The 64,146-nt window shown below is 64.3% G+C and overlaps 6 protein-coding genes and 1 non-coding gene across 10 annotated transcripts in view; 3 read left to right on the top strand and 4 right to left on the bottom strand.

The window, feature by feature from the left end:
- Window positions 1-17,028, top strand: part of EWSR1 (EWS RNA binding protein 1) — a 21,350-nt gene extending 4,322 nt beyond the window's left edge. Inside the window, exons 4-17 of one of the 3 annotated variants that reach the window (XM_035556792.2) lie at window positions 237-360; window positions 5,746-5,932; window positions 7,193-7,360; window positions 8,125-8,339; window positions 8,861-9,041; window positions 11,845-11,879; window positions 12,402-12,434; window positions 13,321-13,439; window positions 14,077-14,206; window positions 14,622-14,744; window positions 14,831-15,008; window positions 15,422-15,519; window positions 16,165-16,432; window positions 16,625-17,028. In XM_035556792.2, coding sequence (XP_035412685.1) covers window positions 237-360; window positions 5,746-5,932; window positions 7,193-7,360; window positions 8,125-8,339; window positions 8,861-9,041; window positions 11,845-11,879; window positions 12,402-12,434; window positions 13,321-13,439; window positions 14,077-14,206; window positions 14,622-14,744; window positions 14,831-15,008; window positions 15,422-15,519; window positions 16,165-16,432; window positions 16,625-16,664 — 1,899 coding nt within the window. In that variant the 3' untranslated portion in view covers window positions 16,665-17,028. Of the gene's footprint in view, window positions 1-236; window positions 361-5,745; window positions 5,933-7,192; window positions 7,361-8,124; window positions 8,340-8,860; window positions 9,042-11,841; window positions 11,880-12,401; window positions 12,435-13,320; window positions 13,440-14,076; window positions 14,207-14,621; window positions 14,745-14,830; window positions 15,009-15,421; window positions 15,520-16,164; window positions 16,433-16,624 lie in introns of all 3 variants that reach the window. The other 2 variants (XM_035556791.2, XM_035556793.2) reach the window with 2 other exon arrangements.
- A 1,644-nt stretch (window positions 17,029-18,672) lies between these two features.
- GAS2L1 (growth arrest specific 2 like 1) lies at window positions 18,673-26,530 on the top strand. The gene is made up of 6 exons (XM_050714270.1): window positions 18,673-18,712; window positions 19,628-20,284; window positions 22,749-22,856; window positions 23,176-23,361; window positions 23,616-23,818; window positions 25,414-26,530. The coding sequence occupies exons 2-6, from the start codon at window positions 19,634-19,636 to the stop codon at window positions 26,528-26,530; spliced, it is 2,265 nt and encodes a 754-aa protein (XP_050570227.1). The 5' UTR covers window positions 18,673-18,712; window positions 19,628-19,633.
- A 1,108-nt stretch (window positions 26,531-27,638) lies between these two features.
- Window positions 27,639-40,629, bottom strand: AP1B1 (adaptor related protein complex 1 subunit beta 1). Of its 2 annotated transcripts, XM_035556846.2 has the most exons (22): window positions 40,548-40,629; window positions 39,108-39,160; window positions 38,916-39,021; window positions 38,181-38,316; window positions 37,391-37,636; window positions 36,589-36,779; window positions 35,545-35,766; window positions 34,485-34,605; window positions 34,169-34,264; window positions 33,686-33,801; window positions 33,216-33,381; window positions 32,736-32,834; window positions 32,402-32,661; window positions 31,817-32,018; window positions 31,111-31,140; window positions 30,861-31,004; window positions 30,616-30,761; window positions 30,021-30,150; window positions 29,836-29,920; window positions 29,369-29,455; window positions 28,937-29,091; window positions 27,940-28,280 (listed from the first exon to the last, which is right to left on the bottom strand). In XM_035556846.2, the coding sequence occupies exons 2-22, from the start codon at window positions 39,142-39,144 to the stop codon at window positions 28,206-28,208; spliced, it is 2,850 nt and encodes a 949-aa protein (XP_035412739.1). In that variant the 5' UTR covers window positions 39,145-39,160; window positions 40,548-40,629; the 3' UTR covers window positions 27,940-28,205. The 2 variants fall into 2 exon arrangements, with proteins under 2 accessions (XP_035412741.1, XP_035412739.1); XM_035556848.2 differs by lacking the exon at window positions 31,111-31,140 and having other exon boundaries at window positions 27,639-28,280.
- On the bottom strand, window positions 30,461-30,564 carry LOC118253041 (small nucleolar RNA SNORD125). The gene has a single exon (XR_004780321.1). It is a non-coding gene; the product is annotated as a small nucleolar RNA SNORD125 (small nucleolar RNA).
- A 2,839-nt stretch (window positions 40,630-43,468) lies between the features above and the next one.
- NEFH (neurofilament heavy chain) lies at window positions 43,469-48,264 on the top strand. Its single transcript, XM_050714199.1, has 5 exons — window positions 43,469-44,270; window positions 45,319-45,518; window positions 46,036-46,160; window positions 46,347-47,409; window positions 47,467-48,264. Exons 1-5 carry the CDS (start codon window positions 43,469-43,471, stop codon window positions 48,202-48,204), a joined length of 2,928 nt encoding a protein of 975 aa, XP_050570156.1. The 3' UTR covers window positions 48,205-48,264.
- A 1,334-nt stretch (window positions 48,265-49,598) lies between these two features.
- Window positions 49,599-60,410, bottom strand: THOC5 (THO complex subunit 5). The gene is made up of 19 exons (XM_035556718.2): window positions 60,186-60,410; window positions 59,780-59,923; window positions 59,259-59,372; window positions 58,462-58,559; window positions 58,233-58,379; window positions 56,412-56,526; window positions 55,791-55,923; window positions 54,777-54,854; window positions 54,408-54,448; window positions 53,777-53,876; window positions 53,244-53,352; window positions 51,768-51,869; window positions 51,548-51,644; window positions 51,231-51,345; window positions 50,724-50,827; window positions 50,556-50,643; window positions 50,342-50,457; window positions 49,991-50,181; window positions 49,599-49,801 (listed from the first exon to the last, which is right to left on the bottom strand). Exons 1-19 carry the CDS (start codon window positions 60,279-60,281, stop codon window positions 49,738-49,740), a joined length of 2,052 nt encoding a protein of 683 aa, XP_035412611.1. The 5' UTR covers window positions 60,282-60,410; the 3' UTR covers window positions 49,599-49,737.
- Window positions 60,411-60,873: 463 nt separating this feature from the next.
- Window positions 60,874-63,875, bottom strand: NIPSNAP1 (nipsnap homolog 1). The gene is made up of 10 exons (XM_050714269.1): window positions 63,733-63,875; window positions 62,842-62,969; window positions 62,672-62,717; window positions 62,292-62,386; window positions 62,000-62,070; window positions 61,750-61,890; window positions 61,518-61,549; window positions 61,264-61,358; window positions 61,064-61,147; window positions 60,874-60,971 (listed from the first exon to the last, which is right to left on the bottom strand). Exons 1-10 carry the CDS (start codon window positions 63,873-63,875, stop codon window positions 60,907-60,909), a joined length of 900 nt encoding a protein of 299 aa, XP_050570226.1. The 3' UTR covers window positions 60,874-60,906.
- Between the last annotated feature and the right edge of the window lie 271 nt (window positions 63,876-64,146).

The raw sequence follows: 64,146 nt of genomic DNA, 5'->3' as shown, positions 1-64,146 counted from the left end.
CCTCCGGTCCTGGCATTGAAAAGCTGCGTTTGTAGCTTCATTGCAGATCCGCACTGAAATTTGCAGTAGCGCCCAGTCTCTCAGGGTAGCCTTGGCTTGACTCAGATTGCTTTCAGTAGACCAGGTAACGCAGGGCCCCCGGTCTGTGTACAGCGCTGAAACAGCCCGTGTGTGTCCGTGCAACGCGTGCCAGTGGCTTCTGTCCACGAATTAAATTCGTATCGTCTTTGGAGCAGACGTACGGGCAGCAGAGCTACGGAACGTACGGACAGCCCGCTGACACCAGCTACACGCAGCCGCAGACGACCGCGACGTACGGGCAGACCGCGTACGCTACGTCCTACGGGCAGCCCCCCACCGGTAAGAGCCGCCGCGCCCGCGGGGCCTCGCTCGGGCTGGGGAAGGAGCTGGGCTCCAGTCCGTGCTGGGGAGCTCCGGCCCAAACCCCGCTGAATTACTGCGGGCAGCTGCCACGCGGAAAGGACGTGCTGCCTGCAGAGCCTTCCTCGAGGGAAGAGCGGTTTAAAAGGCGTGGGTGGGCCGAGTGCCCCAAGTAAGTAAGCGTGCCCGTTTCATTTTTCCAGGGAACCTTTGGGGTGCTGGTTCGTGCCGTGAAGCTTGGCGTGGCTGCGGAGTGTGCTGTGCTTAACAGGAGCACAGCAGCCACGAGCTGCACAGCAGCGCTCCTCGGGAGGGCGCGCTCTGGCCGCTCCTGAGCCCACGCAGGGAATCGGTGTCCTGAGCACTCCCTGAAAACCAAATCCTGAAAGTGCCGTGTGCCTGTTCTGATAGTGTGCCCTCTGCTTCTTGTCTTGTGCTTCCCGCAGTAGAAGGGACCAGTACAGGTTTGACTCCTGCTCACTCTTGCGTGCAAAATGGCTCACCCTGTCTAAGCTTGCGGTGTTAACCCTCTAGGTGTCACTTTTAGCACCAAAACCACCCAGCATCACAGCGCACACGAGGACAGTAAGGGTTTGCTAGGATGCAGTGCTGTTTGCAGTCTCCACACCTCTGTAACGAGCAGCTCCGAAAGGTCCCAGGGGTGTACTTTGCGTAGGAAGTTCTATCCACACCACAGACGGCCGTGCCGAGATGTTTCAGGTGAACGCAACCCCGTTTTCTTACCGTTCCCTGAAGGGCAAACGGCATGGTTAGACGTGTCCAGGTGTCCCGACCACCATCTCTGCATGTTCCATGTTACGTCTCTGGGTTTCTAGTGCAGACTCACACTCCCCGTGCTCATAAGTGCTCCGTACACGACTTCAACGTGCGCTCTTTGACCTGGAGTTCTGTACGTGCGAGTGTCTTGATGTATGAAAGAAACTATTGAGGCCTCATTTAATTCTGGTGTATTTGGACTAAATATTCAGGAGACTTCGAAAAAGAAGAGTTTTTCCTCCGAGCGGTGCCTTGGGTGCCCTTTTCTGCAGATTCATCCTTGGCTATGGGAGGCGTTGCAAGTGGCTGTTGGAGTGGGAGCTTTCTTCCCCATTTCCCAAAGCGTGGGGATGCTGGAACAGGCAGGTGATGTTCCTGGGGGGCACCTGGCCACAGAAACCGCTGGGGAACCTCGCAAGGAAGAGGCAGAGAGAAAATCGTGTCCCGTCGGGTCGATGTATTTGACATCTTTACGTGGACGAGGAAAATCTCCGCCTGGCAGGTAGCGCGTGTCCTGCAGGATGAGAAGCAGTGCCCTCTAGCCAGCGTCACTGCTGGTTATTTGCAGGTTTTCTCCTCGCCTTTAATGGTCCGTGGATGTAAATGGGCAGCAGCATTGATTTGGGGACTTCTCAGATTTTTCTTGGAAATGTTGGAGTCCCTTAGTCCTTAGGGCTAAGTCCGCCCCTGGAAGGGTCACAGGAAGCTGGGCTGGTTGTGTTTGTGCTTGTTCCTCAAGAGCATATTTGCTGGAGTAATAATAATACCAGGCATCTTTTCTGCATGGCTTCTTGTGTAGGCAAAACGCTGCCTTTTTTTTTTTTTCTTTTCATCCAAAAGAAAAGAAAGCTCAGGAAGCGGCCCAACGAAAGGTTATACCGGGCCTTCAGGTGCGATTTGCCTCAACCTGTGCAGCACGTCTGTGGCAGAGCTGCTGGCGTTACTCTCGAGGCAGAGTGCCAGGTTGTATTTATTCTTCCGATGCCTGCCTCTCCTTCAGGAGCTGGAGCTGGGCAAATGAGGCTGATGGTGCTTAAAGCCTGTCACTGCCTCTGCCGAGTGCTCGTTCTGGCTTTTTGCACCACACAGAGCCCATGGTGTTGCCTGGGGCGTATATCTTCGTGTCCTGAGAGACTTGCAAGTTTCGCAGTTGAGTTCCAGTTTCTTTTTCCTTGGCATCGCCTTTTTGTAGCAGACGAATTACGGCGATTCTGCACTAACTTAAAAGCCAAGTGACTTTTTTTTGTCTCGGTGTTTTTTTTGTTTTCTTTTTTGCAAGATGCCACTGTTGCCAGGGAAATTCAAATCCCGTGCAGATGTGCCCTCTAGGGACACCCTGCCTCAGGCTGGGGCTGTTCTAAGGTGCCTGGGGCCGTCTCGGTTGGAGCAGCCTGCCTCCAGCCTCCTCGCTCCCGTGGCTACAGGAGAAGGTGACTTGGAGGCCTCTGGTCCAGCCCCCGGGGACGGGAGCCCGTGGGCTCCTCTGCAGCTCTGCCGGCAGCAAGTGGATTAGGGGATTGATCAGCACCATCGTGCCTGTGGTCATGGTTTGCTCTTTAATCACTGCAGGATATAAGCCTGAATTACAAGAGTAAATAAACAGCTGCAGCTGGTATGGTTATTGGCTTTCTAACAACGTCGTTTGGGGCCAAATGCATCATTTCACATCTCTGAGCATGAATCTGCTCGAAGTAGTTAAGCGGGAACTACTCGCTAAAGATAACCAGCTCCCACTTCTCTTTCTACCTGTGGAATTTAAGGCTGGATGTATAAAGAGTTCCTCGTGTGTTTGGAATCGGGAAGCAGGCACACCCTTAGCTGTGTTGGCTGCCCCAGTAACCTGTGATTACCTACCAAAATAAAGCAGGGAGAGGGCAGCTCCTGCTTCCCCTTCTCTGGAGCCTTGCTGGGAGGAGTGTGCGCCCAGCAGGAGCCAGCTTTCTTTGGGCTCGTGGACCTGTGGGGAGCTTCTGATGCCGCCCGAATCAGGGAGAAGCCTCTGAAGAGACTGCTGCTGGCTGACACCAAGCCTGCTTGTTTCAGAATAAACTTCTTTGACCACAGTTCTTAGCTGATCCTCTCTGAGGACCAAATCCTGCGAGCTTCCCCTCTGTGTGAAGATTTCCTAGACTTCAATGAGGGTTTTGCTCGCAGGCGTGAGTGCTTGGAGAGGAAACTGAGCCACGTAACTGGACTTCTTAAAGCAGGTTGTCAAAGTTCTTCTGTTCCCCTTTTCTCGCAGTATTTGTTCTGCGGATTCGCCACTTGTCTCATTAACTGCCGAGGGGAGGAGAGAGAAGCGATGGCGTGTAAACGCCCCCCTCAAAAACACAGCTCTTGAGGGTTTTCTGAGTCTTTAAACTGAAGCTGCTGAAACGAAATCGTGGACCAGCGGGATGTTAAATCACTGCTTGTTCTTTTTTTGGTGCAGACGCTTCCCGCTGAGCGCACTCGCTCAAGCGAAATGCTCCATCTAGAGCCGAAGCTTTAAAGCTCGGGATGATTTTCCCCCCGTTCAGTCCAATGACCGTGCAGGGCCAGGTACCAGCAAGCCCACTCGATGCAGGAGGCCAGTGCTGCCCGACCCACGAGGGTCCCGGTTTGGGAAGAAGACGGCTCCTGGCCCTGGGACCGCTGCTCCCCAGGGCACGGCCAGGCCCAGGGGCTGCGGTTTCAGCGGCACGCACGCCACACTGCCCTTACGCAAGCAGCAGGTTTTTTTAATAAGAGCTCAGGCTTCAGCCAGCTAAAGTAAGAATTTCTTCAGCTTCTGGTGTTGGTGCTCTGGGGAAACGCTGTGGGGGCTCGCACTGAAGTGTTTGGGCTGTTTAAATTCTTCCGAGGCGCCAAAACCCGTTCAGGATCGTTTCACTCACCCTTCTCAGTAACGCTCGGAACAGGACTTGGCTTTTCAGTGAACCTCTCGGCACCAAGGAGCAGCTGAATGACGAGGAAAAGTGATGTGCTGGTGGTTCCTGCCGCTATCCCCTGGTGGGAGGGGAGCTTGCTCGCCTGCCGTAGTGTTTCCAGCCAGCTTTAGTGTTTCCAGCTTGGCAGGAGCGTGCGGTGGAAGCCAGCCCGCGGCATTCAGGAGGAGGGCAGCAGCGTGATAAGCCTGCGAGTGCAGGAGGCGCCAGGCTTGTGGGAGCAGGCAAGGGCTTTCGGGCCGGCTGTTGCAGGTGGAAAAAGGGGAAAGGCTTCTGCCCGCTCAGAGCCCCTTCGTGTCAGCATCCTGGGACTAACTGGAGAGCCCGAGAGTAACGGGCAGGATGGGAAGCTGCAGCTTGTTTTTTCAGGTCTGCTTGCAGACTTCTCACTTCTCCTTTTGCTTCTCTTGCTCTGTACTTGCTGGCTCGAGAGGCCTGGTTTTGTAGCAAAGCACAGCGAGGCTGGAAGTGCCGCTGTGCTTCGGGAGGGTGCGCTGGACGAGGGGAAGGAGCTGCAGCCTTACGCTGTGTTCTGCTGGAAGTGCTTTCATCCGGGGGACGAGGGAGTCACAATAAAGAGCTGGGCGCAATTTGCCTGAAATGCTTTGTGATTAGAAGAGTATGTCACAAGTGTCCCCCGTTTAATCAAAACATTAAGCGGTGGAGAAGCCGTTACCTTAATTGATGCAATTAGGATCACCTCAGTAAGACTGAGGCCAGTTGGCTGCTTTTTGGCAATCGTTTTGTATTTTTAGTAAGCGAGTTTTTGCTAACAAAATCTGTAATTGGTGGTTCTCCGGGTAAATCTTTTTCTTCATAATTTGGAAACGTGCTTGCGAGGTTCTTAACAATAAAAAAGCCACCGTGGCAGTGCCTGGTTTATGGTTCTTTGCAGCTGACCGCTTGGCCTGTCAGCATTACCTAGCGACAGCTGCTGGTAAGGCTAATCTAAAGAGAGCTGCTTTGGGGGCTTGGATATTCTTGTAAAATTGTCCAGAAATAAGTTTGTGTGAGCCCTGAGCTTTTTATCTAAAGTGAGCTAAAATTCTTAAGAGGAACAAAGGTACATAAAACATCAAAAACCAGGCACGTAAGGTAGCTTCTGACCTTTCTCTTAAGTTAAGGGAAATGTAACGTGCTCTCCCTTAGTTTCTAGGATTGCTGATTTAGCGTAATACTGCCTAAATGGCTCAGAAAGACTTCTCGTGTCAGCCTTGTGCCACTTGGTGCTTCTGTTTCTCCAAAAAGCTGCCAGGACGGGACCGTACTTCTCCAATCAATTGGATTTCTTTTCCTCAAGCTGAGAGGAGCTTTGTCTGGCCTCTCGTGTTGAGAAGCCACTGCGTGCCTCGGCTTGTGCTGCCCGGGTTTTGCTTTGTTAGGTTAGCTGCAAGCAGACATCCTTGGATGCTGATCGAGGGGCGGCTTCCAGAAAGCTCCTCCGGGCGTGCTTTAGGGCTGGAGGGGGCAGAGCTGAGGGAGGTTGGGGTTTCCCAGGCCAGGGCTCGGAGGGAGGCGAAGGGGTGCCGTGGGTCGGTCCGCGGCGGCACAGCCGGTGCCGTTTCCGAGGTCTGGCACGCCGCAAGCGAGAGCGAAATGGTCAGAAAGGTCCCTAAGCGAGGTCTCTGCGCTGATCTGACCAGGCTGTCCTCTGTTGTAGGTTACACGACCCCGACCGCCCCCCCGGCCTATAGCCAGCCCGTCCAGGGGTACGGCACAGCCGCCTACGATACCAGCACCGCTACGGTTACCACCACCCAGGCTTCCTACGCAGCTCCGTCCGCTTACGGCACCCAGCCTGCCTACCCTGCCTACGGGCAGCAGCCAGCAGCGTCCGCTCCCGCAAGGTAACGGGGATTTCTGTCGTCCTCCTGTGCTCTGCTGGTGGGGAGAGCCCCCAGGACGCTGCCTGCTGAGCTGGGGCCCGCTGGTTTTGCTTCCACCTTTTCTCTGCCTGTTGCGCTCAAGCTTTGCTTTTGCTGCAGCTGATCCCACCGCCTTTCCAGAGCCGGGGGAAGCAGTGTAGGTAGCTTCTGCTCTGGCACAGTGAGTCAGCGCCGTTACTGGGAGATGGGGGGGAGCAACCAGGCAGCAAAAATGGGCTCTTGACTCATGATCTAGACCAGAAAATGGATGAGTCTGATGTGATCTTGAGTCACAGGGTTGCTAGGATGATGTTATGCCCTCCGATTTCTTGAGTGGGCGCACACGCTGAAGACAATTTCCTTTTTAAATCTCTTGCGTCTGGATGCTGTCGATAGCATGTTCAGCCTAATTGTTCGCTCAGGATGTGAAAGGTTTAGAATACGGAATGGAAACTTCCTTAGTAATGAGCAAAAACGGCTTTATGTGTTTGCCTGATGTTTGCTGTAACTGTTCCTGTAAGGAAAGCCAGAGCTTGACAGCCCTGTCTGTATCTATCAGATTACATTCAGGTATGAATCCTGATGCCATTTTAAGTAATTTTACCCAGCTTGTAGTTCAGCTCTTTTTAGCTCTGATAAACGCTTTGATATTCTAAGCAGCGTGGGACAATTGTAAAGGAAGGGGACATGCAAATTGCATGCAAAGGGCTATCTTTATTTTCAGGCCTTGAGAGTTAATAATAAACATCCTTTCCCTTTCGTCAGATAACGTAGACGGGGCAATATCTGCCTGCAGTGGATTCTCCAAACAGTAGTGCCTTTAACTGGCAGCATTTCTGTCTCCTTTTGAGCTGATGATCATTTACGAGCGTTGTGCAAAAACGGCTGGAGCAGAGGGGCGATGCTGCTGACCGGCTTTCCTGGCCCGTTTGCATCCTCCACTCCTCCCAGAGCCAAAGCCTAAGCCCCTCGCTGTAGGTTTTATGATGCAGCTGGTAAACAGATGCTGTAGTACTCCTTTATGCTCTCAGCTCAGGGTGTTGCCTGGGCCTTTCCTGGTGGCAGGGGAGCGTGCAAATATCCAGTCGGCAGCTGGTAAAACGTTTAGGGCTCGACGCGCCTCTCCTAGCCGGCACTGATGTGGTGCCAGCTTGTAACGCCTCCCGAAGGAAGTGTTCTGTGGTGGGATCCGAGGTGGGGGTTTGTACCGGGCTCCCCTTATTGTTCGCTGTTGCTTTTCAGACCCCAGGATGGCAGCAAACCAGCAGAGACCAGCCAGCCGCAGTCGAGTACGACAGGCTACAGCCAGCCCAGCCTCGGCTATGGACAGAGCAACTACAGCTACCCTCAGGTGCCTGCCAGCTACCCGATGCAGCCAGTCACTGCTCCTCCCTCCTATCCTCCTACCAGGTAACTCTTTCAGAAAGCGAAGCCTCGTGCGGCTAGCCTGGGAACTTTGGGGTTAACTTGGGCAAAAGGATTTTTTTTTTTTTCTCAAGGGATTTTAAATGAACAAGCGTAGAAAGAGGTTTGGTGTCCTGGAAGGAGGGAAGCGTGTTTGTGGTTGGGTGGTACTTGTCCAAGGGAAGATGAGGCTGGAATCGAGTACATAAACATCTCTGCCTGCACACCTGAAGTGGCAAGCCAAAACAGTGAAAAATGTCTTTTAAGAAATTCCCGAGCTGTAGAGTATGAAAGTGACCTTTTGCTGCCTCCTTACATGTGATTTTGAGAAGGTGTTCACCTCTTTTCCTCAGCTGTCTTTGATGTTTTGATGCTGACTGCTAGAGCGTATGTTTTGAAGTGTTCAAAGCCTGAGGTGTGCGAGGGGAAAAGTTTTACTATTCATCATCTGAAAGTATTTGAGTACTGAAGCAGAAGGGGAGGCTGTTAGCTGTCTTGCCGCTGACTTCTACCCTTGCACTTCAGCCTCTTTCCAGAGGTAAACTGTGAACGGTCACGTTGGTTTTGTTTGTAGCAGTCTACCAGGTTTATTTTTCCTCCTGCCATCAGACCAGACTCCACAGGATGACTTCACCTTTTTAAGTGGTTTGTGATGGTGCATATGGCTTATAATTGCCTTACTGCCTAGCGTGAGCCAATTCTGCAGCCTAACGCACACGTGTCAGTGAACTGGCTTAGCTTCCCGTCTTCTTAATGCTTTTGTCTTCCAGCTACTCCTCTACGCAGCCAAGCAGTTACGATCAGAGCACTTACTCCCAGCAGAGCACCTACGGGCAACAGAGCACCTACGGCCAGCAGACTAGCTATGGCCAGCAGAGCAGCTACGGGCAGCAGCCGCCCCCAACGAGTTACCCGCCCCAGACTGGATCCTACAGCCAGGCCCCAAGCCAGTACAGCCAGCAGAGCAGCAGTTACGGCCAGCAGAGTGAGTGTGCTTAGCAGAGCTGCGGGATTGTTGAGGAAAGGGTCGGTCTCCATCGCCCTTGCAGGGTGAGCTGTCTCTGAGGGAGGCTTTGCGTAGCTTTATTTGGGTCTGAAGGATCTGAGCATATGGCTTTGTTGAAGGGGGAGCATACTGTAGCTGGTTTTTGTCCTCGCTCACTGACAGGCAGCTTGCCTAGCTCGTTAGACAATTACGATGCTCCCCTCAGTGTGGGGAAGGTGGGCAGATGGTTGAAAAACACAGAAGTGATAAATACCACTGTGGCTGGGCTGGGCAAGGCTCGGTACAAACAACCCGGTGACCGTTCTGCAGAGGGCAGACCGGTAGGGCCTGCCTTAAAACCCGATTCCCCGAGTGGCACGTCTCTCCCTAAGTGCTGTAGCAAACCGCTTTCATGCAATGCTGTCTGTTCTGGTGCTGAAGGTAGGGAGAAAGGCTTTAAAAGGGGACAGGACCCACTCTTGTCCGCAGCTCTGTGATGTTTTTGTCACAAACTTCCTCAGGCTCGTTCCGTCAGGACCATCCTAGCAGCATGAACGTATATGGACAGGAATCCGGAGGCTTTTCAGGCCCAGGAGAGAACCGGAATATGAGCGGCCCTGATAACCGGGGCAGGGGAAGAGGGGGATATGATCGTGGAGGCATGAGCAGAGGTGGGCGGGGAGGAGGACGCGGTGGAATGGGGTAAGAGCAAATCTTTTCTCCTTTTATCTAATTCTGTTTCACCCATAGGATTTGAAATGGAAAGAAGGGACTGAAAGGTTGACATTCCCAGCTGTACTTCCATGGAGAGCATCTAGCAGCATTGCTTCTATTCCATGGAAATATTATCTGAGGGGAAATAGGAGCAGGATGTATGTTTTTTTTCTGTCCTGCAGCTGGTTGGGCTCGGGGGATCTAGGGGTATTGCTAAACCTGGAACTTTCAGCTCCCTTCGTGGTCATGCAGAGGTGAAATCCTCTGTGGGGTTTAACAGTAACATTGGGTTGAACACACACAAACCTCCCGCCAGGTCCAGGAGTCAATTCCTGTGCCTCACTCACTAGTGGGGCTCTTGAGAGTTCAGGTATGTACAAGGCAGAAGCCTCGTGTCAGCCTCTTCGCCTTAGCGGTAGCGTGCCGAGCTACGTCTGTACGTGTATGTGTGGGGCTGATTGCTGCTGTTGAAGCCGTGACTCCGAGTGGCCAGAACGCTTGGAGCTTGGCTGGAGCGTGAAGAAAGACCCCGAGACCGTATAAAGCTCTGGCTTGACTTCCAGGACCGCTCCCCGTTGGAGCTTTCAGGTGGTCTAAATCAGTTTGGCCATTTTAACTGATGGCAAAACCTGGTTTGGTAAACCTGTGCCTGCAGGTCAGCAGTTCGTCTCCCTGTCTGTGCTGTTTGTTTGGATAAAGGCGAGGAAGGAGGACTGGTCCCAAAGGCGAGGAAGAGAAGGAAGATGTAGCTTTGTGTGTGTTCCATCCCTTCGCACCTTAGTTCAGAGCTATGCAGAGTGTCCGTAGATGCTCGCTGGAAATGTGGCACGGGATGCAAAGCGCTGGCCCTCGTGTTTGGCAGGGCAGGTGGAACTGCAGCTCCTCGCTGCTGGGCAACCTCTTGAGCTGTTGGAGTGCCTGGTGGCAACCAGAGCTCGGCAAGCTACAGTCCCACTCTGCATAGCTCTGTCGAAATGAATTGAAGTGGCATGAAATCTTTATCGGAGAAGCGCAACCACCAATACGTGGAAACAGAAGAAAAAAGCCTTGCTCGTGTTGGGACACATCTGGCTTGAATTGGCTCAAGTGGGAGAGAGTTCCACGGTTCTGCATAAAGATTTCACCCATGATGTATTTATTTCTCTAATGGTTTAAAGTAGATGTAGACACTTGAAATGTCTGTCATCACATCTTAAAATTTCTAGCCCCTCTGGAGTTTCTCATGCCAAAGATGTATCATTTATCTCTAATTTCACGCCGTAATCCCAGCATAAATTACGTATTTAGCGATTTCCACCTGACTAGACCATAAAAGAGGGCCCCCTGCTTTATGGACGTAGACTTTCTGCTGTCCATGGAAAAGGTGGCCTTCCTATGAGCACCAAGGGGCAGGTAGGGGAACTCGGCCCTTCTTATTATGCTGTGGTGATGGATTTCAGTGTCTCCAGCAGGTAAGGAGCTCGATGTTATTAACGTGCCCTTTTTCATTGACTCGATTATTTTATATTTTCATTGGCTGTTAAACATGGAAACTTTTTAACATGCTTTGTCGCATTTATATGCTACAGGTTACAAAGTGAGAGCCTTGTATACACTTCAATACTTAAAAAGTACCCGTACTCAGTACTCAGCCGGCAGCATAATGAAAAGTGGGACTAGACACGGTGTCCATATGGAGAGGAAAAATATACATAGAATATTTTTAACCAAATGTATTCATTGTATAAATGGAATCCTTCTGTAACTTTGGTAACTGAATACTTGTTGTTTGGTAATAAAACCAGAGGAGGTATACTACTTTAGAATTGTGTAACATTTAAAAAAAAGTGTAAACGTATATGTTTAAAAAGAGAGACATTACGTAAATGGTGTGTACTTTAACAAAAGGAGGCAAAGCTGCATGCAACAGCTTGAAACTGTGTATTGACAACTTTTTTTTTCCAGTATTAGAGGTGCAATACTTGCTAGAAAATAGTGGTGCTCTCCCTCCTCTGCTCATCTCCTTCAAAACAGCTCTTGTCTTTCCAAAAAGAGAAAGAAATGACAAAATCCTTTTCAGGTGGCGTTTTCCTAATTAACCAGCACTTGAAAGCAGTCCTAAAGCAAAAGCTTCAGCCAAAGCTTTCGATGAAAGCTGCGGCCGTGAGTTTGCATTGGCGCGTGCCAAAATCTTCGGTCCCGGTCTGTGTCCACAAAGCTGCACCCCAGGCCTTCGAGCCCTCGCTGTATTCTGTAAGTTCTCCTTCCACAGAGACTTGTTAAATTCAGTAGCGACCTGAATGTATGGCTTTATACCGAGGTTTTAGCGGAAATGTCATCTGAACTGTGTTGTAGGTATCGCGTATGGTTGTCTCCTACCTTTTAACTGTTAATGTCAGGGACCTGCGGGCTCGTGCTGCGAGAGGCTGAGGGTGCACCTTTATGTACACACAGAGGGGAGGGAGTTGACCAGCGAACGCCCCGGTGATTTCTTTGGAATAAAAGCACAATTTGTCACGCCCGAAAACATTTTTTGCCAAGTATTGCACTGATAATACCACTACAAGTAAATGGAAGGGTACCGACAGCAAAGTGGTGTCTAAAACCAGACAAGCGAGGTTGTGTATGTAAAGGAAATTTGAGCGAGCTGCCCTGAAGAAAGGCATAGTGACAAGATGAGAGAGAGAGAGACAGATGCATTGTTTGGAGATGTTTAGCCAGTGCCCTTCTTCCCAGTGAGCCGCAGAGGCTCAGAGCGGTACTGGCTTTGTAAAGGGAAAGGCCTTCATTTCTTCGTTTATCCCCCCAGCAGCGCTGGAGAGCGAGGTGGCTTCAATAAGCCTGGTGGTAAGTTTTTGAGCATTACAATGGATAGTGTTAAAAAAAAAAAAAAATTGCAGTCAGTTTTTAGAAAAAGTGTAATTTTTATTAGTTTAAGTGGTTAAAATGACGTATGCAACAAGACTGTAATGGGTACTGCCGGCAATGCCTAGGGGTATGCGGTTACAGGACACAGGGTAACTTGGAAGAATTGAGAAACCACTTCTGTAATTTGGGGAAAATAAATGGTGTGGATTTGATAAATTTTTTTAAAAGTAACTTTTTTTTATTAATGAACTTAAAACCGATTGGCCTGGTAAAGCATTTTAAAAAAGCGTAATGGTGGTTAATGGTTTGAAAGGCTGCTAAAACTAGCGAACTGATCGCCAAGTAAAGGTGCATTGCTGACGTTTTTGCAATGCAGGTCAATTTGAGTTTAACCAACGCCATCGAATGGTGGTTATAAGTAGATAGCATTGTGTGTGTCGGTCCTTCAGCCTGCAAGGCGTGCACTAACACAGCTTCTTATGATTCTCTCCCGACTGGCAGGACACATGGAAGAAGGACCGGACCTTGACTTAGGTAATTGCACATAACTTCTCACAATCCCTCCCAGGCTCGTGAAATTGCAATTTCTGTGCTCGTCCTCTGCTCGGGACGAGGGCTGTAGCCGTGGAAGACGTTACCCCGTGTCTCACCCTTCTGTACAAGGAGTCCGAGGATGCTCTGCCACTTGCAGTCTCTTTGTGGCCGGTTCATTCATTCCTTTATTCCTGACTCATCAGAACATGGACTGGTGGAAAACCACAGGTGTTTGTGAGAGGCTTACGCTTCTCCGTGGGAACCAGGGGCTCTTCGAGGAGCTGCTCTGTAGCTGCTCTGTGCAGCAGAAAGCACGATTCAGTCTGGGGCTTGCAGGTGCTTGTCCAGTAGTCCCCTTCCTCCTTGTGCCACCCCGGCCTGCAGCCCTGTAGCTCTTCCCTTCCTCCTGCACAGGCGCGTGGCAGTTCGGTGTCAGCCTGCCAGGACCAGCGCCTTGCTCTGACCGCTGAGAAAAGCGGGGATTAGCGCAGCAAGGAGGGGGGCGAGCATCCCTGTGCAGGAGCCCGAAGGATGCAAAGGCGTGTTGTGCCTTTGGGTCTTCCTCGCCTCTCCTCTCAGAGGTCTCCCGTTACACCCAGGCGCCCTAACAGTGCCGTTTGCTTGGCGCTGGGAGGGTCTGGGTGTCTGTCCCTCTGTCTGCAGGGAGCAGAGGAGGCAGCCGGCGCCTTCAGAGCGGAGCTGCCTCCCTGCCCTTAGCAGCTGGTGCGGGGTCACTGCTCTCAGTGCCCGCGTTCCCACGTCGTTTGGTAAATGCGCCCATTGAAAGAGGAGCCGCAGCTGGCCGAGGGGCTGACGTGACACAAGGGCTCCGTGCCGCCGAACCGCTGCCTCTGCTCGCCCAGTGACACTGTGAATTGTCTCCTAGGCCCACCTATGGACCCGGATGAGGACTCAGACAACAGCTCGGTGTATGTGCAGGGACTCAATGATAATGTGACCCTGGAGGATCTGGCAGACTTCTTCAAACAGTGCGGGGTTGTCAAGGTGAGAGGAACCCGTGTGCGTGGGTCAGCACCCGCCTGCCTCCAGCGGGCAGAGCACAGGGAAGGGGACTGGGCTTGCCCACCTCCTCCCTGCCCGGCGCGTCGCTGGTCGCCGACGGCCCTTTCCCAGCAGCTGGGCGGGTCCGCTTGGGCAATAAGCTCACCACAGCCTGGGGCTGCCTTGTAGCTCCAGCTTTCCCAAAGAACCTCTGCAGGATTTGTCCCTCAGCATCTCCATTAGGCGTGTGGAAGCAGCGGTGCTTACAGTCCTGGAGGAAGGAAGCGTGTCTCTGTGGATCTGCTGGTGGGATGTGTGACAGCTTGAGGGATCGGGGCGGTGGAGAGAGCGGGGGAGGATGTGGAGAGGCTGCAGCTCAGTTCTTGCGCCGGCAGGTGCTTGCAGGAGAGGCTGTCGGGCCAGGCAGTGCTGTTTGGGGCCAGTTCCTCATTTGTTTGCTTATCCGGGGAGTAGCTGTCACACGTAGTAAGCCAGAGGGCCCTTTCTTCTGCCGTGGAGTTGCCAAAGTGAGGCTCACCTAGGAAGCCTGTTGTCTCAAATGGAAGCGGAACAGAGAAGAGAATCCCCCCTCAGCATACAGGGCTGTGTGACTTGCGATGACGTTTTGGTGTCCTGCTAGATGAACAAGAGGACCGGGCAGCCGATGATACACCTCTACATTGACAAAGAAACCGGCAAGCCAAAAGGAGATGCCACGGTATCTTACGATGACCCATCCACTGCCAAAACAGCTGTCGAATGGTTTGATGGTGAGTATGTGGGCTGTGTTTTGTGATGGATTTGCTTCATGACTTAAATTTGTGTCTGGCAGAAGTCAGCAGTTCTGTCCTCTGCACGGAGGCCAATAGAGATTTAAGGCTAGCTCCAGGCAGTCAAGCTCTTGCCTAAAAAGTTCCTAGTTTTACCTGGAACAGGTAAGCTTGGTACTTGGGTTGTGCTTGTCCCCACTCACCCAGGCTTCTGTCACCTGCTGGGTTCTGCAGCTGGAGTTTCTCTTAGCCCCATGGGTGGAGTTTTGCCCACCTGCTGTCTTGGATGGGCGATGTTTTCCATGCGGTCAGGGACTCCGTGTGTGCCGCAGCAAGATGTGGGTGATGCCAGGGTCTGGTGAAGAGTGGAACCCCCTGGCTCGCAATGAGGCCCTTGCCCTTGTGTTCCTCCTAGGGAAGGATTTCCAGGGGAGCAAGCTGAAGGTTACCCTCACGCGGAAGAAGGGCCCGATGAACAGCATGAGGGGCGGGATGCCGCCACGTGAGCAGCGGGGAATGCCTCCCCCTCTCCGCGGAGGTAACGTCCAGCTCCCCCCGGGCCCCAGAGGGGCCGCGTCCTCCAGCCGTGGCTCGTTTCTGGCCCTAACACAGCCTTCCTTGCAGGTCCGGGGGGGCCTGGGGGCCCCGGGGGGCCCGGCGGCCCGAGCGGCCCCATGGGCCGGATGGGAGGCAGAGGTGGAGACAGGGGCGGCTTCTCCTCCCGAGGACCGCGGGGATCCAGGGGGAACCCCTCCGGTGGGAGCGTCCAGCACCGAGCCGGCGACTGGCAGTGCCCCAACCCGTGAGTACCCCGCTGCGGGCCCCGCGTGAAACCCCTTCCCCGGGCAGGTACCCGCACCGTGCCGCGTGTCACCGCGTCACCCCAGGCACACGAGGGCCTGGCACCTGCGGAACCGCCCCGTGGCGGGGAGAGAGCCTCAGTCTGTTAACTCCGAGCACCGCAGGGGACCTTTGGTTTGAGGGGCTGGCCAAGACAAATAGGTCCTTCTCAAAATAACTTGCTGGGCCTTCAAGAAGTTCCTTCCACCACGCCGCGGGCTTGCTCCGGGCCTTGCTCCAGGTCCTGCTGACCAGCTTTTGTGTTTCCTGTGCCCGGACATTGTGTTGCTAGTGGCCACGCAACGCTTCTGAGCATTACCTAACCAGGAATGTGTTCCCGGTCTTTGCTGACTGTTTGTTTGTTTTTTAACCCAGGGGATGTGGAAACCAGAACTTTGCCTGGAGAACAGAGTGCAATCAGTGCAAGGCTCCTAAACCAGAAGGGTTTCTGCCACCCCCATTTCCTCCTCCAGGTACATGCGTGATAGAGTTCACGGCTGGGCTGGGCTGGGCTGGTGGCACTGAGGTTTCCAGGACTGCCGTGAGGGCAGTAAGCTGCCCCGGGCACAGTTTTGGGGATGTTTAGGGAGTGGCTGTTCCCAGCCCCGAGAGCTGCTGGGGAATCATCCCTCTTCTGAGCTGTGAGGCAGAGGCTGGGACTGCTCTGACCTCAGCCTCTCCCACGCCTTCCTGAGCTGCCAAGTCTCTTCCTTGGCGCTGTCGCTGGCACTTCAGTTCCCCGCAGCACCGCTTTGACCTCATTACTCCCAGGCAGTGCCCTCTTAACGAGCCTCCCATCTCTCCTGGCTCTCGAGGAGACTTCCTTGCCACAATCCATCAGCCACTTGGGTCCCCCTCCAGCCCGGCCAGCACCTTGCTCCGTTTGGTTCTGCAGCCCGGGTGTAACAACCACTGCGTGTGCGGGCAGCGCCTCCTGTCCGCAGCCTCGTTTGCCCTCGGGCCCCACCAGCTCCTGCTCCTTGCCTCGTTTCAGCGCCAGCTACATGTGCCCCGGGACATCCCTGGCCGGGGAGGGGACGGGTTGGAAAGGCTGGAGCGGTGTCTGGCCTCCGGCAGGCTCTGCCTCCGGTTGCTCCGAGCTTTTTCCTTTCCTCCAGGAGGAGACCGCGGCCGAGGCGGCCCCGGGGGGATGCGAGGCGGAAGAGGAGGGGGCCTCATGGACCGCGGGGGACCCGGTGGCATGTTCAGAGGTGGCCGCGGCGGAGACAGAGGTGGATTCAGAGGAGGCCGGGGCATGGATCGAGGTGGCTACGGAGGAGGGGGACGGCGAGGGGGAGGACCTGGAGGCCCGCCTGGACCGCTTATGGACCAGATGGGAGGCGGAGGCAGAGGCGGAAGGCGTGGAGGACCAGGAAAGATGGACAAGTACGTAGGGGAGCGGGCTGGGGGCCGTGAGGGCCCTGCTCTGCGAAGAGCAGGGTGGGAGGGAGGTGCTGGGTCATGGGGAAAGTCACGGGGAGACCCCAGACTCTGGAAATCGACACGGGGGGGGTTCTGGAGCCCCGGGCTGGGAGGGACGCCCTGCTGTCACGACTGACCCAGCCTCTCTGCTTGCAGGGGTGAGCACCGCCAGGAGCGCAGAGACCGGCCCTACTAGAGGCAGACCCCGCAGAGCTGCATTTACTACCAGATTTATTTTTTAAACCAGAAAATGTTTTAAATTTATAATTCCATATTTATAATGTTGGCCACAACATTATGATTATTCCTTGTCTGTACTTTAGTATTTTTCACCGTTTGTGGAGAAACATTAAAACCAAGTTCAACGGTAGCGTGCCGAGTTATTTTTCCCCCCCCCCCTTTTAAAAATGGTTGTTTAACTCAGACTAAACCGCTGCGAACCCTTTGTTGTGAGCATGCTCGTATCATCGTGTGCCACCCCCGGAGGTGGCGACTAACTGTAACGATGTTAATGGTTGTGATGTTTTTTTAAAATAAAATTCCCAGTGTTTATAAACGTACCACTTCTGGCCTCTCTTGAGCACGTACCCACTGGAGCACCGGCCCTGCGAGCGAGCTGGGACCAGCAGCGGGCTCCATCCTGCTGGGCTTTCCCTGGGGCCTGGAGGAGCAAGCTGAGGAAACTGCAGCCCGTATCGTCCCTCCTGTGCCTTGGGGGGGGGGCGGTGGGCCTGTGTCCCCCTCGATCAAGGACCCTGAAAACACAGCAGAGCTTTCTCCTGGGTCCACCAGGCACCTGTGGGGTCCAGCTCATGCATCCCTGGAGGGGATGCAGGAGCTGCTGCTGCTCTGCCCTCCCTGGGGCCCTGCCCTCGCTGCTGTGAGCCAGTGCCAGCACCCAGGTGTGGCTCAGCTTGGGGCTGGGTGGCAGAGCCCCAACACAGCCCCAGGGCACAACCCTTCCCTGCGCAGCGATGGAGCGGGGCTGGAAGCAGGGCTGGGGACGAGGAGCCTGGGGCAGTGTGGGGGTTGCAAGCCGTGTGTCCCTGGCACCCCAGGGATCTCCCTTTGCTTTCATCCCCTGGGGACGCCGAGGGTTTGGGTGACACTGGGGTCGTGCTGCTGCAGCTGGGCCTTGCCCCTGCCACCAGCCTGGAGGTCCCCGGGCCCTGCTGCAGCGAGCGGCTGCTCTGCCCCTGCCTCAGTTTCCCCCTCTTGGTGGGGCTGGGGCCAAATCCCGTTCCTGCACTGAGCCACCATGAGGTGCGAGGTCTGGATGTTGCCTGTGTTCCTGCCTCCCCGCGGCCACGTCCCCGTCATGTCCCCATGGCTGTGTCCCCCCATGTTTGGATCCCTCTGTGGCCATAGCGCTGTGTCCCTGTAGATGCCCCCCCCGTGTTGGCATATCCCTGTGGCCATACCCCCCCGTCGTGTCCCTGTGCCCCTGTGGCCACATCCCCATCATCCCACACCCCCATGTCCCCATACCCCTGTCCCCCCACGTTCACATCCCCCCATGTCCCCCTAGATGTCCCCCCCCAATGTTGACATGTCCCTGTGGCCACCCCCCCCGTTCTCATGTCCCCATCCCCGTCATCCCATCCCCCGTGTCCCTGCCCCCCCAAATCCACACCCCCCACGTCCCCATAGACGTCCCCCCCCGTGTTGGCATGTCCCTGTGGCCATACCCCCCCGCGTCCCTGTCCCCCCGCGTCCCCATCCCCCTGCCCCCCCCCGTCTCCCCCCCGTGTCCCTGCCCCCCCCAAATTCGCACCCCCCGTGTCCCCACAGATGCCCCCCCCACCTCCCTGTGGCCACCCCCCCCCGTGTCCGTGTCCCCCCGCGTCCCCATCCCCCTGCCCCCCCCGTCTCCCCCCCGTGTCCCCCTCCCCCTGCCCGTCCCGCCGCCCCCCCCCCCGGTCCCGCCGCCCCCCGGCCGTGCCCCCGCCCCCGCCGCTCCCATCCCGGCCCTTTCTGGGCCGGCTCCAACTTCCCGGCCGGGCGCGGCGGCGGCGGCGGCGGGGCTGCGGTGGGCGCTCGGCCCGGTTCGGCCCCGGTTCGGCCCCGGTTCGGCCCCGGTTCGGCCCCGCTCGGCCCCGGGGGCCGCCGGCGGATGGCGGCGGGGGCGCGGGGCCGGGTGGCGGCGGCGGGGCCCCCCCCCGGCGGTCAGAGCCCGGCCCGGCCCGGCCCGGCGGCAGCGGCCCGCGGCGGGGAGCGGCGCGGGGGGAGCGGAGCGCGGGGCCGGTGAGTGCGGGGCGGGGGGGGACCGGGGGGGGGGGCGGGCCTGGGGGGGCTGCGTCCGGCGCGGGTCCCCGTGCCCCCCCCCCCCCCCCCCCCCCGGTCGGCATCTGCCGCGCAGGTGCTGCCCCTCCCCCGACCCCCCCCCCCCCACGCCACGGACCCCCCTTCTCCGGCAGAGAGACCCCCCCCCCAAAAATGGACCCCCAATTTGAGAGCTCGCCCCTCCCCCTGTTAACCTCCCCCCCCCCCAGCACAGCGCCCCCCCATCCAGCAGACACCACCCCAAGACCCCCCCGTACCCCTTCAGGGCACCCCCTGTCAGAGCCACCCCCTCCAGCAGACACCACCCCAAACCCCCCCCCCATTCCCCCTGGGCACAGCCCCACTGCCCCCCCCGGACACCCCCTTGTCAGTGCCCCCCCCAGCAGGGACCCCCAGGGTGAGGGATTGGGGTGGGGAGGGCTCTCCCCAGGGGTGGGGGGTCACTGGCTCTTGTGACCCCCCCCCAATGTCCCCCCCCCAATGCAGCCCCCCCAGCCCCACGTTACACCCCCACAGGGTTGCTTTTGGGGGGGGTCTCCCTGGACCCCCCTCCAAGGGTCCCTCCAGGAGGCACCCAGGGTGCTGGCAGCCGGGTGGGTGGGTGCCACCCACGATGACTGGGCAGCTTTGGGATGGGGGGGGCACTGGGGACATCAACCCCATCGGGGGGGGCACACAGCACAGCGGGGTGACACGGGGCAGAGGGGACGTGATGGGGGTCCCGCAGGCGGCGGTGACATCCCCCTGCCCATGGGGGGACGCTGGGCAGGGGGGGCACCGGGCGGGGGGGGGCTGTGCTTCGGGAGGAGCTGCTGGGGGGGGGTGCAGGGTCTGAGCCCCCCTCCAGTCCCTAACGGCACCCGCTGCCCCCCCCAGCCCGCCATGGCCGACCAGAGCAACATCCAGTCGGCCGCCTCCAAGAGCATCCGCCCGTTCCGCTCCAGCGAGGAGTACCTGTACGCCATGAAGGAGGACCTGGCCGAGTGGTTCAACACCCTCTACGAGCTGGACGTGCAGGCCGACACCTTCCTGGAGAGCCTGGAGACGGGCTGCGCCCTCTGCCAGCACGCCAACAACGTCAACCGCAGCGCCGGGGACTTCCAGCGGCGGCACCCGGCCGCCGCCGCCCGCATGCGCGTCCCCCGGCGCGAGGTGGTCTTCCAGGCCCGCAACGTGGCGCCCGGCTCCTTCATCGCCCGCGACAACGTCTCCAACTTCATCCAGTGGTGCCGGCAGGACCTGGGCATCCAGGACGTCCTCATGTTCGAGACCAACGACCTGGTGCTGAAGAAGAACGAGAAGAACTTTGTCCTCTGCCTGCTGGAGGTGGCCCGGCGGGGCGCCAAGTTCGGCATGCTGGCCCCCATGCTGATCCAGATGGAGGAGGAGATCGAGGAGGAGATGCGGGACCAAACGGCCTCCGGCGCGCTGGGCGCGCACCACGAGGGCCGGGCCTCGCACTCCCGGGCCCTCGCTTCGGCCAGCGGGACGCAGCGCCTGGCCCTGTGCGACCTGAGGAACCTGGACGAGCTGGTGAGCAGCGCGGCCGCCGGGCGGCCTCGTGTGGGCGAGGGCCTCCGTGTCCTCCAGCGGGGAGGTCTGGCCTTGGGAGGTTCTCTCTGGCCACCCAACGGGGAGCTCTGGGGCCCGTGGGAGGTCCTGTCTAGCCACCCAACGGAGCTGTATGGCCCATAGGACGGCCTCTCCATCCACCCAACTAGGATCTCTATGGCCCATGGGGGGTCCTGTCTGGCTACCCAACGGGAGCTCTATGGCCCATAAGATGGCCTCTCTATCCACCCAACTGGGATCTCTATGGCCCATGGGAGGTGAGGTCTAGCCACCCAACGGGGATCTCTATGGCCCATGGGATGGCCTCTCCATCCACCCAATGGGGAGCTCTATGACCCATGGGAGGTCCTGTCTAGCTACCCAACGGGGATCTCTATGGCCCATGGGATGGCCTCTCCATCCACCCAATGGGGAGCTCTATGACCCATGGGCGGTCCTGTCTAGCCACCCAACGGGGAGCTCTATGACCTATGGGAGGTCCTCTCTATCCACCCAAGAAGGAACTCTATGGCCCATAGGAGGTCCTCCATCCACCCAACGGGGAGCTCTGTGGCCCATGGGAGGTCTTCTCTATCCACCCAACCAGGATCTCTATGGCCCGTAGGATGGCCTCTCCATCCACCCAACCAGGACCTCCATGACCCATGGCAGGTCTCTCCATCCACCCACCCGGGCTCCCAGCAGCCCATGGGAGGTCCTCTCCGTGCACCCAACGGGAGCTCTACGGCCCGTGGGAGGTCCTCTCCGTGCACCCCAACCAGGCTCTCCGTGCTCTGTGGGAGGTCCTCCCCATGTGCCCAACCAGGCTCTGGCCAGCCCACGGGGTGCCTGCTCTACCCACCCAGCCAGGCTCTCTGCGGTCCGTGGGAGGTCCTCGGCCGCCCCGCTGGGCTCCGTGCCCTCCCGGCGCCAGGGAAGGGCTATTTCGGGGGCCGAGGCCATAATCGCAGGGAGGACGTGGGTGTCACTGCCACCACTACCTCCTCCCACGGATGTGGGGCTGCCACCCCGCGGTGGCCTCCCCGGGGACATCAGGAGGGGCGCCGGGGGGAAACGCGGCACCGCGGGCGGCTCAGCCGGGATTAGCGCCGTGCTGGGCGCAGGATCCGGCCCGTGCGCAGGGCGGATTAACGCGGCCGGGGAGGGGCGGGGGGCTCTGCCCTCCCCTGACCCCCCCATCCCCTAATCCCAAAGCCGTTTTTTAATCGAAACCCCGATTCCTCCCTAAGTCCCGCAGCCTGACGCAACTTGGGGAGGGAGGCGGGGGGGGGACATGGGGGTGCTGCTGCCCCCCCCCACCCCGGGCACCCCACCTGCCCCGGTCCCCCTGCCGGGTGCTGCCAGCCCCGGGTGCATTTTTCTGGGCTGCGTAATGCCTCGCCATGGGCTTTTATGGGCAGCGATGGAGCCAGGGAGGAGCCTGCATCCGGCCTGGCCCAGCCACCGCACCGGGGGACGGGTCCCCAGGGGGGGCAGCGCTTGTCTCCACGTCCCCAGGGCTCGGGGTCAGGCCCCGTGGCTGCCCGCAGCCTCCCCCCGTGCCTCAGTTTCCCCACGGCTGAGGGGCTGCGGGGGGGGGGGGCAGCATCCTGGCCTGGCTGGAGGAGAGAGATGGGCAGGAAGGAGGAATTGCACAAAAAAATAAGAATAAAAAAGGGGAATTGCTAAAAAATGAGCAAACAGGGGGTTGGCGAAGCCAGAGAGGTGCAGGTGCTGGGGGCACTGTCGCAGCAGCACCCACCCCTCGGGCCGGGTCCGTGCTGATGCCAAACCCCAGCTGGGGCTTAGCCCAGGCACAAAAGGGGTGTGCCCGGGGGTCCCTGTCCCCAAATCCCCCCCCCCCCCGAGCCCCCTGTGTCCCCAGGCTGTGCCCCTGTGCCACGCCACTCCTCCAGCCAGGGCAGGATGCAGCCGCGTCCCCGCGTCCCCCGGCGTGGACCGGTGCCTAATCCCTGACGTCAGCCCCGCGGCTTCCCGGCCCCATGGGCGCGGGCGGACTGGGACGGGGGACAGCGGGGGTCCACAAGCCCCTTTGGGGACCCCCCCCGCCGTGGGGCACAGCCTCACCACCCCCCCAATATCCTCGCTTGTTTTTATCCGTGCCAAGAGTTAAAGCTTTCCTGAGTGGAAAAACCCACCCCGGGGACACGCCTGGGAGCCGCGGGAGGATTCTGGGGCTTTTTTAATTCTCCTTTTTTTTTTTTTTAACGGCTGTTTTCGGTGCCCGGCTGCGGGAAGTCCCTGGGGCCCCTCTCCCAGGGAGGCTCTGTGGGCGCTGTGGCCCCCGTGGGTGCCCCCCAGCCCGGGGGGCACACGGGATGGGAGCTGCTCGGCTCCCCCCCCCCCAAGTCGTGGCCGGGGCACGCAGCCAGGTTTTGGGGTGGGGGGGGGCTGACCGGGGGGGGTCTCGTCTGTCTGCCCACAGGTGCGGGAGATCCTGGGCTGCTGCACGTGCCCGTCCCAGTTCCCCATGGTCAAAGTCTCAGAGGGTAAATACAAAGTGGGAGACTCCAACGCGCTGATCTTTGTTCGAGTAAGAGCCGCCGCACCCCACCTCCTGCTGCTTCCCCTGCCCGCGGAACTGGGGGGGCCCTGGGGACCCATCCTGCGCGGTGCTGGGGGGTCCCTTCCACGGGGGAACCCCAGGAGGGTCTGGGTTTGGTGCCCCGGGGCTCAGTGCCCCCAGCCCCGGGTGGGGACGGGATTTATCATTCCCCACAACCCCCCCCCCCTCCGCCTCCCTTTGGGGACCTGGCGGGGGCTCCCCCCACACCCTGGGGGTCCATGGTGCCGTTTTTGGGGGTTTGGGGGGTTTTGGGGTTTTCGGGCTGACGGCGCGCCCCCCCGCCCAGGTGCTGAGGAGCCACGTGATGGTGCGCGTCGGCGGCGGCTGGGACACGCTGGAGCATTACCTGGACAAGCACGACCCGTGCCGCTGCGCCTCCCTCTGTGAGTGTGCCCCGGTCCCCAAAGCCCCCCACTCACCCCCCCCGTGGGGACGTTTCACCACTCCCGTCTCCCTGCGGGGCCGTTTCCCCGTGGGGCGGGCTGCGCGGGGCACTGATCCGGCTGAAACGGGGGAAAAAAAAAAAAAAAAAAAAAAAAAGAGAAAAGTTCGCTCCCGCTTCCAGCCAAATCAATTCACCCCGGAGAAGGTCCCAGGTCCCGGCGCTGGGCGAGGGGCTGGGGGCGGGTGGGACGGGGCGAGCACCCCCTGACCCCCCCCCCGCGTCCCTTTTCCCTTGCAGCCCACCGCCTGCCCCCCGCCCGCCCCCCGGCCTTCTCCCCGCAGAAAGCAGCTGCCAGCCCCAGCACCCCGCGCCGCGCCGAGCCCGCCTGCCCCGGGGACCGGGACCGGGACCGGCGGCTCCCCGTTCCCGGGGGCTGCCCCCCGCCCAGCGGCATCCCGAAGCCGGCAGCCGGTGCCGTCCTGCCCCCGCGCGTCCCCGCGCACAGCTCCGCCAGCCCGTCCAGGAGCCCCGGCGGCGCCCTCAGGTAGGGCTCAGCACCCATGGGTGCTGCTCGGGGGGGGTGGGGGGGGTGCTGTCCCCATGCTGTCCCCATGCTGTCCCCTGTGCCCTCACTGTCCCCTTGCTGCCTACTTGCTGTCCCCATGCTGTCCCCTCCCTGTCCCCGCGTTGTTCCCGTGCTGTCCCCTCATTGTCCCCTTGCTATCCCGTCCCCTCACTATCCCGTCCCCTCCCTGTCCCCTCGCTGTCCCCTGTCCCCTCACTGGCCCGTCCCCCCGCTGTGCCCTGTCCCCTCACCGTCCCCTTGCTGGCCCCTGTCCCCCCTCTGCCCCCAGTCCCCTCACTGTCCCCTGTCCCCATGCTGGCCCCTCACTGTCCCCTCGCTATCCCCTGTCCTGTGGGGTCCCCTCATCGTCCCCTTGCCGTCCCCATGCTGTCCTGTCCCCTCACTGTCCCCTGTCCCCTTGCTATCCCCGTCCCCTCACTGCCCCCCCGCTAATCCCGGCTGTCCCCGCCCCGCTGCCGTGGGGACCGCGGCCCGGCGGGGGGGGGGGGGGGGGGGCAGGAAACCGGGGGGGGGGCGGGGCGGGGCCCGGCCCCACGGGGACCGAGCGGCAGCACAGTGCCCCCCCCCCCCCCCCCCCCCCCCGGCCTCGCTGCGCAGGCGCGGTGCGCGCGGCCCGGGAGGGGCGGGGCTTCGCGGGGCCACGCCCACTGCTGAGATTGACAGGAGGGGTGCAATGGGGGTGATGGGGGGTAATGGGGGGGCAATGGGGCTGTAATGGGGGTGTAATGGGGAGGTAATGGGGGGGTAATGGGGGTAGTGGGGGGGTGCAGTGGGAGCTGCAATGGGATGTAATGGGGGGGCAATGGGGCTGTAATGGGGGGTAATGGGGGTGTAACGGGGGTAATGGAGGGGTGTAATGGGGGGTGCAATAGGGTGCAGTGGGGGTGTCATGGGGGTGTCATGGGATGTAATGGGGAGTGCAATGGGGTGTCATGGGGGGGCATCATGGGGGTGTCATGGGATGTAATGGCAGGGTGCAGTGGGAGGTGTAATGGGGGGTACTGGGGGGTAAGGGGGTGCAATGGGGTGCAATGGGGTGTAATGGGGGGGGTAAAGGGGGGTAAGGAGGGGGTGTAATGGGGGGCAATGGAGTGCAATGGGGGCAATAGGGTGCAACGGGGTGTAATGGGGTTGCTATGGGATGCAATGGGGGGGTGTAATGGGGTGTATTGGGGGTGTAATGGGGTGTAATGGGGTGTAATGGGGGTGCAAGGGAGGCTGCACGGGGCACAATGGGGGTGCAGGGGTGCAGTTGGGGGGGGTGCAAGGGCTGCAATGGGGCTGCACAGTGCAGGGGGGGGGCGGAGAGAGTGCAGGTGCAAGGTGTGCAATGGGGGTGTAATGGGTGGGTGCGGTGGGGGTTCAGGGGTTGCAATGGGGGTGTACTGGGGGGGTTCAAGGGGTGAAATGGGGGGGGGGGGTGCAATGGAGGCTGTAAGGGCGTGCAATGGGGGGGTGCAATGGAGGGGGCTGGGTGTGCAATGAGAGTACAATGGGGCTGCAATGGGGATCCGGTCCCCTCACCCTCCTCTTCCTCTCTCCCCCCCCCCAAGGCCCCGTGACCCCGCTCCCGCCCGCGCCCGGCGCCACTCCGGGGACAGCGACTCCTCATCGGTGTCATCGGTGTCCTCGGCGGGGCCACCGCGGGGCCACCGGCCTGCAGCCCCCGCGGCCCCCTCGCCCCGCCGGCAGCCCCCCGGCCGCAGCTGCTCGGGCGACCGCAGCCCCCTGCCCCTGCGCAAGCCCCCCGCGGGCCTCTGGGACGAGCGGGGCCGCCCGCGTGTCCCCAACGGGCCGGGCACGGGGCCACCGCGTGCCCGCAGCCAGGGCCGCCCCGGCGCCGAGGCCGTGCTGCTGATCCGCCGCGGGCGCGACGGGCAGCACTCGTGGGCACGCACCGACGGCGGCACCCGCACCCCGGCCAGGGTCCCGGCCCCCCGGCGCTCCTCGCTGCCCGGGGGAGCGGGACGGGACCGGGACAGGGACGGGGACGGCGATGGGGACGCCTTCCAGGAGGAGCTGGAGGAGCTGGTGCGGAGGCTGCGGGCCCCGCTGCGGCTGGAGCCCGGGCAGGAGCAGCAGCTGCTGGGCAGGCTGGAGGAGGAATTTTTGGCCAACACGCGGCTGATGGAGCTGGAGGACGGCGAGCCCTTGCCCCCCGCCGCCCGCCCGACCCAGGGGACCCCCGAGCCCGGCGGCGGGGCGGCCGCCGACTCGGCCTACTGCTCCTCCTCGTCCTCCTCGTCCTCCCTCAACGTCTTCGGCAAGCACGGCGGGGCCGGGCCCCCCCCGGCCGCCCCCCACCCGCAGGAGGGCAGCGGGGGGCACGGGCGCCCGTCCAGCTCCTCGGACGAGAGCAGCTTGGTGCCGGCCTCCGGCGCCGAGTCCGACCTCGAGTGGGTGCCGGCGGAGGAGGAGGAGGAGGACGACGAGGGGCCGGGGGACGCGGGGATGCCGGGGGTCCCCTGCCCCGCGCCCCCCGCCCCGCGGCCCCGCGCCAAGCCGCGGCTGGACACGCAGCCCGGCAAGAAGCCCTCCCGCATCCCCACGCCGCGGCCCCCCGGCGGCCCCCAGCCCTGGCGGGCCCTGCAGAGCGTCCTCTCCTCCCTGCTGGAGCCCCCCTGGGCGCCACGGGAGGCCGAGGGGCTGGAGGAGGACGCCTGGCCCTGATGGGGGGGGGGGGGGCAGGTGGGGGGCACCCCCCCGGGGCAGCAATGGTGGCCACAGGGACGGTCCCCGGGCAGGTGCTGGGTGCTGGGTTGGGGTGGCCACGGGGATGGGGTGGTGGCACCCGGGGGCTGTCGGAGGGTGGGGGCCCCAGGAGGGCCCCAGGGTCCCCGCGGGAGCAGCCCCATGGCGGGGGCTGGAGCAGGGGGTGCGCCCAGCCGGCCATGAGCAGGGCTGGGTGCACCCGGTGCCACTCGTCCTCTTGGCTTCTCGTCCCACCTCTACTGCCCTTCCCCTTCCCCGTGCCTTTCTTCTCTTCTCCTCCTCCTTTCCTTGCCCTTCTTTTTCTTGTCCTTCTCCTCCTTGCCTTTCCCTTCCTCTTCCCCTCCTGCTCCTCCTTTCTTTGCTCTTCTCCTTTCCTTGTCCTTGTCCTTTTCTCCTTCTTTCCCTTCCTCTTCTCCTTGTCCTCCTCCTCCTTCCCTTGCTCTTCTTTTCCATCTTTTTCCTTCTACTTTCCCTTCCTCTCCTTCTCCCTTGCCCTTTTTCTTCTTTCCCTTCCTCTTCTTGCCCTTCTCCCTCTTTCCTTGCTCTTCTCTTCCTGCTCCTTCTCCCTTTTCCTCCTCCTCCTTTCCTTTCCCTTCCCCTTCTTCTTTCCCTGCCCTTCTTCCCTTCCTCCTCCTCCTCCTCTCCCCCCACGGACACCACCCGGGGACCAGCAGCTTACCTTACCACCCTGACCCCCCCCCATCCCGGGGGTCCCCCCCCCCATGTGTGCGTATTTAAGGCCCCCCCCCCCCCGCGCGGCCACCCCCTCCCGCAGCCCCGGCTGCCCCGCGCGCTCCCAGAGCCAGTAAAGCCCGAACCGAGCTGAGCCCAACGCCTCCGCTGTCGTCTGTCCGGGGGGGGTGGCAGAGTCGTGGACCCCCCCCCCCCAAAAAAAAAAAAAAGCATGTCCCCGCCGTGCACCCACCCCAGGGTGCCGTTACCTGGGGCACAGTGAGGGCAGGGCACTGCGCCGAGGAAGCTCGCAGCACCCCGAGCCCCCTGGGGGGGGGGGGGGGGGGGCCACGTGGGGCAGATGTCACCTTACCGAAAGGAGGGGACACAGGCTGCGTATTATATATTTTATATATATATATATTAGGTGGTTCCTGCGGGGAGCTGAAGACCTGCACCGCACGCTTCTATCGACGGGGGATCGATGGCTTTATTTGGGGGGGGGGGGGGGGGGGGGGAGCCATTCGTGCCACCGCTGGGGAAGGGGACACGGCTTCTGTGTCCCCAGGGTGGGGGGGGGGGCGGTGGGGAGGGGAGGGAGCCGCAGCCCCCAGCTAGGGGCCTGGGGCTGAGTCCGTGCTGGGCCCCCCCCTGCGAAGCCAGGGAGCCCTGCAGGGAGGAAAAAGCCCTTTTTTTTGTTTGTTTGTTTTCTTTTTTAAACAGCACTCAAAAATTTCAATTTGATGCCTTGAGCCCTTCGGGGCAGTAGAAGCATCCCCCGTGGTGGCGTGGGGGGGACCCTCTCCAAGACAATCCCCCCCCTTTGGGCCCCCCCAGCCTCAGAGCCAGCCGGGGGGGGGCAGTGGATCCGTCGGCAGCCCCGGGGGGGGGCCCAGGGAAGCGGCGGCTCCGTGCTGGGGCTGGAAGGAGAGGGAACATGCAGAGGGCCGCGGCCCCCCCGTCAGTTCTTCAGGATGGTGTCGTAGGCCTGGTACACGTGCTGGGAGACCTCGGGCGCTCGGCATTTCAGGGAGAGCTGGGGGGGGAAAGGGAGGGGCGCTTACGGGGTGCCGGGAGCTCAGCCTGCACCCCAGGGCTTGGGGACAGCCCCCAGGGGCCAACGGATGGCACCGAGCCCCCCCCAGCCACCCCCCACGGCCACGTTCACATGCAGGGGGGTGTCCTCGCGGGGGTCTCCCCCCGAAGGCATCGCCTACGCTCCTGGAGCGCAGCACGCGTGTGCAGGATGGGGCCCTGCAGCTCTCCCCATGCAAAGCGGCCCCCCAGCTGTGCCCCCCCCGGGGTGCTGGGCCGGCCCCGAGCCCCCCACCCCTCCAGGGCTGGGGAAGGAAGGGAGCAGGCGGCAGGCACAGCCCCGAGGCAGGGTAGGACCCGTTGTGCTGACCTCCAAATCCTGCAAGAGCGGGGCGGGCGGCAGCGGGCGCGCAGCGACGGAGACACAGAGAGGGGAGTCAGCACCGCCGCTCACCCCCAGCGCCCCAAAAAGTCAGCGAGGACGGGGACAGGGGGCTGCACCGAGCGCCACGGCTTAGCCGAGGGACTTTTGGGGGCTGGGACCTCTCTGCTTCCCCTCTGCTGCCTCCCCGCTGCTGCAAGGGCGACCCCACAGGGACCCTGCGTCCCCCCCGGGCACGCGAGGGGCACGGGGACGGGGAGGGGCAGGGGCCGTACCGTGAAGGTGGGGTTGCTGGGCTGGATGCGGAGCTCCGCCAGCACCCAGATGCCGTTGGTGAGCTTCAGGGACTGGTAGAGCATGTCCTGGCCCTCCACGTTCCTCTTGGCGATGGTGAAGATGTTGCTGCCTTGGAGCTTGCTGCTGACGGCGTCTGGGGGGGGGGCAGAGAAGAGCTCAGCACCGGCTGGAGCCGGCCCCGCTCCCAGCCCCAGCACCACCAGCCCCATTTAACACAGCAATGCCCCTCCTGGGGCACCGAACATCTCCGCTGGAGGCCACCAGTCCCCAGGCTGCTGTGACCACCTCCGTGGCCATAGGGCAGGGAAAAGGGGAGCCCCCACCTTTCCCCAGCCCAGCTGGGGTGAGCTGAGCACCGAGTCCAGCCCCAAGGACGAGGCTGAGAGCCCCTGGGAAGGGTTTGGACCCACCTGCGCTGAGGGAACAGTCCTTGATCTGGAACTGGGCTTCGTTCTCGTTGGGGATGTCCTTCCAGGTGGCCAGGAACATCTGCCGCTCTGCAGCCACGACACAACCGGGCGGTGGTGCCAGCAGAGGAGCCGGCTCCTCCTCCAGCCCCCAGCCCTGGCACAGCACGGGGCCACGCTGCGCTGCCCCCCAGGGCCGACGGGAGCACCCTGCCGCCCCTCCGGCAGCCACCCGAGACCAGCCTCGCCCAGCTGCTCGCTGCTTCGGGGTCAGCCAGCTCGGCTGCCTCGGGGAAGAGGCTCAGGAATGAGAGGTGGTGGCCCAAGGGCACCTGGGGCACCACAGCCTGGTCACACCGCCAGATTCCCGTGGGATTCCGGCTTCCTGGAGCTCCCAGCTCCATCCCCAAGGCTGGGAACGTGGCCGGGAGGATTTGAGGAGAGGGGGTGGCACCCGTGCTGCGACTCACCCATCTTCCCGTCCTCCACGAAGAGGATGTGCAGAGGGTAGAGGGTGCTGAAGTAGAAGACGTCGATGTTGTTCTTCACCGCAACCTGGGAAGGAAGGACAGCGGGACGTCAGCACTGCCCCTGACCCACAGCAGGTGCCCGGGCCCCACAGGGAGCCCCTGGGGGGGACGGGGGGTGCCCCCACCTGCAGGTTGTTCAGGGGATCCATCTTCATGACGGAGCCGACCGTGTTGAGCGGCAGGGAGATCTCCACCGACTGGTTGGGGGCGAGCGGCGCGTGGACCTGCAGGGGGGCGGCCGGGGCCAGGCCGAAGCTGGGAGGGGGGACACGGGGCGAGGGGGGGTCAGGGCACGGGGTCCCACTGCCGGCTCTGGGACCTCCCCAGCTCATCTCCCTGCACCCTGATCCCCTCCAAGAGCCCAACCCATTCCTGCCCTGCCCATCCTGGGGCAATCCGAGGCAGCCCCCCCAGCCTGGCACCCTTCTCCTCCAGATTTCCGCTGATTTTTGGTGCTCCCCCACTACGAGCACCCCTCGTTGGTGCTCCTCTCGGTGAGGACAAAGCATCGGCTCCCCAGGAGAACAAACGAGGACGCCCCGCGCCCAGCGAGGCGGTCGTGCCCCGGGGAACAGCCTCCTCAGACAACTTCTCAGAGGCTTCGCCTTGGCGACCATCACATCGGCGCCATCAGGGAGGGAAGGATCATCACGCGAGGCCGTTCCCCGGCGGCTGCCACCGCCACCAGCCCCTGGCACCGCGGCCCCGGGGGCGCCCCACCTGTTGCGGTTGAACTGGATGGCGAAGTCGGACATGACCTGCAGGGCCTTGTTGGTCAGCACCAGGTCCATGGAGATGGAGCCCACCTGGCGGCTGAACGTGCCGGAGATCTCCAGCCCCTTGGCCTTCATGGCAGGGAGCCACACCTGGGTCGAGACACAAAATCCACGTGGTTGTACCCCCAAAATAAACGCTTCGGTGACCAAACCCAGCCCGGGGCAGCCGGACCCCGCCGCCCCACTCACCGATTTGGGCGCCACGTAGGACCCCGACAAGGTCCCCACGCCCCCGGTGAGGTCGAAGAGGTCCCCGAGGCCGCTGCCGAGGGGCGCTCCCATGCTGGGCGGCACCGCGGGGCTGGGCGCCGCGAAGCCACCGCTGCCACCCATCTGCAGGGGACAAGGGAGCGGGTCAGGGGACACCGCGGTGAGAAGGAGGAGGAGGAAAAAAAGAGGAGGAGGAAGAGGAAGGTGCAAGGGGCGCGAGGGCACTCACGGCGGGGCTGCCTCCCACATCGCTGCGCAGCTGCAAGAGACAAGAGAGCGCTGTCGGTGCCGAGGGGCCCCACGGGACACCCCATCACTGGCACTTCCCAAAAGCTTTGGCGTGAGTGAGCGAGGGCTCGGGGTCGCTAGGGCTCCCCACGCACACCGAGAGCCGGAGGGACAAAGGCTGAGCGCTTCGGGGGCTGGCTGTCCCCAGAGGGGTCCCGAGGACACGGCGGGGGCAGCTCCGCACCCAGCCCTCGGGGCAGGGGGCTGCGGAGGTGGGCAGGGGGCTAGAGGGCTAAGAAAAGGGCCGGTGCATACCCCTTCCGACTCGTCCCCCATCTCCAAGCAGAAGCAGGCAAGGCGGAGAGGAGAGCCAGGCGCATGCAGAGAGAAGCCAGGAGAGAAGAGACCAAAAAAAAGAGAGAGACAGGAGATAGGGAGGAGGGAACAGAGGTTAGTCCTGCCCGGGCATCTCCTCCTCGTGGCTCTGGGGCGCACAGGGCACGTCCCCAAGTCACAGACCTGCTTGGGTGCAGGCACCGAGGAGCCCTGCTCCAGCTGCCTGACGGGATGAGGTTAATTAGCACCCCTCATCATGAGCCGGAGAAGGAACAGGCTAGCCCAGACATCTCCAGGTGGAGAAGACAATCCCACCCCCAGGAGCCCCAACATCCAACCCCAGGGCAGGAGCACGCGGCGCGGCGACCCACCAGGCTATCCAGGCCCCCTCCCAGGAGGTCCACGGCACCCATCTGCACGGAGGAGGTGGCGAGGGGGGGCCCGCTGACCGGGGGGCCCAGGTCCAGGTTGAGCAGGTCGCCCAGCAGGTCGCCCTGCGCGGGGATGACGGCCGGCTGCTCCGCCGCCTGCCCGGCCGAGGGGGCTGCCTCAGGGCTCTCGGCGCTCTCGCTCCTGCAGGGAAGGACAAGGGAGAGGCGTGAGACGCTGAAGGGCTCTGCTTGAGCCTGCTGGAGCCCCCGTGGCTGAGAGCCACCCAGCTGGGCTCTGTAGCAAGATGTCCCATCCGACAGGGCTCCCAACGCCATCCTTGAGATTCACCTTCCACCTAAACCTCAGATCTCCAGGCTTAGGAGGACAGCATGGAGTCCATACTGCTCCTGCTTGGGGATGCTCCTACAGGGAACCCCCCCCTTGAGGACATCCAGCTCACCCAGCCACACTGTGACCACACCAGGACAGCCAGCCCAGCTCGGTGTCCGTCCCCATCACACCACCCAGCTCCGGACGTCCCCGTGGGTGGTGGGGACAGCCGGCAGCGAGGAGGGGACACTCACGAGCCCGTTCGCGGGGGCAAGCTCTTGTGCACGACCCCTCTGCTCCCCTCCACGAAGGCGCTGGGCGGCTTGTGGTAGACGGAGGCCAGTGTCCCGATGTAGCAGATGAGCTCGTCCAGCAGCGTGGGCTCGATCAGGTCGGTCTCCTCGGAGATGAGCGGCTTCTCGGCCAGCACCACCTCCTTGGCGGCCACGGGGTCGGTGGAGAGCAGGCGCCAGTAGATGTAGCCGCGGTCCCGCAGGTCGGGGTTGTCAGAGTCCTTCGGGAAGCAGGGGGTCAGTGCCGAAACACAGGGCAGGGGAAGCTTGGCCCCGTGCAGGAGCTGGTACCCACCTGCGTGGCCAGGCTCAGCACCTGCTGCACCAGCTCCTGGGTCTCGGTGGGCTTCTTCAGGAACAGCTTCACGATGGCCGTCAGCAGCTGCAGCTGGACCTGGGGGCAGACAGAGCAAGAACACGTCAGCTCTCCCCGCACACGCCGCTGGGACGCGATCTTGCACAACGGGCTGGAGGAAATTTCCATGGGTGACCCCCCTCCAAAATTTCCCCCGAAAAATCACCTGCCCCAGCTGAAGGGGCAGGCGCAAGCAGCCCCCCCAAACCAACCCGCCGCTTCTTCAGCTCCAAAGGGCAGATTCTGCGCTGGCACGAGGTGACCAGCGGGTCCCTTCCAGCCTCGAAGACGGGAAGGTGCCCGGGTGGCACTTCACAGAGGGTGCCCCACACCCAGCACCACACGAGGCGCTGCGAGGACACCTCGAGGGCCCCGCGACACTCGCGTGGCCACCAGCTCTGCCCCCCAGCCCCGCCACACCTGGGTGCTCTCGTCGTGGAAGCCCTCCAGGAAGCTCTCCAGCAGCTCGTCGGCATTGTCGATGCGCTCGGCGTACTCGCCCACAATCCAGATCATGGCAGCCCGCGCCTCGGGCTCGTCCAGGGAGTCGAGGTTCTCGCACAGGGTAGCGATGACGCTCTCGTACCTGCCGGGGCAGGGACGGGTCACCCCAAATCCCCGGCTCTGCTCCCTCACGTTGCCCTGTCACCAGCAGCAGGACTGTTCCTGCTGTTCCCAAAAAGTTCCTGTTTTCCTGAAGGAAGACTTTGGGACACTGCCCACGCCACCCCTTCGGAGAATTCACTTCTCGGCCCCATCTGTCTGGTCCCGACCCTCTCTCCGAACCGCTGGCTACTCGTGCAGACTGCTGGCTTACTGGTTATCACCGCGCTGGGAGCACCACGTTAGGAGCCGGGGGGGAGCCCTGTCCCGCCCCTCGCCCCACGCACTTGTTGGGGTACTTGCGGAAGATGTCCTTGATGACGACGATGGCCTCCTGCACCACGTAGTTGACTTTGGTCTGGATGAGGTCCAGCAGGGTGCTGACGCAGCGCTCCGCCGATTGCTGCCGGGGGGGTTCGGTCAGCGATGCCCTCACACCCTCATCACACCCCTCCGTGCCCCCAAAACCCAACGCGGAGCAGAAGGGGGACACACACAGGTGCTCTCTCCCCTTCCTGTGCCCCAAATCCTAAACCAGCTGCAGGCAGCAAGGGGATGTGACGCACTCCTTGTGCCCCAAGGAACTGCTCTGAGCCACCCCCAAGCCCCACCAAAGCTCCTCGGGGATCCTCTTTGGGATGCAAGGCCTTCAGCTCGCCCAGCACAGGCTGGAGCAGGATGCTTGCCCGGCCACAGCTGGCAGCAGGACACAAGGTGACACAAAGGACGGCGTGCCGAGGTGCACATGTCCCCCTCCGCACCGGCCTCACCTCCACCTTGATGGCGCAGCGGCCGATGGCTCGCACCGCCTTCCTGACGAAGTCCACGTCCACCTCCGTGGCGTACTCCTTCAGCTCCGCCAGCACCTGCCGGGTGGACGAGGCGCTGAGCACGGCGCGGCCAGGAAAGCCCCCAACCCACAGATCCCCCCGACGCAATGCCCCAAATACCAGCTGGCTGCCAAGCCACGGCCGGATCAGGAATTTAATGGGGCAGCCGCGGCCCTGGCAGCACCGGAGCACGGGACAGGCAGGGGGAAGCGTTAATGGGGACGGCCAAGCCCCTCGTGCCCGCCCGGAGCCCGACCTGCGCAATGTTGGCCTGGGAAGCCAGGCGGATCATGATGTCCAGCTTCTCCAGCTTGACGTAGATGGGGTCGTTGTACTTGACGAAGAACACCTTCATCTCGTGCTTCAGGATTTCGGGCCTGGGGGGCAAGGAGAGGCAGTGATTAAGGGATCTGGCCGAGGTGAGCGGAGCTGGGAGCTGCCAAAGCTCCAGGCCAGGAGGGTGAGGCTGCCCGGCCATAAGCACAAGGTTTTGGGGCTGCTCAACGCCCAGGAGTTCAAGATGCCACGATTTTCCCCTGACAACTCTTGCCCTTGGTTCCCCTGTGTGGACACGCGCCCAACCTTGCCGCAAACCAAGACCAGCTGCAATGCAACAGGGGACGCTGGCCTCGGCGAGGTCGGGTGGGACACCCTAGGGGAGCAGGGACGCCAGCCCAGAGCCCAGGGCCAAACTGGACCTTCCTCACCACAACAGCCTCAGAGGCGGGGAAGGGGGAGGCCAGGTCCCCGAGGAGCCAAGCTGCTTTCCGCACGCCCCCTCGCAGGGGCGCTAATTGCTTTCCACCTCCCCCAGAAGCTGCTGCTATTTTTAATAGGCCACAGCGCCGATGCCGGCAGGGCGATGGGTCATCTGACTGCAGCTCTCCAGCTGGCCGCTGCTGCCCTGAGCACGATCACGGGGCCTCGGCCACCTCCTGCCCTCCAGCAACGTTAGATGGGCCAAGGGACAAGGGGACTTTCAGGACTCGCCTGTTTGATAAGGACGACCAGGTAGAAACAAGTCACAAAAATTCCTCACTAGACTAAAATGACTGAACCAACGCCTCAGCTTTTCGCCTTTCCATCCTTTGCTCCGCAAAATAAAAAAATAAACTGAAATAAACCCTCTGTGGACTTCCCAGCTTAACTCCCTGCCCACTGCCTCTCCTGATGCTCTGCGCCCAGCCCTTGGATTTCAATGATAGGAAGGAGAAAAGCCCTGCGCTGGGTCGTGTCACCAAAGGCTGGATGCCACCACGGCCCTCGGGAGGGCTGGAGCACAGGGAAGCAGCTCCCGTGGGCAGGAGGACACGCACCTCTTCTGCACGATGAGGTTGATGTTGCGGAGAGCCACGTACTGCAGCTCGGGCTCCGCGGAGAGCAGGGTGACCAGCGGCGGGGCCAGCTTCTTCAGCAGCGTGCCGTAGTAGTCCAGGTCCTTGGAGAGCATCTCCATGAACTTCATCAGCACCTTCACCGCCGACAGCACCACCGCCGAGTTGGCGTGGGACAGCCGGGGCGTCACCCGCTCGCAGATGCTGGAAAGGAAAAAAAAAAAAAGGGAAAGAGGCAGTCAGAGCCCAGCATCCCACTCAGAACTCCAAGGAACGTCGGCAGTTTGCAGCACAGCAGGCGGCCACCACTGAAGATCCCCATAAAAGCCGAGCAGCTGGCTCTTAAACGCTCCCGATGATGGTTATTTCCCCGTGGCAGGGGGAGCTCCCTAGTGCCCAGCCCGTTCTCCCTCACTGCACGGTGAGACTGTGTTTTGAAGTGGCTGGAGAAGCCCACTCCTCGTGCCACCGTGGGGACAGCACTCCCTAAGGGACCGCGGGGTCCCCAGACACGGCGCCGAGCAGACGTGGGCTGCTCCTCGCCTGCAGCAGGAAAGGGAAAGGAGAGGGGAGAGGAGAGGGGAGAAGAGAGGGAGAAGAGAGGGGAGAAGAGAGGGGAGAAGAGAGGGGAGAAGAGAGGGGAGAAGAGAGGGGAGAAGAGAGGGAGAAGAGAGGGAGAGGAGAGGGAGAGGAGAGGGAGAGGAGAGGGAGAGGAGAGGGAGAGGAGAGGGAGAGGAGAGGGAGAGGAGAGGGAGAGGAGAGGGAGAGGAGAGGGAGAGGAGAGGGAGAGGAGAGGGGAGAAGAGAGGGAGAGGAGAGGGAGAGGAGAGGGAGAGCAGAGGGAGAGGAGAGGGAGAGGAGAGGGAGAGGAGAGGGAGAGGAGAGGGAGAGGAGAGGGAGAGGAGAGGGGAGAAGAGAGGGAGAAGAGAGGGAGAGGAGAGGGAGAGGAGAGGGAGAGGAGAAGAGAGGGGAACAGGCAGCGCCAGCCCCGTCCTGCCTCTGCCCTGCCACCCCCAACCTCCCTCACCTCTGGGCCTCCCGGTCGTCCTTGGGCATGTAGTTGGCCAGGCAGTCCAGGATGAAGATCTGGCCCCACTCGGTGCACTCGTTCAGGGCCGTGAGCAGCTTGTTGATGGACTGGGGGTTGAGGTCCAGCAGGTTACTGCTTGGGTGCGACTCCGCGATCTCCGACAGCGCCGCCACTGCGTTGGCCACCACCTGCGGAGGGGACGGGACAAGAGCCGTGTTTAATGTCCCAGGGGGAAGCTGGTGCAGGAGGATGAGCTGCACCCTCAGCGTGGGCCCCCTGCTTCCACATCTGGGCGCCAGCCTCCCCCCGCCAGCTGGAGCGCAGACGGGCCGTCACCAGCAGCGTGGCCCCGCTGCCTGCACCGCGGCTCTCCCGGGGGGCCGGGCTGCTCCCCGCTCCCCGCCGCTGCTCAGCGAGTTGTGTGGGCAAACCCCAAAGCCTTGATTCCTCCCGTCCCTCCCCGCGGCTGCAGCGGGTCTGAGCTGACAGCAGCCATGGGAAGCAGACACGCAGCACCGCGGCACCCCCGGCCAGCAGCTCCCCGCTGCTACCCGCCCTGATCCCCCAGGGAACAGGAGCTAATGGCACAGGGATTAACGCAGCCCCACGGCTAGGAGCGGCCAGGAGACAGTTATACAACACAGAACACAGCCCCAAGGACTGCTGTCCCTGGAAGCGGTCTGCCAAGCACCAAAAAGCGTGAAGAAACGAAGGGGAGCACGGGATCGAGGGCGTGGAGACGAAGGAAAGAGGGAGGACACCCGCTGCCGCCCGGCCGGGGAAGGCAAACCCTAATCACCATGGGGTTGGAGTCCGAGATGAGGTCCTTGAGGGTGTCCAGGAAGCCCTGGTCCTCCACCAGCTGGGCGTTGATGTCGTGGAGCTTGGCCACGCAGACGGCCGCCGTCTTGCGCACGTAGGGGTCCTCGTCCTTGAGGCACTTCCGCAGGGGCTCGCAGAGGTACTCCGTGATCTTGTCCACACGGATGCAGCCCATGGTCCGCACGGCCAGCGCCCGGATCAGCGGGTTCGGATCCTCGCAGTCCTGTGGGGACAGAGGGGACGGTCAGACTCCCAGCTCCTGTGGCCACAGCCATCAGGACCTCAATTCTCCTTCCGGTTCCCAAAACCTCGAGGTTTTAGCGCTCAGGTTGTGAGAGGAGGTGAAGCGAGAGTGCCTCCCGCAGGAGGGGACTCATTCCAAAAACTGGAGCACGCCAAAGCCTTAACACCAAAAACATTCCAGAGGTGCCCCAGCCATCCCCACTGCTTACATCTCCCCTGCTTACACCGAGGTCCCAAATCCCGCAGAACATCCGCCAGACCCGGGGCACGCCCCAATGGGTGAACTGCTTTTTTTCTTTAAAAACAAACAAACCAAAAACCCAACAAACCCCAAAGTCCCCGGCAAACCTTCCCACCAGAGGAACCTCGCTCCTCAGCTCCTGACCCCACCACCGGATGCACCACAACCTCCCAGAAAACATTTTCTCCCTGGGCTGTGCGGGGCCACGTCGCCCTCTCTCCCGGTGCGAGGCGAGCCCCGAGCATGGCCGGGACACCCCGCGGGCACGCGGCGCTCCCGTCACCTTGACGAAGGTGTTGACGGCCATGATGGCCATGTCGGGCTGGCTCTTGGCGTAGTTCATCAGGTAGAGGTAGACCAGCTTCTTCAGCTCCAGGTTGTCCGTCTGCATGCAGTTCACCACGTCCGGGAACAGAGCGCTGCAACGCAGAAGCCGCTTCGCCACAGAGCGCAGCGGGCGCTGAACGGCCCTCGGGTGGGCAGGGGGGGGGGCCGGGGGAGTTAACGTAGGTGCCCCCCACCGGGGCAGGTGTCCCCGTTGTCCTGGGAGCGTGCTGCCACCAAAAAGTGTGTGTGGCCGAGGGGGTGGCTGTGCGTTGGGATGGGTGGGAGGCGTTTAAGGGACATGGCATAAAGGGACGAGGTGGGACGTGGAGGGACGTGGTGGGACACGATGGGACACCATGGGGCATGAGGGGACATGGTGGGACACGAGGGGAAGTGGTGGGGCACGGATGGATGGAATGGGACATAGAGGGGCATGGTGGGACACGATGGGGCATGTTGGGGCACGGAGGGACGTGTTGGGGCGACACGAAGGGACTTGGGGTGACACGATGGTGGCTGGTGCTGGGGACCTGTAAGGCCTGATCCAACCCCAGGAGCACCTCGCAGGGGCACCCCCAAGGCCCAGGCAGCGTTATGGGGCCAGCAGAGCACGGGGAGCCGCCTGCCGCCTCCTCGGAGAGCCCCAAAACGAGGGAATCCCACCCCAAAACCCTTCAGCGGGGCCGCGCACCTGACGTCCTTGCCGACGGTCATGGAGGCGATCACCTTCTTCACGGCCTCCTTCTTCTTCTCCTTCTTGTCGCTGTTGAGCTCGGCCTTCAGCTCGAAGATCTCCCCTGGGGCCGGGCGGGACGGGCGGGCGTGGGGACGGGCCCTGGGAGCCCCCCGGGACCCCTCAGGGCCAGCCCGGGCCCCCCCTCACCTTTCTTGGTGGTGGTGAAGTACTTGGAGTCCGTCATGGTGCCGCCACGCCTCCTGCAGGGTGGGGGGATTTCACCGATTTGTGGCTTTTTTACCCCAAAAGCGCCTGAGGCCTGATCTGAATCCCAATCCTGGTCCCGATCCAGATCCAGATCCGGATCCCGGTCCCAGCACCCAGGGGGGCTGCAGCTCGCCCCCAGCCCCAGTCAGCCCCGGTCAGTCCCGGTCCTGGTCCCAGTCCCAATCCCAATCCCGATCCCAGTCCTAATCCCAATCCCAATCTGGATCCCAATCCTGGTCCCAGCACCCAGGGCGGCCGTAGCTCGCCCCTGCCCCAATCAGCCCCAGTCAGTCCCAGTCCCAATCCCAATCCCAGTCCCGGTCCCAGTGCCAGTCCTAATCCCAATCCCAATCCCAATCCCAAACCCAATCCTAATTCCGGTCCTGATCTGGATCCCGGTCCCAGCACCCCAGGGGGCCGCAGCTGGCCCCCGGCCCCAGTTGGCCCCAGTCGGTCCTGGTCCCGGTCCCAGCCCCGATCCCAATCTCGATCCGGATCCTGGTCCTAATCCCAATCCCAATCCCAATCCCGGTCCCAGTCCCTGCACCCCAGGGGGCCGCAGCTGGCCCCCGGCCCTGATTGGCCCCAGTCGGTCCCGGTCCCGGCCCCGATCCAGACCCGGATCCCGGTCCCAGCACCCAGGGGGGCTGCAGCTCGCCCCCAGCCCCAGTCAGCCCCGGTCAGTCCCGGTCCTGGTCCCAGTCCCAATCCCAATCCCGATCCCAGTCCTAATCCCAATCCCAATCTGGATCCCAATCCTGGTCCCAGCACCCAGGGCGGCCGTAGCTCGCCCCTGCCCCAATCAGCCCCAGTCGGTCCCAGTCCCAATCCCAATCCCAGTCCCGGTCCCAGTGCCAGTCCTAAACCCAATCCCAATCCCAATCCCAAACCCAATCCTAATTCCGGTCCTGATCCGGATCCCGGTCCCAGCACCCCAGGGGGCCGCAGCTGGCCCCCGGCCCCAGTTGGCCCCAGTCGGTCCCAGTCCCGGTCCCGGCCCTGATCCCAATCCCTATCCGGATCCTGGTCCTAATCCCAATCCCAATCCCAATCCAAATCCCAGTCTGGATTCGGATCCCAATCCCAATCCCAATCCCAATCCCGGTCCCTGCACCCCAGGGGGCCGCAGCTGGCCCCCGGCCCTGATTGGCCCCAGTCGGTCCCGGTCCCGGTCCCGGTCCCGGCCCCGATCCCAATCCCGATCCGGATCCGGATCCCGGTCCTAATCCCAATCCCAATCCTAATCCCGGTCTCGATCCGGATCCCAATCCCGATCCCGGTCCCGGTCCCGGTCCCAGCACCTCGTGGGGCCGCAGCTCGCCCCCGGCCCCGATCAGCCCCGATCAGCCCCGGTCCCGGCCCGTCCCGGCCCCCCCGCACCTGCCCCGTCCCGGTCCCGGTCCCGGCCCCGCCGCCACCGGCCCCAGCGGAAGTGAGCGCGGGGCGGGAGCGGTTCCGGGGCGGGGGGGCGGGGCTTTGTGGGAGGGGGCGGAGCTTGGGGGCTTGGGGCGGGGCTTGGGGCGGGGAGCTCGGGGTGGGGAAGGGGCGGGGGTGGGACACGGGGTAGACGGGGGAGGGGACGGGGGGGACAGGGGGGACACGGGGAGGGACATGGGACGGGGACAGGGGACGGGATGGGACATGGGGGGGGACAGGGGACGGGATGGGGGAGGGCATGTGACATGGGATGGGACACGGGGGTGGCACGGGGGGGGACAGGGCTGGGGACAGTGGGGACAGGGGCTGGGGACGCGGGGGGGGACGGGGGGGGACGGGGTAAGAGAGCGGGAGGGGACAGGGGACAGGGAACAGGGCAGGGCTCGGGGGGGGTCAGGGATGGGGCGTGGGGAGCGGGGGGGGGACAGGGGACAGGAGGGCGGTGGGACACGGGAAGGGAGCGGGGCTGGGGAAGGGCGCGGGGACAGGAGGTGCGACAGGGCACGGGGGGGGAGGGCAGGGCTGGGTGTCCCCCCCCCCGCGCTGCGTGTGTCCCCCCCACCACCCGGAGCCACCGTGTCCCCACCGGGATCGGGGCCACTCCGCTGAGCCCCTGTGCCGAGCCAGGGGCCGGGAGTGCCGGCTGGGGGGGCGGTTATGGGGGGGTTATGGGGGGGATGCGGGGCTTGTGGGGGGGTTATGGGGGCTGTGGGGGGTTATGGAGGGGTTATGGGTGGTGGTGGGGGTTATTGGGAGGTTATGGGGGGGGTCATAGGTTGGGCGGGGGTTATGGGGAGGTTATGGAGTGTGGGGGTGTTATAGGGGGTTATGGGGGGGTTGTGGGGTGGGGGTGTTATGGGGTGTTTGGGGGTGGGGGGCTTATGGGTTGTGTTGTTATATGGGGGTTATGGGAGGTGGGGATGGGTTATGGGGGGGCTTATGGGGGATGTGGAAGGGTTATGGGGGAGTTATGAGGGTTTATGGGGTGCGGGGATGTTACAGGGCGTTATGGGGTGGGGTGGGACTGCAGCATCCTGCCGCCGCCCGGCACTGCAGCGGCTCTGCCTGCCAACGCGCTGCTCGCTCAAACCCTCGCCTCCGTCCTGACACAGGGAAAAAATGGAAAAAAAAAAGGAAAAAAAATAAATAAACCAAAAGTGATGAGTAGGGAGAGTTTCGCAGGGCATGCGTCAAGGTCAGCGCGTGCCATGCGCGTGGGGAACCCTGTCCCAGCACGCCCCGGGGCTGTGGGGCTGCAGCCCCTCCAGCATCCCCCGCCCGGGACCACTGCCAGGGCCGGGTGCTGCGGGCCTGCTGATGGGCTGGGCCGGGCCCGGCTGCTGATTGGCCGAGCTGCTGGTGTGCTGATTGGCTGGGTGGTGTAGGTGACATGGCTGCCAGGGGGGTCCCAGCGCGCTGGTTGGGTGCAGTGCTGCTGGTGGGCACCGTGCCCACGGCCCCTCGTGGGCCAAGTGGTCCCTGCGTGATGGTTGGGCAGGGGGTCAACGGGCTGGGTAGGTGGTCACCTGGTTGGGTGGGTGGTCACCTGGTTGGGTGGGTGGTCAACTGATTGGTTGAGTGGTCACCTGGTTGGGTGGGTGGTCACCTGGTTGGTTGGATGGTCAACTGGTTGGATAGGTGGTCAACTGATTGGTTGAGTGGTCAACTGTTTGGGTGGGTGGTCAACTGGTTGGATGGGTGGTCACCTAGTTGGGTAGGTGGTCAACTGGTTGGGTGCATGGTCAACTGGTTGGGTCTATCACCTCTTGGCCCAGCGAGCCATGAGAGCCGTTAGATTGGGTGATCCATGTGCACTGGTTGGCCGTGTAGTTCGTGGCTCCTCATAGACCAAGTGGTCCATGAGTGCTGGTTGGCTGGGTGGTCCATGCATACTGGTTGGGCAGGTGGTCAACTGGTTGGGTCTACACATTCCTCTTGGCCCAGTGAGCCATGAGTGATGATAAATTGGGTGCTCCATGAGTACTGGCTGGCCAGGTGGTCCATGGCTCCTCATAAACCAAGTGGTCCACATGTGCTGGTTGGCCGGGTGGCCCCTGGTTCCTCATAGACCACGTGGTCCACGCATTCTGGTTGGCCAGGTGGTCAACTGGTTGAGTCTACGCATGCCTCTTGGCCTATTGAGCCATGCATGCCAATAGATTGGGCGCTCCATGAGTGCTGGTTAGCCAGGTGGCCCGTGGCTCCTCATAAGCGAAGTGGTCCATGCGTGCTGGTTGGCCGGGTGCTCCATGGCTCCTCACAGATCAAGTGGTCCACATGTGCTGATCGGTGGGGTCTTGGCCCAGTGGTCCGTGAATGCCGATGGCTCGGGTGCTCCACGCGCACTGACAGCCTGGGAAGGCTGCACATGCAGCTTGGCTGGTGGCCCCGTGGGCTGACGGGCTGGTTGGCCCCCATCCCGGGGTCCCATCCCTGTTCCCCCCCGACCCCCCTGTTCTCCTGGGGACACTCCCGCCTCCCCTCCACCCCGCAGTGGCACCCGGGGACCCGTCCCCAGGACCCGGGGGTCCCCACTGCGGCACGGCTCCCCCAGCACCCGGCGGGGGGGCTGCGAGTGGAGCACCCCGGGGGTCTTTGCCCCCCACCCACGCCACGGGAGTGCCTCCGTGCGGCCCCCGGGGGTCCCCAACTCTCTCGCCCTCGCCCCCCTGTGCCTCCCTCTCCCCCCCGGCGCTGTCCCCCGGCCCCCCCCATCCCCCGGGGGGCTGCGGCGGCGGCTCGGGGCGGCGCCGCTGCCGGTGCCCGGCCCCCTCCCGGTGCCGGCGGCGGGGCGGGGCGGCCCCGACGGCCCCCATAAAGCGGGCGGCGGCGGCGGCGGTGCCGCAGTGAGGGCGGGGGCCACCATGAGCCTGGTGCTGGAGGCGCTGCTGGCCCCTCCGGGGGGGCTCCGCAAGGAGCCCGCCCGCTCCGCGCCGCGCTCCGCCGCCGCCTCCTTCTCCTCCAGCGGCTTCCACTCGTGGTCGGTACCGGGGCGCGGGGTGGGGGCGGCGCGGGGCGGCGGGGGCAGCGCCGCCGCCTCCTCGTCCGCCACCACCGAGAGCCTGGAGTCGCTGGAGGGGGAGCCGCGGGCTCGCAGCGAGAAGGAGCTGCTGCAGGCGCTCAACGAGCGCTTCGCCGGCTACATCGAGCGGGTGCGGGCGCTGGAGCAGCGCAACCGGGCGCTGGCGGCCGAGGCGGCGGCGCTGCGGCAGCAGCAGGCGGGGCGCTCGGCCATGGGCGAGCTGTACGCCCGGGAGCTGCGCGACATGCGGGGCGCCCTGGTGCGCCTGGGCGCCGAGAAGGGGCAGCTGCGGCTCGAGCGGTGCCGCCTGGCCGAGGACGTGGCCGCGCTGCGGGGCCGGCTGGAGGAGGAGGCCCGGCACCGCGCCGGGCTGGAGGCGGCGGCCCGCGGGCTGGAGCAGCGCTCGGCGCGGGAGGAGCGCGCCCGGGGGCCGCTGGAGGAGCGCGCCCGGGCGCTGCGGGAGGAGGCCGAGCTGCTGCGGAGGCAGCACCGGGACGAGGTGGGCGCCCTGCTGCGGGAGGCCCCCGCCGAGCCCCCCCCCGCCGCGCTGCGCCCCGGCGTCACGGCGGCGCTCCGCGACCTGCGCGCCCAGCTGGAGGGCACGGCGGCGCGCAGCACCCTGCAGGCCGAGGAGTGGTTCCGCGGTGAGCAAAACCCCCCCCGCCCCCCAAAACCTGTCCCCCCTCCCCGTGCCGCCCCGCGCACCCCCCCCGCATGCTTCGGGGGTACCCCCGGCCTGGGGGTCCCCCGTTCGTGCTGCGCGCCGGGAGGGTGCAGGGGGCTCCCCCCACAGGCTGAGCCGCAGCAGGGCGTTGCTGTAAGTCCCTCTGTCCCCCCCCCCCCCCCCCCAAGTCCCTGTCCCCTCCTCCCAGCCGTGTGCATGGCCCCCGGGTGCGTGCTGCGCTCCGGGGGCATCTTATGGTAACCCCCCCGCCCCGTCCCCCGCTGTCTGCAAGGGCGCTGCGACCCTTTCCCCCCCACCATCCCAACCCCCCCGGGGGATTTTTGGGGAGGGCCCCCCTCATCACCTCCCCGCCACCCCCAAGGTCGGGGCAGCCCCAAGCCGCCCGCTGGAGCGAGGCCAGGAGCTGCGGGGAGGGGAGGGGGCTGGTGCCGCATCCCCGGCGGGGGAGGGGGGGGAGGACGAGGGGGGGCCCGCAGGGTGCGTCCCCGCTGCGCTGCGGGGCTCGGCACCCATGGGTGCGCTGGGAGCTGGGCGGGAGGGCTCAGCACCGCGGACAGCGGCCCCTCGGCACCGCGGACAGCGCCCAGGGGTGCGGTGTCGGCGCCGGGGTGCGGGGGGCTGCAGGCTCCGGCTCTCCCCGTCCCCGGGGGGGGGCTGCGGGGCTCTGCGGCACGCCCCTCCCCAGTTCTGCCCCCCTCTCCCCAGCAGTGCGTCTGGCCGCAGCCCAGCGTGGCGAGGTGGTGCCCGGGGGGGGGGGTCCGTAGGGCTGCGGAAGGGGGGGGGTTACGCTGGAGAAAGTCCAGGGTGGAGAAAATTCCTGCCCAGGCGCCTCCATCCTCCTGGTGCAACGTGAGCACCACCGGGGGGGGCTGGAGAAAGGGGACCCCTCGGGCTGGCCCCGCAGAGGACACGCGCGGGGGATTTGCAGCCTTTAAAGGGTTTGAGGCTCCCCAAGGAGGGGAGACCGCAGCCTCCCTCCCTGCAGCTCGTCCTCTCCCCCGCCGCAGTGAGGCTGGACAAGCTCTCGGAGGTGGCCAAGGTGAACACGGACGCCATCCGCCTGGCCCAGGAGGAGATCTCCGAGTACCGCCGCCAGCTCCAGTCCAAGACCACCGAGCTCGAGGCCCTCAAAGGGACGCAGGAGTCGCTGGAGAGGCAGAGGCAGGACTCGGAGGAGCGCCACCATGCCGATGTCCTGTCCTACCAGGTAACGCGGGCAGGGTCCCAGCCCCCCTGGTTGGTGCAGGGGGCCTCCCGGGGCTCCCATAACAAAGCTGTCCCCTGCGTCTGCTGCCCATGGTGTTGGTCACAAATGCCACTGAAGCGTGCCCAGGGCTCAGGCTGCGTCTTGTGTCCCAAGCACAGCTGCACTGGGTGGTGGCCGTGGACTGAAGCGTTGTCCCCAGGGCGATGCCACAGCCTCGGGCTGGGGTTTGGTGGCTGGGGTGGCCCCCAGACTCACCCGAGTCCTAGAAATGTCACCCCTGCCATCGGGAGCTCTCAGTGGAGGTGGCGCAGGGCTCTGGGGCTCCCCTGGGGACAATCTGGAAGCCCCTGTGCTTGCCCCCTTCCCCCCGTGTCCACCCCTCTGTGGGGGCACCCCAGTGCTGGGTGGGCAGCATCCCCCCCCCCCCCCCCCCCCCCCCCCCCCCCCCAAAGACCTGGGGGCGGTTTTGGGGTGCTGCTGCCACCCTGCCCGGCCCCAGCCGCTCTGTGTGTGGCAGGAAACCATCCAGCAGCTTGACAGCGAGCTGAGGAACACCAAGTGGGAGATGGCAGCCCAGCTCCGCGAGTACCAGGATCTGCTCAACGTCAAGATGGCGCTGGACATCGAAATTGCCGCCTACAGGTACGGGGTCGGCAGGGGGAATGGGGGGCCTGGCCATTCCCCGGGGCTGAGGGCACTCCCTGGGGACCCTTCTGGTGAGGGGGAGGCACTTCTGTCCTCTGGGACCACCTCCAAGGTCCAGCTGGGTGACCCAGGAGGGGGCGGGAGGCAGCTGCTGACAGCCCCGCTCTGGTCTCCTCCTGGCAGAAAGCTCCTGGAAGGGGAGGAATATCGGATCGAGTCCGGCTTCGGGATGATCTCCTTCCCCGAGGTGGTCCCCAAGGCTCCCGGCATCGCCGCCAACATCAAGGTGAAGAGTGAGGAGAAAATCAAGGTGGTGGAGAAATCCGAGAAGGAGACGGTGATTGTGGAAGAGCAGACAGAGGAAATCCAAGTGACCGAGGAGGTGACAGAGGAGGAGGAGGCTGAGAAAGAGGCTGAAGAGGAGAAAGCTGAGGAAGAAAAGGAAGAAGAGGAGAAAGCTGAAGCAGAGGGTGGAGAAGAAGCCAAGTCTCCTGCAAAGGAGGAGGCCAAATCCCCAGCTGCAAAGTCCCCAGAGAAACTTGAGTCCCCTACAAAGGAGGAGGCCAAGTCTCCAGCTGTGAAGTCCCCAGAAAAAGTCCCAACCCCCTCAAAGGAGGAGGCCAAGTCCCCAGCAGTCAAGTCCCCAGAAAAGCCACCAACCCCCTCAAAGGAGGAGGCCAAGAGTCCAGCTGTGAAGTCCCCAGAGAAACCCACGCCCCCCAAAAAAGAGGAGGCCAAGTCCCCAACTGTCAAATCCCCAGAAAAACCCACACCCCCCTCCAAAGAGGAGGCCAAGACCCCAACTGTGAAGTCCCCAGAGAAACCCCCAACACCCTCAAAAGCAGAAGCCAAGTCCCCGGCAGTCAAGTCCCCAGAGAAGCCACCAACGCCCTCGAAGGAGGCAGCCAAGTCCCCAGCAGTCAAGTCTCCAGAGAAACCACCAACCCCCTTAAAGGAAGAGGCCAAGAGCCCAGCCGTGAAGTCCCCCGAGAAACCTGCTACCCCCTCCAAAGAGGAGGCCAAGTCCCCAGCCGTGAAGTCCCCGGAGAAACCCACAACGCCCTCCAAAGAGGAGGCCAAGACCCCAGCCGTGAAGTCCCCGGAGAAACCCCCAACGCCCTCAAAAGAGGAGGCCAAGTCCCCAGCAGTCAAGTCTCCAGAGAAACCTGCAACCCCCTCCAAAGAGGAGGCCAAAAGCCCAGCTGTCAAATCCCCAGAGAAACCTGCGACACCCTCCAAAGAGGAGGCCAAGACCCCAGCCGTGAAGTCCCCGGAGAAACCCCCAACGCCCTCAAAAGAAGAGGCCAAGTCCCCAGCAGTCAAGTCTCCAGAAAAACCCGCAACCCCCTCAAAGGAGGAGGCCAAGGCCCCAGCGGTGAAGTCCCCAGAGAAACCCCCAACCCCCTCAAAGGAGGAGGCCAAGTCCCCAGCAGTCAAGTCTCCAGAAAAACCCGCAACCCCCTCAAAGGAGGAGGCCAAGGCCCCAGCGGTGAAGTCCCCAGAGAAAGCCAAGCCTCCCATGAAGGAGGAGGCCAAGCCTCCGCAGAAGGAGGCAGCGCCAGCCAAGGAGCCCGTCCCCTCCCCTCCCAAGGAGCCGAAAGCCCCCGCGAAGGAGGAGAAGGCTGCCTCCAAGCCCGGAGCTGAGGAGGGCAGGAAGGAGGAGGCTCCCAAGAAGGACGCCCCAGCCAAGGTGGAGGAGAAGCCCAAAGAGAAGGCGGCTGCTGGGCCAGAGCCTCCGGCCCCGCAGGTGAAGGAGACCACCAAGGCCGGCCCCAAACCCACAGAGGAAGGGAAAGCTGGGGGAAAACCTCCGCAGGAGGCCGGCAAAGCAGCCGTGAAGGAGACAGAGAAGCCGAAGGCCAAGGAGAAGGCGGAGGAACCAAAGAAAGTGGTGGAGGAACCCAAGAAGGAGAAAGTGGAGGAACCCAAAGCCAAACCCAAAGATGAGCCCAAAGCCAGTAAGGAGCCCCCCAAGGCCGAGAAGCCCTCTAGCACAGACACCAAAGCTCTGGAGCCGGTGCCCGCTGCAGGGAAGAAGTGAGGGGAGCCCCGGCCCCGAGGCAGCACCCCTGGGTGCAGGAGCTGCTCCGCTCCCCTCCGAAGGGCGAGATGGGGAGGGACCCCCGGAGGGCCTCCCCCCGGCCAGGCCTTACCTTAGCAATATGTTCGTGAGAGACACAGCCCCTCGCCGCCCCACTCCCCTGGTATGTTATGATAGCTTCCGTAGCAGAATGTGATGTACGCAGAGCGCCACATTTAACACTTGAATTACAAGGAGGAGAACAGCCCCCAGGGGACCCGACTGCCCTTCTCCGATAAGTGCATTTATTTAACACGGCCGTGCCATCGAGGGACAAGTGCACCGCAGAGCTCCAGCTGCAGGGGATGCGTGCCGCGGGCTGGCTGGCAGCATCCTTCCCCCCCCCCCACCCCGGGGGCACCGACTGTCCCTGCAGCGTGCCCCCGGCTGCAGCGGCCTTCGGTGGGGGAGCACCGTGCAGGAACGCCCCCACCCCGGGACTACACCGTGCACTAGGAACCTCGAGCCCACTGTCAGTTGCTTATGTGCAATAACCAAATAAAGTGCTTACAGAGACACCCCGGCTCTTGCTGGCGTTGCTTGGTGGAGGGGATGGTGGAGGGAGGCAGGGGAGCCTGGCCCAGGGGGGTTAGGATTTGTCAGCTGGGGTGCACAGGGGGTGGCACGGGGCTTTCTGAGGCACGTGGCATCAAGGGCAGGTCCTTCACCTCCCCGCTTTCCTTGGGGGAAAGCCCAGCTGGGAAGCAGGGGAGAGCCCAGCTCGTGGGTAGGCACCAAGGACTGCACTCCCCAGGGGGGCAGGGGCTGGAAACAGGGCCAGTCCCCGTCACACTCCGCAAAGGCGATATTTTTCTTCCTTCTCTTTTTAAATCTCAGCTCCCTAGGGGTGGGGAGGGCCTGATTTAACCCGAGCGCTGCCCTGCACTGCAGCACCGCGCCTGCAGCACCTGCAGGGGAGGGGAAGAGGGGCGGCGAGCCTTCAGGGGGGTTGCTTTGGCAAAGATTGTCCCTGTTGGAGAAGCGGGAAGGGGACCTTGTGTCAGGGATGGAGCCCCAGGGCTGTGGGACATGACCCACAATGGGGAGCTGTGAGGGATGGAGAGGGGACAGGTCGCAGCCCAAACCTCCCCTTCTGCTCCAGGGTTTGTGCCGAGTCAGCTGGCAGGCAGCTGGTGCGGACGAGGCAAGGCTGGGGCTGCAGTGCGGAAGCAGGAAGGGGCTATTTTTATCCATCTCCATTCCCTGGTACCAAGGATCTGCAGCGGGGAGGGAGGGAAGGAGGCAGGGCCCCAGGCACGGGGGCTGGGGGGGGACACACACCTGCCAGGGCCAAGACAGAGGGGACAGGATTACCCCCGGGTCCCCCTCCCCAGCCTCAGTCATCACACACATCATTTTCCTTCGGTTCAGCGTTTAATCCTTTCGGTTACAAAACAAGACCCAAAAACCTCAGAAAAGGAACTCAAACAGCAGGACGGGGACACTCCTCTCTGTGCCAGGATGAGTCCCGGTCCCGGAGCAGCACAGCGGGGCTCAGCGGTGGCTGAAGAAGCCCTGAGGGTAGTTGAACTTGAAGGGCTTCAAGCGCATGGGGCCCCTGCGAGAAGAGAAAAAGGTGGAGGTTGGCCCCCAGGTGTCTGCTTCCAGCCAGGCGTGGGGGTAAATGCCAGCTCCCAGGCCCGGTGCACCCACGGGAAGGGCCAGGCAGCAAAGGAAAGGCTCCAAGGGGTGCGTGGCTGTCACCAGGTGCGGGGACAGCAATGCCACCAGGGCATGGGGCCCTCACCTGACCAGGCGCAGACACATCTTCTCCTGGGGAAACTCCTTGGGCCCCTCCACGCTGGTGTCGTGGGGCTCCGTCTCCAGGTAGACGTCCAGCACCATGCAGAGGCGCTGCAGCTGGTTGGTGAGGAGCTGGTAGCCGGGTTTGGGCCCCCACAGCTCCTTGTAGCACACGTTGACCTCGCTCTCCATCGCCTGGCAGAGGCGCAGAGAGCAGTACGGCCTGAGTTCGGTTTTCTGCTCCTCCCAGCCACCAACCTGCCCCCGTGGCTCCCTCGCTAAGGGCACAGAACGGCCGGGAACACCCCCAGAAGCCAGCAGGTCTCCAGCTTCCTCCCCCACCGCCCCTGCTTACCCGAATGTTGTCGTCGTTGTTGCCGGTTCGCTCTCCTTTCCAGTTCAGGCAGAGGCTGAAGATGGGCGGCAGCGCGGAGTAGCCGGGGTTCAGGACCACGGCGGCCTGGAGCTTGGCTGAGCAGGGCAGGGCAGGGCAGAAACATCATCCACAGACCGCGGGGGCGATCCAGGCAGCTAATAATTAGGCACTGCCGGGGGAAGGAAATGCCTACCTGTGCCCCTTTCTATCAGGGCCATGTAATAGAGGTGCGTGTCTTCGGCCAAGCCGGCCTCCAGCACGTCTTTAGTGTAGGGCAGCTCCTGCGGGGGGAGGCAAGAGGAGGAGTGAGCGGCTGCTGGTGCGGGAGCTGGAGGGGACGCGGCCTCCGCGCGGCGCCTACCGCGTAATCCTCAAAGGGGATGGCAGTCCACTTCACCAGGCGCGAGACGATCTTGGTGGGGAAGAGATGCTGGCACTCGCTGGAGACCGGCACCACGCCGTGCTCTGCAAGCAAGGACCAGGCTGAGCGGGGCAGGGGACAAGAGCTCTCTGCAGGTGGCAGCAGAACCGGGGCCCGGGGACATCCCCTAAACTTCCGACACCTTCACCAGGCGCCCAGAGAGCAGCGGCAGCCTCGGCTGCGATCCTGCTGGTGCTCACAGCCTCGGCAGCGCGGGCCCAGCCTGCTCGAGGGGCACTTGGCACGCCTGGGAACGTGGCTCTCCTACCGCCACGGCCTGAATCTGCTCCGGCGCAGGGATGGCCGGTCCCAAAGGCCATCGAGAGGGGACACAGCCGCCCTGTCCCGCCCCAGCAGGGCCCCCCCGAGCACAGAGGGGCGGTGGCAGCGCAGAGCTGTAGCACCAGGCACTGTCCCCAGGCAGGGGGCGTGGGGCCGGGCGCTCACCGAGAGAGGCGAACTGCTTGTGGAGAGCCAGGCGGGACTGCAGCCTCGTCCGCAGCAGCTTCACCGTCAGCTCCATGTGGCTGGCGCTCAGCGAGTTGTCCGCGGCCACCGTGTGCTGGGGGAGCAGGGGACGTCACCGCCTTGCCTGGGACAGCAGCCCCCAGCCAGGGCCACTCCGCGGCTGGGGCTGGTGCCAGCTGGAGCCCCGGGCTCCCGGGGGGACGGGACAGGACACAACCGCCCCCAAAGCCTCCCCAAAGCCCCGCCAGCCCAGCTCGGCATCCTGCTGGAGAGGGGAGGGAAGGGGCGAGACGTGCCTGAGGCTGATCCTTGGGGAAGTGCAGGCCGCCCAGCTTCTGCACCCACACGTAGGGGTGCCCCAGCTCCGTCACGTAATCGCTCAAGGTCAGGATGCTGCGGGGAAGGAGGAGGCAGGGTCAGGCCACCCCGGAGAGCTTCCTCCCCTGCAGGGAGCGGGCTCCTCCTTCCTCCGCCCCGAGCCCACGGCAGGACAGCGGCCGCGCGCAGCCCGCTCACCCCACTTTGTCGAACTGGAACTGGTTGGCGGGGTTGGGGGTCTTCTTCCCGTGGTCTCCCGGGTACAGGCAGCTCAGGAGGGAGTCCGGGGAGAGCAGGTCGCTGGCGGGAGGGAAGAGGTGGATCGCACAGCAGCACGGCCCCACGTCTCTCCGGGGCACCCACTAACAGGCTGTGAGCCCAGAGAGGGGGGGGTGACGAGCCCCGCGGGCTGGGTTTTGAGACCACGGCGGCTTTCCCCTAGTCCCACTCCAGAAGATCTCCCGGGGAGATCTCCCTGGCTGTACAGGAGCTAAAAATCCCCGGGGTTCCCAGGGAGCTGCTCAAAGGCACCCCGGTGCGTTAACTCTGAAACCTACTGATGACCACCTGCACAGGAACCCTGCGGGGAGCCCAGGCTGGGGGGGGGGCTCGGCCAGGGGCGTCCCTGCCACCGCCAGCCTCCCCTAAGCAAGGGACCCCGAGGGACCCTGCTTTCGGGGGTCTCACCCGGGGCTAGGGGGGCTCCTCGACAAGATTTGTCTCGGCAGGAAGGACGGACACCTGCCTGTCACGGAGGGGTTTGGGCCCCTACCGGGAAAAGCGAACCCAGGAGGACTGGGAGGCCTCGCAGGGACAGCCTGGGAGGCAGCACCTGCTTACGGGGGTCCCAGGCCAGCCTCTCCGGCCTCCCTCTTCCTCAGAGGCCTCCTCCTGGCCCGGGAGAGCGCTCAGGCAATCCGAGCTCCCTGGGCGGGCTCCCATAGCTGCCATTTCAGCCAGTCCTCTCACAAATCAGGCTCAAGCGGTCCCTGGGGAGCCCGCGGAGAGGCAGCTGCATCTCTGGTGCTCAGGACAAGGTGACCCGCAGAGCAAGCAGGCGGAGGGAGCCGCCAGGCAAAGGCTGCAGGAGGGAGGAAAGCAGTTTGGCTGCAGGAGGGTGACCGCACGTGGACAAAGAGAGGTTCCCCACAGGCACTGCTCTCCTAAGTGGTTCCCAACCTGCCCTGCCCCTGGTTCAGTGGTGGGGATGTAGCAGGGGGAGGGAGGCAGGATGCTGCCTGGAGCTGCGGCAGCCTGGCAGGGCTCCCACAACAGCCCGGGAGCTAACGGGGAGGACACGGCAGGGGCAGCGAGGTGGGAGCACTCCGCACGTGCAGAGGGGCAGCCGTGCTCTTGGGGGCCTCCCTCACCCGTTAAAGAACACACCAGGACAGCACTTGGGCACTGCGGCTCTGCACAAAGGCCTCTGCGATGCCCCCGGTAAGGCAGGCGAGGGACTGAGGATAAAAACTCACCCAGAGGCCCACGCCACCCGCGGGGGAGCCGAGGAACACTCACTGGGCATTGCGGGGCTCTTACGGCCCACGGCTCAGCTGAGGGACGTTGCCACCACGTGCCAGCCCTCGTGCTGCTGGGACACCTGGGCAGGGTGCTCGTGACAATCTCTGGGCTCCGCGCGGGCCCCACGCTCAGCACCCACGGGGCAACCCTCACCCGGCGCTGATGGCAGTCGTCATCTCGACGGCAGTGGTCACCTTGGTCTTCACCGTCATGACGTTGAGGTTCATCAGGTAGTAGAAGGTCAGGTGGAGCACGTTCTCGTCTGTGCCAACAGAGGAGGGGCAACAGTGCTTTGTGCTCCGGCTCGGAGCTCCCTGCGGGGACACGCACCCTTCTGCTGCCCCTGCTAGGACAGCGGGGCCAGGCAAGTGGCACGCCCTAACCTCTATCACCCCCACCAGCATTCACCAGAGGCCCAAGACCCCGCCACGAAGAGAAAAGCTCCTAAGCAGAGGGACGAGGCTTCAGAGCAAGGGCATCCCACCCGCGTGGGCAAGGGGAGTGCGGGGAGAGCTGGCAGCGCTGCCCAGCGCCTCTGCTCGGCCCCCGCCCATCCCTGGGGAGTGGGGCTGAGGGCAGGGACAGGGCCCCCCCCCGGCGCTGCCCTGCTCTGCCCTCGTTGCCACAAAGGCTCCCTGACCCCCCGCCGCCCACCTCCGCGCCGAGGGCCGCCCGCCCCCGCCTACCTTTACACTTGAGGTCGATGGTGACGGACAGCGGGTGCCGCTTGAGCATCTCCTTGCGCTTGTCGTCCAGCTGCACGCCCAGCGTGGGCCGGCGCCGCTTCTGGGGAGGGGCACGGAGCTGTGGGCCCCGTCCCGCCGCCCCTCGGGAGCCCCCCGCTGCCCCTCCTGCTGCCCTCTCCTTCCCTCCCCACCTCCCCAGCCCCGAGGTCCTTCCCTGCCCGGCCCCCTTCCCGCACCCAGGCGGGGCTGGGAGCTGCCCCGAGCAGCCCCGGTGCCCTTTCGGGCAGGTGGCGAGGTGCAGACGGGATGCGAGCGTGGGGGGGGGGGGGGGGGCGTGAGCGCTGCAGGTTTGCCCCCCCCGCTGTGCCGTGCTCGGGGCAGACGCTGGAACGCAGCCTCCCCCCTCCCGAGGGGCACCCGGGGGCGCCCAGCTGCTCCGGCAAGGCCAGCCCTCCCCTCCCCTGGGACCGGCCGGATTTACGGCCAGCACACCTCCCCGCACGCTGCCAGTGCCCGGGGCTGGGTCCCCAGCCGCTGCCAGGCCCAGCTGCCCCACGCCCCCCAGCCAGCAGGCGCGCGGGGCCCGTCCCCGAGACAGGGAGCTGGGAGAGGGCACGGCGCTGCCCCTTACCGTGGTCTGCTCCTCCTCCACGTCAGAGTCGCTCTCATCATCTGCCCAAGGAGAGGAGAGGGGGTGAACGCCGTGGCGAGGGGCTCTTCCCACACCCAGCTCCTCAAGCTGACACCGCAGCTCCCCCCCAGACGTCGTCATCCCCCCTTCGCAAGCAAAACGGGCGTGATGCCCTGCTCAGGAACGTTCCCCCGGCACTAGAAGTCACTCCGACAGACGAGGGACCACGAAGCCCTCTCAGGAATGACTTGGGCACAAGGGTGATCGGCTGCTGGGATCCCCACCCAGCGCCCCCAGGCCAGCACCCTGCCCAGAACATGCCCGCTCCTCCACCCAAGCCTCCGGCTGCAGCAGCACCCCCCCGCTCACCCTGCGAGTCCTCGGGCGGCTTGTACAGGGCTTTGGCTTCCTCCACGCTGCCTTCGATGGCCACGACGAGCTTCTTGTCTACACGGGGACACGCAAACCAAGTCAGGAACCCAGCTCCGTGTGGGAAAGGCAGTTCGCAAAAGCTTTGGCGCGAGGTGGTAATGTGGGAGCGCGGGGGACTACCGCCTGCAGAAGCACGCCCCCGCGCAGCATTTACTAAGCCTGCAGAAGGAAATCCAGGCTGCAGCGCTGCCCCAAAAAACCTCCTGCCCCACAGCTGCACGAGGCAGAGCCCCACGAAGCTCAAACGAGGGGTCAGCAGGAAGAGGAGGGTGTCCAGAGGGTTCTGCGGGGCCACCACGGGGCCGGATCTCCCGGCAGGATGGGGTCAGAGGAAGCACAGCGCTGGGGTTGGAGGGACTGTCGCTGGAAGCCGTAAAGACCAGGTCTGTCAAGAGCCAGGAGGGGCTGGGGGCTGAACGGCACGAAGAGGGGGCAACGAGCTGCCACGGCACTCGTTTTTAGGGGTGTTTTGGGCAAACCACCCCATTCCTGCTGAGCAGCGGGGCTGCAGCTCCTGCACAACCCAGGAGACGGAGCCGGCGCGGGGCGACCCTGAGCCCTGCTGGGAACTCCTGACTGCGGGAGAGCTCAGCGAGCACCACCACCGGCCTCCGCACACGGAGCTGGCCGAGGGGCGGGGGGGGGACACTTTCAGGTGAGCTGCAGAAGGCAGCACCAGCACCGGGCGGGCTCGCAGGCCGCCGTTATCCCCGCCGACCCTGGTGTGGTGCCGAGGACGGGGGGCGGAGGCGGGCAGGCAGCTCCGCCAGCAGTTCTTCTGGCCAGCGGAGCCGAGCCAACGAGGTTTCAAACGCTGCTGCCTCAGGGTGCTGCCTCCGGGCTCAGCAGAACGCGCCAGGACGGCCCGCAGCGCCCCAGGTCTCCTCCCCAGGGCAGCGCTTCCTGCTGGCACCACCGAAACCCGGCCCGTGAGGTGCCCCCGGTGCTCACCGCAGGCCTGCCCGTAGGCGCTGGCTTGGACGAAGAGAACGTAGAGGGGCGGCGGCAGGTGCCGGGCCGTCTCGTACTGCTTGTGCGCCTGGTCGAAGGGCATGAAGAGGTACTCCTGGACGGGCAGGGAGGCCTGGGGGGACAACGGGACGGGCTCCAGGACCGGGGATGGAACGGAGTGGACGCCCTTCTCAGCGCCTCCCTCGCTCCCCGGCACGTGGGAGAGCGGAAAGCAGCTGAGCAGCTGCGGTGTTAAACGCGAGGGGACAGCCACGGCGAGCCCCCCGGGGGGCTGGCAGCTCGCCTTCCCTGGAAAACTTCTGGCTGCGAAAATAACCCAGTTCCTCCTCCTGCTCCCTCCTCCCAAGGCAACCGCAAGGGGCTGGAACTGCGCGGGGCTCTCTGGGGGGAGGCCCGCTTAATGAATCCTCGTCCGCAGCGCTGCAGGAGCTGCCGCATAAACGAGGAGGCTCCGGCAGGGCAGGGAGCAGCTCGGACGCGTGCGCTCACTCAGCCGGCACCCGACACCCCCTGGCACCACGCTGAGCGGGAGGGGACCGCGCTAGCACCGCTCCCGGAGCCGTGCAACGCTCTCCCTTCCCTGCAGGGCTCAGGCAGTACCTGCATGATGCTGTTGAGGCGAGGCTGCAGGCTGCTCAGGTACTCCTTCTTCACCTCAATCTCCTTCAGGATCTTCTCCTTGATGGTCAGGCACTCCTTGTACCTCTCCGCCAGCCTACGGGGGGGGGAATTTGGTTAGCACCACGCAGCGCGGCGCTGGGGCCGGCCCGGGTCAGCAGCCCCAGGTGCCCTGAGCTGGCCCGAGTCCCTGCAGGATCCGGGAGAGCTGGCGCAGGGACGCGCAGAGGGCTCTCAAGGGCAAGCGGAGGCAGCCGGGAACTCAGAGTGTGCAGGGAGAGGAAGTGGAAGCCGAGCCTCGTGCCGTACCGAGTCAGGGCAGCGACCGTAACTTCCCTCAGCAGCGCTGCTCCCGCGCCAGCTCTGCTGCCGGCACCCAAACGGGTTCACCCTGACCGCGAGGAGGCTCCCCCACTTGGTGCCACGTCGGCAGATCCCGAGGTCGAGCTCCCGAGAGTCAGCTCAGCAGCAGAGCGCTCACGCAGTTCCCCGCGCCCGGCCGGAAAGCCGAGGGAAACGGAAGCTGGCCACGACTCAGAGCCCCGGGGGCGCTCGTGCCGAGGGAGCACGCAACCCGTCCCGCCTCGCCGCGCGCGCTGCCGCCTCTCGCCCGGCGAGTGCAGGACGCGACGCAGGAAACGTACCCGCGCTGGGTCGACGCACGCCGAGTGCCCTACGCCGAGCAGCCCCGAAGCCCGGCTTCCAGACGCCGCTGCTGAGCTCCCCGCAACAGGGCCAAGCAAGGCGAGCAAAGCCGCGTGCCTCCGGCCACGAGGCACCTTCCGGAACGAAGCCCAAGGGACGGACACCCAGCACGCCACGCGGTGGCAGGGCTGCAGACACCACCGTGACTGCCGTGGAGAGACGCCAACAGCTCTCACAGCATCAGGAAGCGCCCAAAGCGGCGCCAGCGTCCGCTCGTGGGGCAAAGACTGCTTCCCACCACAGCCGCGGTGCTCCCTAGACACCGTGCGACGCGGATGGGCATCACGCGGCTCCTCGGCGTTTTGTCACGCGGCTGTGGGACGGTTCAGCTCTTCGCTTTTTACGCGGCTCGCGACGAAGCAGCAACATTAAGGAGGATCCCGAACGGATCCCCAGGCCGAACGGTGCCCTGCAGGCAGAGCTGCGCAGGGGGCAGTCACGGCGTGTTTGCTTTGCGCAGGGAGCAGGAGCCACCAGAGCGAGGCTCCTTGGGCGGCCCTGCATCGGCCGAGGAACCCAGGGGGCCGGACCCCGCCTTAGGGCGGCAGGACCTTAGGACCGAGCCCCTCAAGCCCGGCTCCTCGCCCCACAGCCCAGCAGACGCAGCAGCGGTCGCTTCCTCCCACGCGCCCTGTCCTGCAGAGCGGGCTTCCGGATCGCAGCGCCTCGCTGCCCGCCCCGAAACGTCACCGCCCCGCTGGGGGGCCTCCGGGCTGACACGGGGGGCGCTCGTGCCAAAAACGTCCAGCTCCAAAATCCATTTTCTCCTTTCCACGCCCCGGAGCCAGCGCCGACGGGCACGGCGGGTTCCTCAGGACGGCCGAGGACGCCTCGCTGCCCAAAGCGGAGCACGAGGCGCAGTCCCAGCGGGGCTCCCCTCCGCGAAAGCTCCCCGCTCTGCGGAATGGGCCCCGGCCAGCCCAGCCCTCCCCAGGGGGCGGCTCCCCGTGGCACGGGCTCAGTTACAGCTATCCGCCGCTTGCTTTACGCTTGCTTTGACGGCTTCAAAAGGGTGACGGAAACCTCTCCCTTGTGTCCGCCTCGCCCGGCAGCCCGCAGAGCCCAGCCTGCGGCTCTTTGCAGGCGGACCCGACCCACCTCTTGCGCTGCTCCAGCTCCCAGTCGAGGCGGGCGAGGGTCTGCTGGTGGGGCTCGGTCAGGGTGATGTCCGGCCGGCTGATTTCGGTGGGGGCCTCGCTGTAGAACTCCTCCAGGCTGACCAGCTCGATCTCCTCGTGCTTCGATCTGCAAACACACAGGGACCGGGGTGAGGGAAGGTGGGGCGGCAAACGCACAGCCCCCCCTCGCCCTCCCCGGCCAAGCTCACTTGAACTCCAGGCACTTGGTGATCTCTTTCTGCAGGTGCATCACCTCGTAGAGCAGGTTCTGGAGCTGCAGGTGATAGGCGTCCACCTTCTGCTTCGCCTGAAACACAGACGCGGCTGGTGACCACGACAGACGCAGGGCGGGAGGCACAAGCGGTGGCAGCAGAGCCGTGAGGACGCCCCTCCCCGGAGACCCCGAGCACACGGAAGCGCTCAGCGGGGTGAGCGGGGATGGGTTTTTACCCCACAAACGTCACCGACACCCGCACGCCCCCTGGCACCGCCCAGGGATGACGGCTTTGGGGGTATGCAACCATTTCGGGGAAAAAATGACGTTTCCAGGACTGGGGAAGCAAACGCTCATCATCTCAAACCAATCCTGTTCCCTTTGGGGGACGCAGCGCGTTCTGGGGACAAGACCAGAGCAGAGCTGCCTGGGCACGCGGGCCCAGCCTGTCCCTGTGCCTGTTTCCCCAGCAACACGCTGAAAATGAATGCTGCTGTACCGTGAAAACCTCTTTGAGATGTCTGGGTAGAAGCCCTGGAGTCTGTAATTCACATCTCTCAGGCCCGCAGCACGCCGGGCTCCTGAGGCAGAGCTTCCCGCCTCACCGCTACAGACAGGAGACGTCCCTCCTTCGTAATCCGTCACGATTACAGCCTCTACGTCGCCGCAGAGCCTCCCGGCAGACCGCTAGCGCAGAGAGCACCGCCCGGCGGGGCTTCGTTCTGCCCACCCGCGCCCGCCGCAGCCCCCCCCGGAGCCCCGTCCCAGGCCGGCCGCCCCCCGGCCCCGTACCTCGTGGGTCTGGTCTCGCCCCTTCTTCAGGCGGATGTGCGCCAGCCGGTTGAGCTTCTTCAGGGTCATGAAGTGCACGCAGCTCTGCACGCGCCGCTCGTCTATCTCGGAGGCCTGCGGGCGGGAGGGAGCTGCAGGAGGCGGCGGGGCAGCCCCGGCCGCAGAGCCCCTGAGCTCCGCGGAGCCGCGGTGGCGTTACCGGGCCTCCCGTCGCCGGGCATCCCCAGAGGGGCTCCCGGCACCACAGGGGGCTCAGCGCCTTCCCCGAGAGCCCCGATCCGCCGGCGCGCTTCGCGGCACAGCCCAACGCCACCTGACGTATCAGTGACCCAGCCCGCGCAACGAGCGCTCGGCCAGAGACCCCACGCCCTCAGCTAGGTCGCGTTTTATTTTACTCGAGGCAGACCGTTTCATTCTCCTAATCCCCCCCCCAGAACAGAGCACGGCTTCCGGTGCTCCCCGCTCAAGGGACAACGTCAAAGAACAGAGCGCGCTAAGCCCGGCGCCGGGGCTTTCCTTACGTTCTCCTTGATGCCCCTGCTCTTCAGCTCCTGGATCTCCGCCATGAGCCTCTGCAGCTCCTGGCAGGTCTCCTTGTACAGCTCGTAGTCCTTGATGGGGTCGCGGAGATCCACCTCGCACTCCTCGCTGTAGTACCGGGCGTCCTGCGCGGGGAGCAGGCCGCGGGTCCCCCCGTTACACCGGCGGCCCTCCTCGCCCCGCTAAGCCGGGAGGGGTTCGGGGGCAGCGCGGTGCCCCGGGACCCCCCCCCCCGGCCCCCGCCCCCCGCCGCGGGCCCTGGGCTCCGGGGGCGGCCCGGCAGGGCCCGCGCCTCGCCTCGAGGCCCCCGGCCGGCCCCGCTCGCCGTGCCCGGCCCCGCGAGGGACCCGGCGCCCCCCTGAGGGCCGGGCCGGGCCCCGCCGTTACCTGCTCGCCCTCCGCCTTGCCGCGCTTGCCCTCCGGCGGGGCGCCGTCCGTGCGGATCACTTTGGGCTTCCGCTTCTTGCCGGCCTCCGAGGACATGGCGCTGGCGGCGCTGCCGGGAGCCCGGCCCCGGCCCCCCCCGGTCCCGCTGAGCCCCCCCGGTCCCTCCCGGTCCCTCCCGGCGCTCCCGCTCCCGTCGCACGCCGCCGCCCGGAAGTGACGCGCGGAGCAGACAAGCGCGGCCCAGGCTGGGCAGAGCGCCCCCACCCCACCCCCCGGCGGGCGGTCCTCCCGAGGGGGCGTGGCCTCGGGCGAGCGAGCGGGCGTGGCTTTCGCGCGGCGTGGGCGTGGCTTGCGCGGCCAGTGGGCGTGGCTTCGCGCGGCCAGTGGGCGTGGCTTGCGCGGCCAGTGGGCGTGGCTTGCGCGGCCAGTGGGCGTGGCCTCAGCCCCGCCGGCGGCGCTTTGGCGGGGGGGGGGGGGGGCGCCCAGGCACGGAGAGCGGCAACGAAACGTTTAATTGGTCCCGCCGCGCAGCCCCTCATTTGCACGTCATTAGCGGTAATTAACAGCAGCTGCCCCGCCTCCGCAGCCCCCCCCCTCCCCCCCCCAGCACCCCACCGGACCCGGGGGTTGCCACAGCCCCGGGGCTGGGCACGGGACGGGGCCGGGGGCGCAGGACTCCGGCCCCCCCCCCGGTCTGCCCCCCCCCCCCGGTCCGGTCCGGTCACTGCAGCGGGGAGATCTTCAGCGGGATCATGATCCGCGACTCCATCGTGCGGATGAGCGGGACTTGCGAAACGCAACAGCGGGGTCACGGCGCGCTGCGGGCAGCCACAGGGCCGCCCCCCCCCCCCCCACCCCCCCCGGCCCCCCGCGCTCACCCGTGTAGTACACGTTCTCGTCCCAGCCCCGCTTCCGCCACGCCGCGTTCCTCGTCTCCTCGCGGGACTGCAGGTCCTTGTAGGCTGCCGGGAGGGGAAGGTTCGCGTCCGAACCCGCTGCGGCCCCGCGGCGTGCGGGGCTTCGGGTGCCGTGGGGGGCAGAGGCGGGGCCGGCGGCAGCAGGGCGGCGAGAGGCTTACCCCAGAGGTGGTGCACGACGTACAGCTCCCCGATCTGGGAGAAGAAGCCGCCCACGGCCTCCTGGTTCTCCTGCCGGTACTTAATGGCCCGAGCCCTGGCAAAGGGGGCAGGAACGCCGGGGGGGTGGGGGGGGGGTTGCACAAGGTCCCCCCCCCCCCGTGTCCCTGCGCTGAGGACGGCCGAGGCTTTGTCCGCGCCCCGCTTCCAGGGACGAGGCCGCCGCCGCGGGGCCGGGCAGGAGGCAGCCGCTTACCAGTTGTTGCCCCACTCAATCATGGTCCCTGGCTGGAGACGGAGGAAAAAACCCGCGGGGTAAGCGGCCGGAGCCCAAGCACCACCCGCTCCCTCCCCTCCCCACGGCCGGGGCGGAATCCCCGGGGCTCAGGCAGCCCCCAAGCCCCCGCGGCGAGCTCCGGGATTTCCCAGCCGGGTGCCGGAGCCGAGCCCAGGAGGCGCCCAAACCCCGCGGAGGCGCCGCGCCCCACCTTGAGCTTGTAGGTCCTGAGCTCGTAGATGTTGGGCCCCGGGCGGGGCAGGGGCTCGTTCCAGAAGCTGAACTCGAGCAGCAGCTGGTTCCTGCGGGACAGCAGCATGCGGCTGCGCTCCTTGCGGAACTCCAGGTACTCCTGGGGACAGCCAGAGCCGGGGGAGCTGCTGCGAGCGGGGGCACCCCGGGGGGGGGGCGGGGGGGGCGGGGGCCGCGGGAGGGCGGCGCGCTGCCGGCTCGAGCGGTACCTTGTTCTGCTTCAGCTTGTTCATGCAGTCCATGAGGGCCGGGTACCCGCCCGAGAAGCGCCAGAGGTGCACTGGGACGGGACCGGCGAGGTGTGGGCTGGGGGAAAGGCACCGGGCGCCCCGCAGTGCCCCCCCCTCGCGGGCCACCAGGGCTCACCCCCGCGTCCTCTCCCTGCCCAGCGCCAGGGTCAGGGCTAGGAGGGGGGCTGGCGGGGAGCCCCTGGGGGCCGCTGGGTGCCCCCGTCGGGGGCTCTGCCTTCGCTGTCTCTTCGTGCAGGAGCCCAGCGCTCACCTGCCTGGTCCTGCTCGCCGTACCACGTGTTCCAGTTCCCAACCAGGTCGCAGGGGTAATCGGCGTCCAAGTGCAGCTTGGGCAGCACCTCCTCTCTGCACGGAGCACAGGGGGCGGTCGGGGGGCAGCCGTCTTCCTGGGACCCCCCCCCCCCCCCCAAATAGGAGAAAGGGGGAGGCTGGGGGCTGGGTGGGCAGCAGCTGCGTCTCTCCCAGCGAGAAGGGGGCTGAGTTTCTTACCCCTGAATGCTCCTGGCACCCCCATTTGCCCTCCCAGCCCAGCACGAGGGGGGTGTCCCTCCATCTCAGCCCCCCCCCAGACCCCACTGGGACACCGGGCAGCCCCCCCCAGCGCACGGCAGGGCAGCAGCGGGGGCTCACGTCAGGCTGTTGTAGGCATCCAGGCATTCTGGCTTCACGTTGTGAACTGCGGGGGGAAAGGGGGCGAGAGGCTCTGTCGCCTGTCACAGCGGGGATCGAGGCGGAAAACGGGACGGGACAGATTGAGTTACGGGGGTGCGCTCCCCCTGCCTGCCTGCGGGGGCACTCACACTGGATCTTGTAGAGGTTGCTGGTCTCCTTCTTGGACAGGGAGGTTGGAGTGGCGTCCTTGCGGGGGTCCACCTTGTGCACGAACAGGGAGCGGAACCAGCTGCCCTCGCTGTCCCGCGAGTACGCCCTGCGGGGGGGCGGGGGGGGGGGGGGGGAACACCGGGGAACGACCGCTGCGGCCTGGTGCGGGGGCACAACGGGAGGCGGAGGCGGCGCGGACCCTCCCCAGCCCTGCTCCGGGACTCCTTTTCCCCCCCCCCATCCCCCCCCCCCCAAGGTGCCCCCCCGGGAGGGGGCTCGTTCATCTCCTAGGGCCCACGCCGAGGGGCTGCGGCGCAGCACAGAGCACACGGAGGCAGCGCAGCGGGGCCAGACCTTTGCCCTGGTATGTATTAACGGCGTGGGCCGGGGTCAACGGCCCCGTACACACGGGGGGGGGGCCGGGGTGACACCAACCCCCCTCCCCTTAACCCCCTTGGCAGGGCCGCGGCTGGGGAGGGGGGGGGGGAGAAAGGAAGGGGGGGAGGAAAGAGAGGCTGGGGGGGCGGGGGGCGGGGGGGGGGGGGGGGGGGGGGCTGGGGCTGGGGCTGAGGGGGGGGCTGGGAGGGGGAAAAGGGCCTGAGGGTATGGGCCTGAGGGGGGGGTCTGGGCCTGAGGGGCGGGGGTCTGGGGCCCATTGGGGGAGGGCTCAGCCTTTGGGCTGAGGGGAAGTAAGGCCTAGGAAGGGGATTGGGCTAGGGGGGGGGATGAGGCCGGGGGGGGCCGGGCCTGAGGGAAGCTGAGCCGGGGCTCCGCGGGCCCGGGGGCCGCTGCCGGAGGCCGCCCCCCCCCCCCACTCACGCGCCCCTCCGAGCCCCCGCAGCACCGCAGCCCACGCAGGCCCCACACACCCCCCCGCCTCCATCTTGCCGCGGCGGGTGCCTGGCGAGGGGCGCGGGGGGGCGTGGGCGTCGAGGGCCACGCCCCCGCCGCCGCGGTGGGCGGGGCCCCGCGTTGGCAAGCCACCGCGCACCGCCCATTCAGAGCTGGCCATGCAGCACGTGATCACACATGATTGGCCGCCGCGCCGCGCCGCGGCACCCGGCCCTCGCTCCCAACAAGGCTTTGCTCCACGGCCGGTCCAGGCCGCGCAGGCCCGCCCGCAGCGCGGCCGCGCCTCGGTCGCCGGCAGGCCAATCAAGAGAGGGCCGCTGCGGAAGGCGGGAGCGCCGATTGTGGCCGCGGGCCTTCCCCCGCGGCCCCAGCCCTCAGCCGGCGAGGAAGGGCGGCGCCGCTGATTGAGTCGCGGCGCGGGGGGGCGGGGA

The sequence above is a fragment of the Cygnus atratus genome, chromosome 17, assembly GCF_013377495.2.
Source record: "Cygnus atratus isolate AKBS03 ecotype Queensland, Australia chromosome 17, CAtr_DNAZoo_HiC_assembly, whole genome shotgun sequence".
NCBI lineage: Eukaryota > Metazoa > Chordata > Aves > Anseriformes > Anatidae > Cygnus > Cygnus atratus.
Note: the sequence above shows the minus strand (reverse complement) of the source record. Positions and strands in the feature narration are given on the sequence as shown.

Bases quoted from the DNA above. Each gene is read 5' to 3' on its own strand.
- GAS2L1 (XM_050714270.1), top strand. From the start codon at position 19,634: ATGGCCGACCAGAGCAACATCCAGTCGGCCGCCTCCAAGAGCATCCGC. The intron at 23,362-23,615 runs GTGGGGCGGGCT...TTCTCCCCGCAG, and splicing joins CCCTGCGGGGCCGTTTCCCC to AAAGCAGCTGCCAGCCCCAG. The intron at 23,819-25,413 runs GTAGGGCTCAGC...CCCCCCCCCAAG, and splicing joins AGCCCCGGCGGCGCCCTCAG to GCCCCGTGACCCCGCTCCCG.
- AP1B1 (XM_035556846.2), bottom strand. From the start codon at position 39,144: ATGACGGACTCCAAGTACTTCACCACCACCAAGAAAG. The intron at 33,802-34,168 runs GTGAGGCCGGTG...CCCCCCCGGCAG, and splicing joins GCTGCGCCATCAAGGTGGAG to CAATCGGCGGAGCGCTGCGT. The intron at 28,281-28,936 runs GTACGGCCCCTG...TTCCCCCCCCAG, and splicing joins CCAGCAACCCCACCTTCACG to CTCTCCCTGAAATGCCGAGC.
- NEFH (XM_050714199.1), top strand. From the start codon at position 43,469: ATGAGCCTGGTGCTGGAGGCGCTGCTGGCCCCTCCGGGGGGGCTCCGC. The intron at 44,271-45,318 runs GTGAGCAAAACC...CCCCCGCCGCAG, and splicing joins GGCCGAGGAGTGGTTCCGCG to TGAGGCTGGACAAGCTCTCG. The intron at 45,519-46,035 runs GTAACGCGGGCA...TGTGTGTGGCAG, and splicing joins CCGATGTCCTGTCCTACCAG to GAAACCATCCAGCAGCTTGA.
- THOC5 (XM_035556718.2), bottom strand. From the start codon at position 60,281: ATGTCCTCGGAGGCCGGCAAGAAGCGGAAGCCCAAAGTGATCCGCACG. The intron at 58,380-58,461 runs GTGAGCTTGGCC...GTGTGTTTGCAG, and splicing joins ACCAAGTGCCTGGAGTTCAA to ATCGAAGCACGAGGAGATCG. The intron at 49,802-49,990 runs GTGAGGGCCCCA...CTCTTCTCGCAG, and splicing joins ATGTGTCTGCGCCTGGTCAG to GGGCCCCATGCGCTTGAAGC.
- NIPSNAP1 (XM_050714269.1), bottom strand. From the start codon at position 63,875: ATGGCCAGCTCTGAATGGGCGGTGCGCGGTGGCTTGCCAACGCGGGGC. The intron at 62,970-63,732 runs GTGTGTGGGGCC...GCCCCCCCGCAG, and splicing joins GGCAAGATGGAGGCGGGGGG to GGCGTACTCGCGGGACAGCG. The intron at 61,550-61,749 runs GTGGGGCGCGGC...CTCCGTCTCCAG, and splicing joins TCAGGACCTACAAGCTCAAG to CCAGGGACCATGATTGAGTG.